Here is a 72089-nt window from a genome sequence, read left to right as displayed (position 1 = left end):
AAATAGATTATTTTGAATTATGTTTTTAAATAGTTGTTTTTTAATTGTAAATATATTAATTTTGTTTTTGTTTTTAAATAGCTATTTTTTATTTTAATTATAAATATATTATTATGATTTTTTTTGAAATAGTTGTTCTTCATTAATTATAAATATTTTTTTTTTTAAATAGTAGCTTTTTTAATCAAAAATAGATTATTCTAAATTATGTTTTCAAATATTTATTGTTTTTTCAATTAAAATATATTATTTGAATTATTTTTTTAAATAGTTATTGTATTTTTTAATTATAAATATATTATTTAGAATCTTGATTTTAAATAGTTAATATATTTTAATAAAAAATAGATTATTTTCATTTATGTTTGGAAAAAGTTATTGTTTTATTTTTAATTATAAATATATTTATAATTACTATATATTATTTTTTATGTAATTAATTAATTATAGTGTTTTTTAAGTTGCTTTTTAATAAAGAAGTTATTTTCACTACATAAAATTAATGAAAATAAATTTTGAAAAAATATATATATAATAACTTTTTTATTTATGAATGATTGTATAGCAATTGATTGAAGTATTGTTTGAATTTTGACATAAATTTGTATGTATGCTCAAATTTGCAGATTATGGTTAGAACGAGAGATTTGGGTTGTGCTTTAGGCAGAATTATAGGAGGAGCCCTTGGGAGAGAACATAGTCATGATTTAGATAAAGCTCCCCAACGGCAAAGGCCCACAACATCCGCACGTAGGCAATGGGAAGTTGCCGCTATTACTAAGGATGTTCATCACATGGATGACGCAGTTGAAGAGGTCTTCCAATAGCCTCAAGAAGCAGTTGTTGATGTGTAGGCTTTTCCAAGCAGGTTGCGTGACACATCAATTCTGACTACCTATGCTGATCATGTTGCATTCATTGTTTGGAATGGAGAGGTATTTATAGTTTTAAATGAATTATATTTCAATAAGCATTTGCTATTATTGTTAAAATTGTTAAAATTATTTAAAAAAATTTAGGAACATCCTGAATTGAAGTTATCCTCCCATGGAAGGAAGGTTCAGAAATTTGGGAGGCATGCTGTTGAGATTGAAGGGTTAGTTGCTACCACAGGTTTAAGTCCTCTAATCGCATGTTCATTGGACACTGTTGATCGAGGACTTATATCAGCTTTTGCGGAGAGATGGCATAAGGAAACTAGCAGTTTCCATCTTCTAGTAGGAGAGGACACCATTACCCTCGATGATATGGTCTCTTTTCTTCATCTGCCCATCACAGGTGCCTTCCATAGCTTTGAGACTCTTCATGTCAATGAAGCGGTGTTGATGTTAGTGGAATTACTTGAAGTCAGTGCAAATGAAGCCAGAGCTGAGACAGTACAGTGTCATAGGGCATATGTACGACATTTATCAAAGCAAATATGATGCCGCACATTGGGCTATAGAAGCTTGAGCTTATTTGCTGCATTTGCTAGGTTTCACTCTTTTTGCTAACAAGAGTGCAACACATATGCATGTGGTGTTCTTGGATGCCTTTTGAGACCTCACCTAGACTGGAAGCTATGCATGGGGAGCTGCTGCTCTAGTGTATATGTACGATAATTTTAATGATGCGTCTAAGAGCAAGGATAGACAACTTGCTGGATATATCACAATATTACAGGTAATTGTAAATGAATTTGATTTATTTTTTTGATTTTTTTTGTATTAATTTGATTTTTTTTGTTTTGAAAATATGTGCAGTGTTTGATTTATGAACATTTTCCATCTGTTGTTGAGGCTATTACTATTGAAGACTATCATAAAAGGAAATCATATGCCTACCACTGGACCTCTGCAAAGGTACTACCAGTGTCAACATATCAGAAGCGTCTAGATCGACTGATGTTTGATGATGTTTGCTAGATGCCTTACGGTGACTACCGTGCAATTAGAGAGTTCAAGCTCATTTTTTATTTTTCTGGACATATCCGACGGGGTCCCGTTGTTGTCATACACCGACCAGAGAGGGTTGTGCAGCAATTTGGGTATGTTCAAACGATTCCTCCACACTTTTCGGGTACAAGATTATGCTTAGAAGATATTGACGATAGATGGATGCACTTCTCAGAGTACCTTGCATCGGTGGTCCTGATTTGTCTTGTGCCTAGACAATGTGTAACTGACTACATGGACTAGTTTTACATGATTTCACATCCCTTCATGAGGTCGACCCAGCCCAAGGATCCATTCAGACATCCACCTGTCGTGAAAGATGACACATATATAGAACCAGATATGCCTCAATACCAGATGACGGCAGTAGCTATGGAGGAAGCACCTGCGCATGCACCTTTTCATGCGGAGCAGCCTAGACATGCAATGGTAACATATATATTCATTACTCTTAATTTCATTTTATTTAAACATGTAATATGGTTAAACCTTATTCGTTGTTGTCAATGTCATAGGAGGCTTTCCAAGCAACAACTGAAAGGCTAGAGCGGTTGCTCGACCTAAGGATAGCGACTGAAGGCACAAAAACATACGATGTCATACAAGACTGCCTAAGGATCACTAAAGGTGTGACTGTGGATCACAATGTATATGTGTAATCACGACGAAGGCAGCGCATGAAGGATGCATGAAGACATTTAGAATTTTTTAGCAAATGTGTACACACAATGTTTATTATTTTATTTTATTAGACAATATTTTTGTTTTACCAATTCTATTTGAAATGTTTTTTATATTACTATTGAACCACTTATATCAACACACATGAATTAAACCATAAAGCTTATTTTCCACACGTTAATTTTTTTTTAATAAGATCCGAATTAACCCTAAAGCGTAACACTAAACCTTAGTCGGCAAAACCCCTACTTTTTTATGTTCTACTAAACCCTGGTTTTCACGTCACAATTAACTCTAACAATGTGCGTAACACTAAACCATGCGTATTATGGTAACCCTAAACCGTTTAAACGTAAGGTATAATACATAATTATGTGAACTTCCAATGAAACAACTATATATTATTGTAGTACTTGACAATGACATAGGTACCTAAATGTTCACTCTTCACTTAAATCAACATAGTTTGTTTTCAACATCATCAAATTTGTGTACTAACACATTCCACTAATATATAGAGTTGGCCACTTCTTTGCCTAAGGATGACAATTCCTAGACCATAACAAACCTAGAGGTGATAAGGAAAAACGATCTCTTAAATAAACCTGTTACACATGCACAAATAATTTAAAGTTATTATAACACAATTAATTTCATAAATTCAAAAATAGGATTATGATGAATCTATCTAAACAAAATGATTGTCATACATGGGACCAATAAATATTATGTGATGCACAGAAGAATCTTGTTGTGGTTGACTTCTAAGAGGAAAAAACGTCATGTTTTGTTGCAGAAACAGAGATACAAGGATAATATTATACCTTGATACAATGACATATCTTATGTTGGTTATATTCATCCACTTATCCATAGTAACATGCATGAACCAGTTATACGGATTATATTTATTTAAACTAAATTTTAAATAAAAAAATAAAAAAAAAATTACATACCATGGATAATCCATCAACAAGTAGGAACCTTTTTAATTCCTCAAATCTATCTATGCCACCAAGGAGGTTGATATACTCATCAGACCATTTGGCAAGTTCTTTAAGCAAATGGTTGTGCACCAATGACTATTAATCTTCACTCATACCTAATAAGGCAACAATTGCAGGATATCCACAATTATCGTCAGTTTTGACATCGACAATGTTTTCAATGGAATCGTGCATGCACAGATGAAATTGATCCAACATCGGCATAGTCCTTCTTGGAATTGCCTGGTCAAATGATGATTCACTACGTTTAACTGAAGAATTACTATTTTGCACAAAATGTAAAGCATTAACATACTCCATGTAAGACAAATTATGCTTTGTTGATCTTTGATGTTTAGTCATCGGTTTCTTCTAAGCACCTTTGGTGTTGACCTTTTCTGGAGGAAGACACATAGAGTTTAGATCAGAGTTTTCTCTTTAGAGTAACTTTGCCACAAACAACAAACTCTTCAATTAGCTAGGATATGGTTTCCCTCTCTTCGGTTATCTCACTTGGGGCTCAAATAACCCTTGGTCTGAAAATCTTAGCATCCGCCAAAACATATGGATTGTCTCAAGTGTTATGGTACCAACAACATATTTGGATAGCTCGCATGCACATGGAAGACCGTGAATAGTTCTCATCACACATCCACAACGAGAAGGATTTTTGCTAGCATAATGTACACGCTCAAACTCAGCAGCAATCTGATTTAAAGATTACCTTGATACCATGCCAAGTAGCCTCTTGTATAAGGTAACTTTAAAAACATGCCCAACCACATGTGTACTTGTCTCAAAGGATGCCTTAATTTCAGTGTGTTGCAATGCGATCATGTTGTTCATGACTTCCTAAACACTACATAGGTCTCCAAAACTATTTTGTAATAGTCTTTTTAAAGCCCAATGAGTAGATTCAACCCTGCATATGAAATACACAAAAAATAATAAACAAATACAAGTATTTTTATGCATTAATTCCTAAACCCTAATAAAAAATGAAAACTTTCATACTTGTTTGTTGTTGTGTTTCCTAAGTGCATCACCTTATTCATTCAGGCTTAAACAAATTTTTCTTTGTGGGGAATTATCCATGTTTGGTTGACATAGTCAACAAACATTGGTCATGATGAACAAGCAATTTCAAACTTCTTAAGGCAATCATTGAACTGATGTTCGGAAGGACAATTAACCAAACTCCCGTAGCCACTCATCACATAATCCCATGCATTTTTTTTTTACTAATTAGGGATTTACATTTTGCCTAAACATTCTTGTCGATGTGAAACCTACACAATAAGTTGGTACACTCAAGGAATACAATTTTCACTGCATTCATCAATGCTAGGTCTCTATCAGTAAAATTAATTCAGGGAGGGCATCACATCTTAGAAAAATACCTTGAAACCGTTCTAGAGCCCAGACCTCATTTGTGGCGTCCCCAAAATAATGGCTGGTTTAATAGTAATGATTTAAATAACAAAAACCATGGTAAAATTATTTTTTTTTCTTCCTTTTTCTTTTTCATTTCTTTCTCTTTTCACAATAATTAAGTCCAGAAGGAAAATCATCACTATAGAGTCCTGAATGGCCAGTTCACAACTCTATTCGGAGTCATTTATTTTTGATCACTCATAACCTCTAAATATTTTGCTTTTTCAAAAGGAAAGGTATGCCAGCCATTACTTTAGGTCGTCACATGAAAATAATAAAATACAATACGGTCGATAAACTCTTTTGAAAATAAAGTTTGCTAATGCTTTCTTTTCAAATAACAAGATTAAACATAAGTACATTCATCATTTAAAGCTGTCCAAAATATGGGAGTTTTGCAAAATACATAGTGTCATCCAGAGTAAAGGTATCCACTGTAGTGGCTTCAGCCACATGTATACAATCATCAAATTCCTATACAATAGGTCTACCCATACAAAAACAAAAGAGTAAACCTAACAGTCAGTCCTAGATACACCCACCCTCAAAAGTATATAAAACTAGTCCAATGAGTTGTCTACTATGATGAAGAGCCTCCACTGATCGCCATCTCTCCAGGACCACTATCCTCCGTAGAGTCTGCCTTAGATACCGACATGACGCCCTCGGGAGAATCCACCTCAGGGAATGGGTCCTCATCACCCTCTAGAAAGTCAAGAGCATCCACAGCAGGCTCAGGAGGTAGCTCCTTAGAATCCTCCTCACGGTCTTCCTCGGATGACGTCACCTCGATCACTTGGACTGGCTCCACTAGACGGTATGGTGTAGGCGTGGGTAGTATCCACTCCACAATGCGCTGAAGCGTGTGTGCGGGTTTATCTGGATGCACCAATGAAGTAGCCGTGAATCGAATCGTGCCCCGAAATCGGCACCTCGCATTGCCTTCGAGGGTCTCCCAAGCTCCCTCTAGGCACTCCATCTCCACTCGGTCATGGATTAGTTGCGCCGCCATCACGATCTACAAGAAATAAAAGAAAGGGGTAGACTCTTTCACGTGATATCTAACTATGGAGCAACACAATGCGTCTCATAACCACTACATGTAAGTAAAAGGGGTATCTCAAGGCTTTTCATCTCTGGTAATCGATTACACAACCTTGGTAATCGATTACCAGAGGCTAAACTCGAATCACACAGCCTCAGGACATGAAACCTGCAAAAATGCACTGTGTAATCGATTACACATAACTGGTAATCGATTACCAGTGGCATGTTCCTCTGTATAATCGATTACACAGCCTGGTAATCGATTACCAGAGGCCTCCACAACATGCTGCCTTCATTTCTAAGCCTGGTAATCGATTACATCCCTTGGTAATCGATTACCAGAAGCCCTCTTAACTTCTTGATCTCATTTTTAAGCCCGGTAATCGATTACGCTCCCCTGGTAATCGATTACCAGAGGCCATCTTAGCTTCCTGGCTTCACTTTTAAGCCTTGTAATCGATTACCCACCCTTGGTAATCGATTACCAGAGGCCATATCACAGATATCACTCAAGATTCATAGCTGGCCAGCCACCACACAAGCCTCCCTGCTTTGTGGTCTTTGTTCTTTTATCGGTTGACTGCCAGGAGCTCGCCTGTTTAGGTACATCACAGGTTCTCACTGACTGACTATGGCCGGGTTGGGTCGGGATTGGTCAAGCTTGGTTTTGGGCAATAGCACCCCACCTGACGTCCCCAAGGTCTCCTGACCCCCGCGACATATCTCCAGGTACCACTCTGTGGTCAACGAATAAAAGTAGGAAGTCTCACCCTTCCACACTTCCTCATTTCAAGCTTGTAGGATTATGGGGTACCAACCACATATGGTACTAGGTGGAGGTCGGGCGATGGTGCAAAACAATTCTCCACATCCACAAATCACGTATAAACCACCATCCCTTGTTGCCCACCTCAACTGAGCTCACGTACTCCCACGTAGCCCTTATCCTCGTTCCTCTCAACGCCGGGTCCCCATCAATCCTCCCAAGATTCCACAACATCCAAGTAATTCAACATCCAAGCATCATGAACTAACACAGCCAAGAAAACAGGGCAGAGGCAGAAAACTCTGCCCAAAACACAAACCAACATCACAGCTTTTCACACTCAAATACCCCAGTAATATTCTCTTTGTTCCAATTCGTTAACTGTTGGATCGACTCGAAAATTTTACTGGAATTCTCTAGCACATAAATCTACATTATGACCGTTGGGATCTGCTAGAAAACGTCCAGAACCCAATCTGTACTACTCTTTCCACAACCAGCAAATACACAACATTTTCTACACAAAGCCAAAATTCTGCTGCACCTATTTGACAGCAAAATTCTGCATAAAGTGCAGATTTTCGAAATCACACTTTCCCTCATCCAATTTTGCCCAAATTGAATCCTACAAGTCCCAAATCATGTATCAATCATGTCTAAACCAAGGACAAGCTTCAGACCAAAGCAACTCAAAATCTAGACATCTAAAACCCCTCAATTTAGTGGATTTTCAAGGTTTGAGAAGTGAAAATGAGAATGGGGTAAATTTGGAGCAAACTCTCACCTCACACAAGTCTATAACATTAATCTAAACTTGCTCAAACTGATTTTACGCCTAAAATTCCACCGAATCAAAATTTGACTCCTCAACACCCAATTTTACCCTAGAAATGGCTCTTGTTTTCACTTTGGTCACTCATATTCCTCATTTGCACAGCCTAAGCTTTCTCTTAAGTCCTAAATGACATTTCAAACTAGGATTAACTCACTTTAACCCCCAATTACCACTGAATCCAGATTTAGCCTTCCAACTCTCAAAGCCTCACTCTTTTTCCACTCATAACACCACATTCTCACTTTCTAACCCTAGGTTAACTCTACCCTTCATCTCTAGCAGTTTTCCATAAGCAATTTCAGCACACAAACATCACAAGCATCATCATAAAAACCCTAAAACAGAATGGGTAAGCTTGACTCACACCAAACATGGCTAGTTCAACATGCTTTCAACAAATTCCTTCACAAATGACTACCACAATGCATAAACCTAGTAAAACTACCCATCATATCTCCCAAAACCCCATACCCATGAAGATTTAGGTGAGAAGAAGTCTACCCAAACCTGAAATTTCGAAGTCCCACACGTAGAGATGCGCTTCACGACTCCGAAAATGCCTTCCTTTCGCGATTTGGAGCAGAAATGGCTACCAAAGGTTGGAGCTTTGTTGGAGCTTCAATGGTGGAGGAAGAAGAAGAGAATGGCAACGTGAGAGAGAGAGTGGAAAGAGCTTTCTGAAATTTTGGGGCTGAGTGAGGAGAGAGAGTGTTGCTTTTTGGTTTAAAAAGGCTTTTCTCTTTTTTATTATTTTATTTTAAGCTATGTCACATGTCTCCATTTGAGTGGAGCAAAAGGGCCCACTTTTTCTCTTGATGTGACTCATGCTCAGCCACATGAAGAGAAAAATTTGACCTTTTGAAATGCCAAAATCTTGCCTCGGTTTGCATGTCGTTCCTCTGGTTCCAGTCCCTCGCGTTTCTCTGCGCCTGTCGAGGCCAGTTTTCGAAAGTAGGCAATATATATATCAAAACGCTCAGGATAAAACCCCGAGTGCGGTTCAAAGGTTGGTTTTGTTAAATTTTAAGTTACACGCAAAACGATGATTTTTAGACTAATTAATGGAGAATTAACCTATTACCATCCAGTTATGGATTTCTCTTCGTTAATTAGTCTAATCCGCGTATCTTTTCCCCAATATACTTACTTCTACCAGGAGTATATACATATATACATACACTGAATAATACTCATATATATATATATATATATATATATAACCATCCAAAATGCACCGTTTACAAAAATTCCGGGTAGAAATTTCCAGGATGTCACATCATTATTTAGACATTCTCCATCCAAATAGGTAAAACCAGTAGAGAATGTTATCCCTGTTGGTGTCACACCAACAAAGTCAAGTAACAGGAGCATGTACCTATTTGTTTTGTAGGTACTATCTATCAAAAATACCAAATTATAGGCATTGCATAACTTCATTGCATCAGGATAACACTAGAAGATATCATGTACAACATCTCCATCCTTTAATCCATGCCAATGAATGTGTTGATCATGTTCAAGACACTTCATTAGTTGTTGCATTTCAGTATCACTGCCTCTTAAGAAAGAACTGATGCAATCCTCACTAGGAAAGGACCAGTCACCAGAGCCATTAGCAAGAGGCTCCAAGAGGATTGGGCTAGAGCTGTTGAAGAAGTCCCTAGGGTTCTTATGAACCTCAGGGTACATTTCTTAGCCCATGAGCCAAGGTTGGATCCACTAGTCTTTGTAAATATTAGAATAGGTTTTTCTTATTTTGGGCCTTGTATTTTGGTCATTCTAGTAGCATAGGGTTTTAGCCTTGTATTTTAGAACATTTTGAGTAGTCTTTGTAGTAGGGGTTTTTTCTATTTTCATGTATTTTGGCATGGGGTGAGCTTAGCTATTAGAGGAGTGTGTGTAGCTAAGCTCTAGCTTCTCAAGAAAGCTTCTTAAGGAAGTTTCTCAAGGAAGCTTTTCAAGGAGATGAGCTTACAATTAGAGGGATGTGTGTAGCTAAGCTCTAGTTTTTCATGGAAGCTTTCATTTAGTTAGTGACCTAGGTTATAAATAGAAGTATATGTAACACTTGTCATAACTTTGATGAATGAGAGTCTTGTGAGACACACTTCAAAGTTCAACTTCTCTCCCTCTTTTTCTCCTTCAATTTTGTGCCCCTCTTTCTCTCATTATTTTCCTCCATTGAAGCTTCCTCTCTAAGATTCTTATCCAAGACACTCTCTGGGTGGTGAAGCTCCTCCTTCCATGGCTTATTCCCTGGTGGATGACGCCTCCTCTCACCTTTTCTCCCTTATCTTTCGTTGCACCTCCATGATTGAAAATCACCATTGAAGGACCTCATTGAAGCTCAAAGATCTAGCCTCCATAGAAGCTTCTCAAGCAAGCTTCCATCAAGAACGGTCTCTACTTCTTGCATTGTATATTTGTTTGATTGTTGTATAATTATTGGCATTGTGCTTCTTCAGCGCTAGCAGAATATTTCTCGATTTCACCATTAACTTTGTCATATCAGCAATAATTGTCTTTTCATCCTTAGTCAATCGACTAGCATATGGATGTTCAACTAATGACTTTTTCATTTCATGATTGTGACTCACATACATTAACTTCATCATTCATCCTAGGCCTCCAACCACTGGTTTCCCACAAAGCTTAAAGGGGCACCCACATTTCCTACTGTCAGTATCTCTTCTTACAAAATCTTTCTTCCTAGACCTATACTAACCACTTCTTTCACAATTAATTAACATAAATCAAGTTCCTCCTCTCATACCAGTGTTTGTATATGACCTCATAATCACCGCCACAAATTCAATTTCATAAGCAACAGATCGAGCCCAATGCAAAACATCATATCGGGTAGAAAAATCCTACAATGCAATCCACACAAGTTTAGTCTTCAAGGGACATTCATTTTATTACTTTAATAACAATAAATCACATTAATACCTGAGAAGTATTGAACGTATCAGAACAATCATCTTGTTCTTCATTCACACCAGCTTCGTCTTTATTTTATTCATTCATATCAACTTCTTCAGACATTATACTGTCATACACCCAGGGATCTTCGTCCATCCTAACAAGACATTAAAAAATTTTAACATCACAAACAAGCAATCCCTAACCACACCATACATGTACTATCACACAAAACCCTACGTAATTTTTTATTGCATATAATATTAAAAATCAATAACATCAACTTTTTCTAATTACAATTGATAACCATATAATACATAAAAAATTATAATCAAACCATATGTAGTAAAATAAATTATATTATTCAACTTAATTCTAATTCATGAAATTATAACCGCAAAAAATAATCAATTTTATAACACAACAACTCAAATAAATTATACATAAATTACACGTGTAAATTATTTTACAATTGATACCATTTCCAAAATATAAAAATAAATAATTATAAATTAATTATCAATCTATACTTATTTAAAAATATTTAAAATAATAATATGAATTACATTTCAAACAAACAAATGAATCTTTTATACACGTTAATTTTTATAACAATCATATTAATATATTTATAATTTAAAAAATTCAAAAATTTAATATTTCTTTTAATTAAAAAACATTAAAATCCGTATAACTTGTACGGATTGGTTAATCTGTATGAGTTATACAGATTACATAATCCGTATAACTCATATGGATTAACCAATCACTAAGTTATATTCAGTTGTAAGTTACGGATTCTTTAATCCGTATTCTACAGAAAAAAAACAAAGAATAAAGAACGTCGATGTACCTCTAAAGTACCTCCGTTAACAATCGAACCAACCATTGTCACAACCACCACTGACGTACCTCCGTAAAACTTTCACCTCGACCGAAACAGCATAATGCACCTCTCACGACAATGAAATAACCAAAAGAAACCGAGAAAACAAACGAATGAGTGTGCTATCGTCAAAAAGTTAACTTAAGAGGAAGCAGAAAACACTTCAGGGTATTTTCAAAAAAAAAATTATGCTAGGTGCACAAGCAATATTCCTAGTGCACCTAGCAACACCCGCCATCAATTCGTCATAAAGGATGGGTGGCCTACTTAAGATATATTGGGTTGATGGTTTGATTTAGGAAGTGTGAGAGTAGTATTATTTACCAATCCAATTTTTCTAGGTTTTAGTTGGGATTAATTTTTGTTTATATATTTTTATTCTATATTTTATCAAACTCCCATTTTGTAGCTGCATCAAAACTACTCTAACAAGTAAAAAAAAAAAAAGAGGCCAAAACATACTTTTCATCTTATTATTATTTTTTAAATTTGTGATTTAGTTCCTCTATTTTATTTTTAAGATATTTTGTTTTTTATTTTTTAAAAATATGTAATTTTAATCCTATTTTTTAATTAACACATTTCGTTTTGTGTTTTTCTAAAAATGCATGATTTCAACCCTCGATCAATTTCAAACTTGACGGTGTACTTTTTAAAAAATTTATTTACTAGGTGGATGGTTACCCAAAGATCCATTGTTGTACTCCAGTACCAGTGGATAGACCGGAGTCAATCCTGCGTCCACCTCCTGAGAATTTACCACTCAAGGAAGTCTTTGGTTCCTTTAGAAAGATTTCAATCTTCTTGAGTTATTATCAGTTCTCTTTGGCTATTCAATATTTTTAGGCGTTTCCTAGGGGGGAACCCTTATATCATATGGTTCATGAATGAAGCATCTACTTACACCATTGGATATCATTCAAAATAAATGAACGGTAAGATTATGAATCGTTAAACAGTAATTCCATTTTATTATAATTATTTAATAAAATATCCTTTTGTTCAGTTCTCCTTTTTAACCCTCAGGACATAAAAGGTATTTTTGCAGTAGGAAAAGATCATGTGTCGTTCTAAAACTAGGGGTGGGTAAGCGGGCCGGCCCATCCCGCGTAAGGCCCGCCCGCATTGGTAGCGGACCGGGCCAGTCCGCCCCCGCCCCGCGGGTCAAACGGGTCGGTCCGTGAGACTAGTTTTAAAAGAATTTCAATTTTAATAAAAATACAATATAATCAAATTAAGTTCAATACAGATGTAAATAAAATCTCAATAATTAGTCAATTACATCAATAAAATAAATAATGTCTTAACAAAAGAAAATCTAAGCAATAAATCTAAGATATGAAATTTAAACATCTCCAACAACAAATGATTTCATATTTGAAATAGCTTGAGGCTTCTTCATTTCCACATTTAAGAGTACAACAACAATAAATCAGCCCCAACAAAAATAGGATAAAAATAAATTCTAGAGAGAAAAGAGATGTACTTTGCTTGGTGGCTCGGTGGTGGGCTGAGGCTGTGCCGCTAGGGTGTGTCGCGTGACTACGTGAGTGTGAGTCGCGTTTTGTTTTCCCTTGTAAGGAAAAGAGTTGTATGACTGCGTGCGTGGTGGAGAAAAACCGTAAGGAGAAAAAGTGTTCTTAGCCTTTTAGGATGATAATTGCTAAATATGATGTGAGCTATTTTTTATAATAAAAATATATTGAAATATCTTTAAAAATATTTATTTAACAATTATTTTTAGCTTAAATGATAAGAATTGATATTTTTATTATTTATGGCTTGCAGATACAAAAAGGATAGATTAAAAGAAAAAAAGATCGAGAAAATATCTAAAAGGAAGATTTTTAGCATGTTATTACTTATCTTTTTATCTTAATCTTTTATTTCTGTTATCTTTTATTTTTCTTATCTTATCCTTTTTTATCTTTATCATCTTTTAATTTAAATATTTTATTTTTATCTTTCAATCTTTATCTTATCTAATATATTTCTTTATCTATTATTTTAAAAGAAAAGTTTAAAGGGAAAAAGAGAAAATCAAACCTAATATAATTGGGTTAGGATTACCCAAATCAAACCTAATGCGGGCTGCGGGCAATCCGCGGACCCTGCAGGCCAAACCCGCATAGTCCGTGAATTAAACGGGACGAGTCCAAAAATATGACATAACCATGGACCATTTAAAAAAATTAGTCCGTAACCCGTGCAAACTGCGACCCCGTAGACCAGTCCATGGACTTGGACCTGTTTACCCACTCTTATCTAAAACCCAACACAACTGCCAACTCCATTGGCACTGCTCCCATTTTCAGTATCATGTGGAAGCGTCGAGAGATTGCCGCTTCGACTGCGGCGATCTAGATTTGCACCAACATCCACCTAATTAATCGACCTATTTCTCTATTTCTGACACCAGATACAAGCTCCAACTTGATCTCAACTAAATGTTGTCGATTTCGTTTGTGCGTAGCCTTAACCCACTCGATCATACAAGGGGACTTGAAGGATTTATTGGTTTAGGTTGCTTGGATTATGTAAATAGTCCTCTTTATGGCTTTTCAATGTTGTCTAGGAGAATTTTCTATTTTGCCGTTGTTTCACATGTAGATTTGAGGATTGATGTATTAAAAAGATTTGAACTTTACATTGACCCAAAAAAAATAATTGAACATTTGATTAACCAGTGTAGGAAAATTTTACAGCTTTTGGAGTTTTGGAATCTTAGACAGTACATGGTACACATTGTGCAATAAAAAGGTACCTATTTTTTTATTTTTAAACAAGGTATCCCTCTCCAAACATAAAGATTATAAAAATATGTTATATTTCTCTCAACAAAATATTCATCATATGCAGGATTTGGAAATCATCGAATCTCGTCAGCATGTTTAAAGAATCTAGACATCTACCAACTCTGTTAGACTTTATTGCTGAAAAAACCTTTGCTATGGAAAGGAAAATGTTCACACGTTAAGCTTCAAAATGATTATTGTAATCAATCAAGTTTAAGACGTGTGGAGTGGGGAACTTGATATTTTGTTTTTCTTTATAACTTTGCACACGCAGTTTGTTAGATTCTGCGGTATAGGTGCTGAGATTTTTTGTTTGATATGCCATGAATGACATTAGAGTACCCTTAAATTGCACTCCAGGTGTATGATAAAATGTCGATATCGTGATGTTCATAACATTTGTAATTTGTGCATTTCTCCAAATTTCATCTGTAATTTTCAAATTTAAAATCTCTGTTCCTAAATTTAATTTAATATAGTTTGATTGAATCAAGACATTTGGAGTGAGAGTTCTTTTGCCAAGTCATGTGAGAGTGAGTGCTGGTATTTGAACTTGAAAAATTATGAAAATAAGATATGAAAAACCATGAATTATAATTATCATTATTTCACCGGAAGAAAATGTTAGCGTAATCCACCACAAAATAAAGGTTGAAAGTGGTATGTGACAAAACCGACAATGCTTGAAATCACTGCAATCACACTATGTTCATTAGAGTAGAAGGGTTTATTAGACATTTCCTATTTCTTATTGGGATTCAATAGTCATTTCACAGTTTTTAATAAAAGGACATACTGGTCTTTTTCTATTAATGAAATCATATTTAATTAAAAAACTATGTTACTGTAGCTACTTTTTCATGGGATTCTTGAGTGAACCATTTATAGCATTTCCACTGATAGGCCCAGGCTGTCTGCTGGTTTAGAAGGCCAGCACCTCCAGAATTAAGAGGAAGAAGATGATGAAGAGGATGAAGAAAGGAAAAGATAAGTATCGAAAATTCTCATTGCCTGCTTGTTTATTACATAGCTTTATTTATAGTGCTTGTTAGGCTGTCCCCTGAGGATAGACAACACTAAGGCAAGCGAGGACCCTCAAGCTTTGTCCGTTTCTTCACACGTAGTCACTGAGGTATGCAGGTTTTGTGAACTTCCTTTTGGACTTTTCTTCTATTTGCACCTTCATTTTTGTCTTTGCGGCTGTTGTCTCTGTTGTTGTAGTTGAGTCTGCTTCTGTATCATCCACGGTAGAGCCGTCATATTTTTAACTGTCTTATTATATATCTACTAATTCTAACAATTAAAACAATTCGACAAAGAGGTACATACATTTACTCCTAACTTTTAAGGTTATATCTAACCTTTAAAAAAATAAAAATAATTGTCTTATTTTAAAAATATATGACTGATTATGATATTGGTATACATAAATAAAAGAAAAGTCAAATGTTACGTCTAATTAACTAAAGTAACTTTACAATTTTTTTACAATATTTTCTTCATATTTTATAAAAAATAGGGTATGCGTGTATCATGACAACCAATAAAACATTGTTATTTAGCCATATCATATTAGTCATTGAAAATTTATTTTAAATTAAAACAACTTCTAAAAATAATTATCCGATCTCATTTTTTTTCTGTCTCGTAACCTTCTCAGCTGTACTCTTCCATCTCAAAACTCCAACGCTCCATTTTTTCAGCCACCCTCCTCCATTTGAGCATTGTCGGCTTATACTCCACACCTATGTTATACTTTTGAATATATCATATCTTAATAAGAATTCTTAAAACAATTAGTAGTATAAGTTCAGTCACTTCTTGAGTTTTGTTTTACAGTGGTTTATCATTATTAAAACATTCAATTTTTCGAAGAAGGACTTTGTCTCAACACCAATTTGAAATTTTGAAGAAGAAAATGTCTAAAGTGTTCAGAAAAGTAAATTTATTATTTAATCCTACAAATTAAACATAATTAAAACAAATCATATTAAAATGCGAATATAAATATAAAATTATAAACTCTCAATTTTATTCATATTCGTTGTGTCTATCTTAATTATTTTTAATAAGATAAAAATTACTCAAATTTTCAAAAAATAATTATTACAAAAATTTTCAAAATAAACTGGTGCATTGTAGCGGTTGGTATTCAGTTTCAATTTATAATTCAGGTGTGTAAAAAATTCATGCACAAGTAAATGGATGCACCATTCCGTTTTACAGGGAATAAGTATATTTTGTCCAGATGCGTCATTCCTTGTCAAAATGGATAAAGTCAAAGGAAAACCGCAAAGTTTGGTATTCTCTCATGGGAGGGAGAAGAGAGAGCATAATCTGTGTGGTTGTTACGTCCGTGAAAAGCTCAAACTGGTTAAAAAGTAAGCCAAAAATGGCTGCAAATTCTAGTTAGAGGAACTTGTATTTCCTTAATCTTCTTTGTTGTTGAATACATTGTTTCAAACACCAAAAGATTCAAAGAAGCAAAGTACGCAAATAGAACACATCAAAGTCCTTTTGTCTCTCGGCTTTGAAGGAGGGACAGAGGAGATTCAATAAAAAAAAAAAAAAAAAAAAACGAAAGGCCTTTGCTTCATCATAGGACCCTTTTGAAAAATAGCAAACATAAGAAAAGAAAAAGAGATAATAAAAGAGGAAGAGAAAAAAAAAGGAAGGAAGTTTAGAGGTCCCTTTGCTAAGAGTTTTTGATTTCTTGGTTTATTTTGTGTGGTTTGTTTTCATTGGAAGAGAAAAAAAAGTTGAAGATAGTGTTTGGAAAGGAAAAGGAAGGAGAGTAATGTGGCTTCAAAAGAACCATTGGGACAAGAAGGATGGGGTGAAAGGAATAGTGGCAGTGGCAATAGATTCAGACAAGGGGAGCCAAAATGCACTAAAATGGGCCATTGATCACCTCCTCAACAAAGGTTCAAATGTAGTTCTCCTTCATGTCAAGCATAAGCCATCTTCTCTTTCTGCATCAGCTTCTCTTACAACCCCAAGTATGTATTCATTATTATACTCTCATTCATGCATGTTCTTTTCAGTGCCATTATATGAAACTAGCAATAATAATGTATAACACTTTCTAATTTTACAATTATTTTAACTACCCTTTGTACAATTAGGAATGAGATAAGGGGAAGTACTTATAAAAAATATTAAAAAAAGAATTGAATTGTACTTTTCGTGTAAGCCAAATTAACTTATGCACGTCTAAATATAAATAAATTGGATAAGAGAGTTTCTTAAAAGTTGAGAAGGATTTATTTTCTTATTTTCTTCTCGTATACATGTTTTTTAAAGAAGTTTAATTTATTCAAATTGAGTCATGAAGAGATGAAAAAGAAGTTTAGGATGAGATTAAGATAAATTATGTAATGAAGAAAAATAAAAATAAAAAACAAACAAATAATAAAAAATGGAGTTTTAAAAGTTAAAGTAAGAATGATAAAACTCGTGATATAATATAATAGCATATGAATGAATGCATCCTTAGATTATTCATGTATTTGTTATAATTCACAATTTAAGGTGGTATCAAAATTTATCTTAGTAGAGATTTGTTGGATCTATCAAGTCACATGTTATCCGATAGTTATCAACAACCTACAAATGTCCAATGTGTTAATTTCAGGCTTGAGATGTTCGGCCCTTAGTGTGAGAGAGTTATGTTAAAGATCCTCATCGGCTGGAGATATGACCAAATAAGTGTATATAAGTAGGGAACTAATTTTGTAAGATTGAGTTAATATGATAACCCATATTCTAAAATGCTAATGAATTGTTCATGTTTAGATTAAAAACAATGAAAAATGGAAAAAGGTTTCAAGGATGGGGAAAAAAGGAACATTAGCAGGCATGCATTTACTAGTTACCAGATATTTTAGTGACTTCGTTGATTGCAGGGGCAGGGGCAAATAGTATTGCGCATGCGGAGCCGAGTGCACTTGTTTGTCATGACCCTGATGAGCAAACCAAAGAAATTTTCCGCCCATATCGTGTATTCTGTGCACGGAAAGATGTAAGTTTTATTTTTAGTCCCTTCTCCTGCTCCATTTTTCCTCTACAAAATTTAACTGTTCTCTCAATTATGTTTTGGTTCATAAATATTTCTAAATTACATCACAAGACTTTTTTTAAGTGAACCGAATTTGGTGTTCAAAATGGAAAAAAGAAATAGTAGAGTAAGAATAATAATAATGATTTTCATTTTGGAGTTCAGAGCTCAGACATCATTTGAGCCTTTCATCAATTTATTTTTATTTTTATTTTTGTTGGTCCATAGATACACTGCAAGGATGTTGTACTAGAAGATATGGACGTATCTAAAGCTTTAATTGAATATTCTTCTCAATATGCAATTGAGCATTTGGTCATAGGCACTTCAAATAAAGGAGGTTTTCTTAGGTATGTCTTTCTGCCTCTAATTATCCAAGCCAAAATGGCCGTGTTGTGCCACAAAATTTTGCAAAATTTGCTTTCAAACTCTAATTTTAAGGTATCAATAATAAGATATATATGCAGTCATTAGAAGAATAAACATTGTAAAGTGCATCTTATAATTGAACTCATCAGCAATGAATCGTATAAAATAAAACAAAATTAGCCTGCATAATCAAGCCTGTGTCATATACTATATGCACAATAACTTAAGACTTTATCTTGTCTTTTTTTTTTTATTTCTGTTATCGGTGTAGTAAATATTAAATTTATTGATAATTAATCTTCTTTAAAAAAATCTGAGTAATTATTTTTACTTTTCAATTATATTTTTTTTATTCATAAATCTCAAACTCAATACTTTGACCAAAGAATCTAAGTTCAATTCAATTTTTTTTTTTCAATTGAACTCATTGTTATATACCTTCGTGTTTAAGTGTACATTACTAACAAATATGCTTGAATTTTTCTTTATATTGGGTATCTATTTGCGTGTCATATACTAAGGAATTTTTTTTTTTATCGGAAGATTCAAGATAGCAGATATTCCTGGATCAGTATCAAAAGGGGCACCAGATTTCTGCACAGTATATATTGTTGCTAAAGGGAAGATTCAATCCATGCGATCTGCTTCGCGAGCTGCCCCTGCCTTTTCCCCTCTGCAAAACCAGTTTAGTCATGCCAGTGCTAGGTCAGACCATTCAGACCCTCGTGTGCCTCTGGCTAATGGTGCCAAAGGTAACATTTAATCTTAACTTTTCAAAATTGGTATCATCTATAGAACAAAGTATAGGTTTTTATTTTTTATGGGGGCAAATATTAATTTTGTTAATAGGAAAAATTGAACCCACAATCTTTTTTTTGTCTTCTCTTCTTTGTTGATCATCTAATTCACCTTATATTTTCACAAAGTATATAGGTTTTATATTATAGGTAACATGATTTGACATATCGAGTATCATAGCTAGAAATGATGAGTGTAAATTGTAATAATGCTGCTTACTGAGAAATTTGGTTTCTTTAATTTAGGACCTCAAAGGAGGTCCTTTGAGGCACCACCCCATAGATCACAGGATGCACCCCGTAAATCAAATGATGGAACAACAGACTCCTTCAGGTAATGACATTCATTATATACACTGCATGGCTAATTTATTCCTTCACTTGAGAAAACAGAATCTAGCTTCTAAGCTTTCGCTCGCCAAATGACATCTTGAACTACTAAATTTCTCGATTTGATACCTAAAAGATACTAATTTTCTCAATTAATCCTTGCATCTAAACATAACTAATTTTTGGGTTATCATGACTTTAATACAAAGTATTAGTAGAGTTGATGACTAAGACTATTCACTAGTAACCTTTAACTTGGTCTTCTGTCTAAACATAATAAGTTAAGAATATAATTCTTTTATAAACAATGATTATCAACATATTTTTTTTCACAATTTTCAATAAATTCTTATTTACCAATTCAATAACTAATAATATATTTGGAACACTCGTTTACAGAATCACTTTTTTTCTAAAATAGTAATTTATCAAAAATAGATTTTTGTTGTAATGGAATTATCGATCGCATAATCATCTCCAAAAATTAAAAAAAAAAAAAAAGAATATCATTCTTCCTTCAAACACTGTAGATATTATTTTCCATCATATAGTTGTGATAATGAATAGATAAAAAATTGCGGTAAGTAGAATAAAAGTAATAATATCTGTGTGACTATTATTAAATTAATTAAAAAATACCTGATAGTGTACTAAACAGAAGGATCAATCGAATAAACTAATATTATTTGGGAACAAATAAATTAGAAGATTAGATAATTCATGTAATTGTTTACGAATAAATAAAAATCTAAGGGGTTAGATTGTTTTCTGTATTTCCCTTTTTCATTCATGCTATAGCAACTTTCATCTTGCATCTTGCATAATTTTCAAGTAATAAATTCTCCATCATCTAAAAGCAAAATGGTATCGGAAGCAGGTCACCATTCACTAGGAGAGGTATGACTGACAAGTCATATGGGGAAATTTCAGTGCCAGATAGTGACATAAGCTTTGTAAGCTCTAGAAGGTCAAGCACAGATCGATCATTCCTATCATTGTATAACAACAACAACAACAACAACTCAGAGACAGGAATGTCCAACCCCCGGCTATCATTTAGCTCTGACACTGATGGAAATAATTATAGCTTTGAGTCTATGCATTTTGGAAGGAGGTCTATGGATATCAGCTCTGATTTCTCATCCTTTTCCCAAGAGAGTGAGGGATTATCATTTTCTGCATCACAGGGCATGGTAAGCATAAGACATTAAGGGAATGTGCATTTTTATTTCCTAATATACTTGGGCATGTCTTAGCAGTTAGTACTTCTCTTACTCTCACTCTTATTAGAGGCCAAATAATTTTATAACTTATATAGATTTAGCTCCTCTAAACTTTGAGGTTGCACTTTAGAAGATAAAATAAAATTATGGATTTTGCTCTTCTAAAGCGAGCAACTCACTTTAAAGGGTAAAGTAATAATTCACAGTCATTGACGGGAACAAATCATGGATGTATTGAAATATCTTGATTTTTTATCAATGACTGAGAACTTACTTTAGAGGAGTCAAATCTTGAAAGGTAGATTTTCAAGATGTTATTCATGATGATAAAGATATCAATAAGGTGCTAGGGCTATCTTGCTAATTTTGATTGCTTTATGGAAGATGTTTCAGCCCATGTAAAGAATCAGTAGAAATAAGGGTAAATTAGGCAACCATGTAACGTTAAATTATATAGCTAAATTGAGCAAAATGTTTCATACAGTCAATATAATGGTTGATAAAGTATATATTGTCCCATAAACATTTTACTATAGTTTAACATAGCAAACTTTATGTAATTAACCAAAATGTTTTATACTTTCATAATACCACCAAATATAGTAACATATTGAGAAAAATGTCATAATAGTGGTTAAAACTGTTGTCAATATTGCTTAAAACTGTAACTAGATTAAGCAAAGTTGATAGAATTTAACAACTTTTACTTTAACTGAAAGGGTTAATGACAAATAGAGAAATTTAAGGGGATATGTTGAGCAAGTATTAAACTAAAGGGTTAGAATGTAGCCTAGAAACATCAAATAGTCAAATATTTTAGTTACTTGCATGTTCGTATTTTAATTCTTGATTGCTACTACCTTGTGAATAAATCATTTCTTGCAAGTTTAGGATGACGTGGAGGCTGAAATGAGAAGACTGAAGTTGGAGCTCAATCAAATAATGGAAAAGTACAGCAATGCCTGCAAAGAAGCATTCAAAGCTCAGCAAAAGGTATGAAATAATAGCTTCTGCTTCTGCATCTTAAAAGCACAAGATGATTTGACTCTGACATGTTATGCAATGCATCACAGGCTGTGGAACTCCAGCGCTGGAAATTAGAGGAAGAGAGGAGATTGGAGGAGGCAAGGCTCGCCGAAGAAGCTGCATTGGCAGTTGCAGAAAAGGAGAAGGCAAGATCAAAAGCAGCCATGGAGAATGCTGAGGTTCAGCAGAGGATTGCAGAGTTGGAATCACAGAAGAGAATCAATGCAGAAAAGAAAGCATTTATGGAATCAGAAGAAAAAAGAAAAGCAGTGGATGCTTTATCAAACAATTATGTGAGGTATAGAAAGTACACAATTGAGGAGATTGAAGCTGCAACAAATTTTTTTACCGAGTCACAGAAGATTGGAGAAGGGGGTTATGGTCCAGTTTATAAGTGCCATCTGGACCATACACCTGTGGCAGTGAAGGTTCTACGTCCTGACGCAGCACAAGGAAGGTCACAGTTTCAAAGAGAGGTAATTAAGAAGACAAACAAAACTCCCTGCCCATGTATGCAAGACTTCAAATTCAACACAATAAATGAAAAAATTTGGTTCAACTAATTTAGGAGTGTACAATTCAAGCAGAAATGGATAAGATACATGGCAAAGATATATACAAAGGTTTCAGACATCCATATATGTAACATCTCTTGGGCTGGTCTATTTTGGTGATGTGAGACCTGGTTAATAACACTTAGGTTTGTTTGCTTAGTTGACTTGCTTGCAGGGTTTTAAATTGTTAAGAAGTTTTGTTAAAGTGAAAAGGCTTCTAATGCTTCTAAAATGTAAAAGTGAGGGTGCAGAAACAATTGATTTAAATTATGGAAGTGTATCCTGAAATTAAGCTACTCACCTTTACGAGTGAAGGTTAAAGACTTCCTCATATTAAGAATCTTATCCTTAAAATTGCGATCGGTGACTGTGATTACAGTAGCAATATTGTGGTTTGAAAGGTCTCTAAAATCCTAATCATGCCACATTTGTCTACATTTTTCTGCACTTTTAGTATTCAACAGAAATATTACCACAATTTAAAACCATACTTTGGTCTGAACATTACAGGTTGAGGTATTGAGTTGCATTAGGCATCCAAACATGGTTCTCCTCCTAGGAGCCTGCCCTGAGTACGGCTGTCTTGTGTATGAGCACATGTCAAACGGAAGCTTAGATGACCGCCTCTTCTGCCGAGGAAACACTCTCCCAATTCCATGGCAGCTCAGGTTCAGAATTGCAGCTGAAATTGGCACAGGCTTGTTGTTCCTCCACCAGACCAAACCCGAGCCTCTTGTGCATAGAGACCTCAAACCAGCCAACATCTTGCTGGACAGAAACTATGTTGCCAAGATCAGTGATGTAGGTTTGGCCAGGCTGGTTCCACCCTCTGTGGCTGATGCTGTGACACAGTATAGGATGACATCCGCAGCCGGAACATTCTGTTACATAGACCCTGAGTACCAGCAGACAGGAATGCTCGGAGTGAAATCTGACATATACTCTCTTGGGATCATTTTCTTGCAAATTTTGACAGCAAGCCCTCCAATGGGTTTGGCTCATCATGTTGGGAGAGCCATTGAGAAGGGCACATTTGCTGATATGTTGGATCCAAAAGTGTCTGACTGGCCAGTGGAGGATGCCTTGAGCTTGGCAAAGATTGGTATCAGGTGTGCTGAACTGAGGAGGAGAGATAGACCTGATCTTGGCAAGGAAGTGCTGCCTGAACTAAACAGGCTAAGAGAACTTGCTGAGAACAATGATCATCATCATTCGATGTTTAGTAGCTATGGTAGCCCATACAATCAGAGCCAAGTTTCTCTTCAGCCGGTAAGGTTCTTTCAGTTCATGTAGGAATTATTAAAGGATATTTACAAGAGATTTTATGAAACTTTCGTTTTGGTAAACAACTTAACTAACTGCTTATTGAGCATGTGATTATCATATAAACACTTCTGTATAAGCTGTTTTTATAATTGAAGTGGAAAGAAATAAAGTTAAACTGTTTTCCTACAAGCTATAAGTTGTTTTATCCAATACTATCTCGAAGAGCTTATTGAAATAAACTGAAAGCAGCTTAAAAACATATCTTAAACACTATTTTCATAAGCTTTCTCAAACACTTACAAAGTGCATATGTCATATGATAAGCCTAAATAAGTTTTAGATATGCATGAGTAATATATGTATTTCCTACAAGTTCTTTATTGCTTATTTCCTATAAGCTCATGTGATAAGTTCACAACGGATTGATTAATCTGTTTACCTAAATGTTACCTTAATTTGCATTACCCTTTTGCAGGATGGAGCCAGTTCTCCACTTCCCTATTCTGGGTAGAGCACAAGAAACGCATCAAGTCATGTTTGACATTCAGTCAAAACAAGATCTTCTTCAGTAAAATAGATAGTATATATGTTCGGGGGAAATGATCCCGAGGATAAAGTGTAAATTACTTAGGTGAATTGATGTAATAGATTCCTTGATTCATTCAATTTGTCCATCTGATTTCGTTTTCTCGTTTTAATTTAGATTGTAAAAACAGAAGAGTCGAAGTGTAAGAACATTAACCCAAGTTATTACACGATGTCTCTCTAGGGACTATTTGGTCCGGAAATGATATCCATTCAAGTTGTTTTATTTTCTTTATTTATTTTATTTCTTTATGTATTTATGGTAAATTGGGTGGGAAATTAGGAAATTGGGTGCAGGGAAATCGAAAATCCACCTTGAAAAACACAATCTCCTAACAGTCAAGAAGGAGCTATTTAGGCTACAAATTCCTTCGGCTGCCCACAATGTTTAATCAGAACTAAAGTGAACTTTAAAATAAAGTTATTTTTTTGGTACATTGAATATGAAGTATTTTAAACCATGAAGTTAAAAGATTAAAAATTATTTTTCTTTCTCGTATGTATGAAAATATTTGGAATCCGTCTATATAAAATTATCAGTATGGTTTTTGTTCTCACAAAATTAAAATGTATAATTTTTTAGTTCGGACATAGGTTTGATTAAATCTGAACCTATAATGATGACTTTTTACATCTGTTATACATATAACCGATGTATATGTGATATTTTTTACATCAAGTATGTATATAATGGATGTAAAATGTGACATTTTTTAAATCGATTGTGCATATAATCAATGTAAAGAAGCCATGCATCTAGGTTCAAATGTTTGAAACTTGCTTTGGGTATAAAAAAACACATTTCAACACATTTCTCAAAGTCATGTCACATGTACTCTATGTCTGAGTTGGGATTCCACGTAGGAACAATTTTTTTTAAAATAATTAGCAAATATTATTTAGGATAAAAATTTAAATAATAGTTCAAACCACTGTTCGCATGCACCTGTTTCCTTCCAAAAGTGCAAAAGCCATGACACAAGACTTGGCGAGGAAAGTGAAGGTGAGTTTGTTGGGCATGACATTGCATTCTTGAATTTTTCGAAACACCCAGAAGGCTTTGAGGGGGGAATCACTGGCGGCATAGCCTTGGATGAGAATGTTCCATGAAATGGGTTATGATGCAGCAAAGTGGTGGAGGAGTGCGCGCCAAAGCTTCTTAGAGCAAGAGAAGGAGCATAAGTACGAGTTCATAAAGGATGTGGGTGTCGTGGTAGAGATCTAAGACATGGATTTGTGCCTGGAAATCATCGGCACCTATGTCTATGCCACGACGACAACATTGTTTGTCAAAAACTTTAACCGCTAATAGGAACCACCCTTAAGCACCCCATATCTGACAATACTAACCCTAGATTTGAAATTTTGAGCTTTTCTAGTTTTTCGTTCTCCTTCATTGATGAACTTGTTGTGATTCCTACAAGAAGGACAATTGGGGAGCTATACTATTGTGTGTATGTGGGAGATGGTGATGTTTTTGGATTTTTTTTGCTTTGATTGTTTTTGGTTCATTTGATGTTGTAAACAAATGGATTGATGACATCGTTGTTTTATGGCATTGAGTTTGATTAATCGGTTTTGGTTGTTATTTTTGTTGTAAACGATGGTGTCGTCGAATGTTATGACAATGCTGGCCACAAAGGTGATGCCATTGTCGGAACAAATTGTTAACCCTTATTCCCTTTTCTGGTGAACATTGACTAAGCGTGTGAGAAGAAGAGAGGAAATCACATTTGTGTTATGAAGCAAAACACAATGCCCTATCTATATTAGCAAACCAACATTGTAATCTCCTTCTCTCTGCCTCTTAATCTTAATTTAATTTTTTATCATAAACAATATTTTCTAATTATTAAAATAAAATATCTATTTCCTACGTGGAATCCCAACTTCCATAGAGTACACGTGACATCACATGTAGTTTGCTGACATGTTGAGTTAACGACCTCATCAACAGTTAACGGATTCCTTCTAATGACAGATCTTGCACAAAAATTTTCATATATTAGAGACCTATCACAAAACAAAATTTATTAGGGATCAAATGCAAAATTCAAGTATATATCAAGGACCAAAAATATATTTAAGCTTGCACATAATATATAATAGCTGTTTGATTTAAAATACAAGTGACATTAGGTTTAATTGTATGTGTTTTAAATAACTTAAATATAAAATATGTGTGATCAATGAGATATTTAGATTCGATTTGGTACCTCCTAAATGAGAACCCTGATATGACATCATTTTCTATTATTTTTCTATAAAGTTAATACGTTGAATTGATTCATATATATTTTCTTAGCAATAAGGAATGCAAAAATAATAAAAAAATCACCTAGATAAACAATTGATTAATTAGCTAACAGGGGAGTATAGATAGGTCTGAGACAATTTTCTGAGGGATCATAATGATTTTCCTTAGAGATGGAAAATTCATTTTCAAGGTTTTATTACTCCATCGTTATGCAAAGTAGAAAATCAATTATGATAATTGATTTTCTTTTAGGCGCAGAGAAATTTAATTTAGCAACCACTCTTAAACTGTATGAAAGTCAAGTATTAAAAACCAAAAAATTAAGGGTAAATAGTCACTTTTCTTTTTGAATGTGTAATTCACTAACAAATGTGTCCCTGAAAAATGAAAATACAAAATTTAGTCCTCAAGTGTAAAAAATGCAACAAATATATCCGGTCGTTGACTTTCATTTGTCACCATTAATGAAATAGCATATGTGACACAGAGGGATAAATTTGTCACTGAAATGATTGTCAAAATAAGGGCATATTTATCATATAATATTTTCTTGACTTTTCGTCTTCCTACCCTCTGCGAATAAGAATAAGTAAATAATCATTTTTGTCCCTGAATGTGTAATTCATTGACAAATGTGTCCCTAAAAGATGAAAATACAAAATTTAATTCCTGAAAGTGTAAAAAGTCCAACAAATATATCTAAACGTTAACTTCCGTCTATCACTGTTAATAAAATAGTCAAGATTTAAAGAAGTGAAATACGAGATATATTTATCTTTTATTTATAGTTAATTGTGACTAATTATTATAACTTTGAAAAATTTGTAATAATTGGTATATTGTTATAATTTTTATTTTGGTAAACTGGTACAATATTTATTTTGGATAATTTCTATTATGATAGACAAATTATGATTGATAATCAATATTATCGCTATTATTATGCTTTTTTTAAATTATGTTTATGAATATATTTTTTAAATAATTATTGTAATGTTATGTTTGTAACGATAAAAAATGACAAAAATTTATCCTAAAATTATATTTTATCCTTAATGAAACAAAATTTTGATATTTAGGTTTAAAATTATATTTTTTTTCTAATCATAGTAACTTATTGATATTTTGATCCAATAAAAGGTAATGATATTTAGGTCCAAATAAATTACACTTTGATAAAAAAATAGACATTTTTATCTAACAAAAAATCATTAACATTTACGTCCATAAATAATATCTATTTGACATATCTAATCTAATTGGCATAACTACATTGACACTCATTTCAGTGATAAATTTATCCTATGTGCCACGTAAGTTATTTTATTAACGACAATAGACAAAAGTTAGCTATCAAATATATTTATCTTACTTTTTATATTTTCGATAACTAAATTTTATATTTTCATCTTTCAGAAATACATTTGTCAATGAATTACATATTCAAACACGAAATTAACTATTTACCCAAAAATTAAAGTAAAAGGTACAAGACAAATTTAAGAAAAGGTAATGAATAGGCTTTTCTATGAATTTGTTGTACGCGTCCCTTGATCGGCTTTATAGTATAGTATACAACAAAAGAATATCAACCCATAGGCTGCTCAAAATCTCAGCGTTCAGGGCTTCTAATCAAGTTCAATTGCTATAACAAATTTCTATCAAAAGTAAATGTCATATTGGCCTAACGTTAGACAGGTAACCAAAAATAGAGACACTCAACAAAATTTCTAAAACAGTAATAAATATACATTTGGCTCCATAAAAGAATCTTCCAGGACTTGTCTGGGATTGGATTCGCAAACTCTGGTCGGAAAATTGTTCGAAATTGCCAGTAGCTTAATGTAATCAATCTCAATCACGAGAAAACTCTGAAAATATGCTAGAGACAGGCCGAAAACTTAAAACGCTTCAATAACTTCAACTTCAACTTTAGATTTGCCTTTTTTTGGACGACCAGATCGTCTCACATCATCACCAGATAAATATTCAAGGGCTTTTTCCAGGGTGACATCACTTGGCTTCACATTCTGAATGTCGATTTCAAAAAAAAAAAAATAACAATCAAAAAACAGTCAAGTGTCGGTTTGTAAACCCAGCCAAACCTAAGTTTACATTAAAGCGAAAAGTTTTAGCTTTGGAAAAACTTGCTTTGAAATGTTATTTTGACATAATAGCGGTGTTTGGTTACACATTGAAATGCGAAGAAAAAATGTGAAAGGAAACGTTCTTTGTGACAGGCCAAACGTCTGATTGTCTCTGTTCCAACGGAAAACCAATGGTAATGCCGTTAGCCCGTTATAGGTCATATAAACAGGTATGAATTAAATCGGTACACAATTTTGCAGAACAGACATCAATAGTTAAAAGTGGTCTATATCCAGTTAGTTAATCCAAAGAACTGATCTTATAAAACTCCTAAAATTTAAATCCTCAACCTCAAGGCTCCAACTCGGGGTGAGAAACAAAATAAAAAACCAACGTACATGTTAAAGACAAAAGGAAGAAAACCTATCACCCCAACTGACTAGGCCATAGAATCAATTTCTCAAACGAAGGGGAAAATTCACAAAAAAATATCCATCCACGGATGTTATTTCTACCATACATTATAGATGAGTGTTTGCTTCATTGGTAACATGAAGATTTAACCAGTTACAAATCCAAGAACATGCACTAACATCTAAAAAAGAGCAATGCTACATGCTTTGTTTCCTTTCTCTTAGAATTAGTGCTTTTATTAATGTAGTTACATCCTAAAAGGTAGTGACTGATTTAACCAAAATTTGTAAAATCGAGACCATCCACAATCGAATTTGCAAATGTGTCTATGCTGCTATGGTGGCAAAGATGGAAAGAAAAATAAAATCTAAAATTAGAAATGGTTAAACCTAAAATCATACCTTAGGAATAGAAGCAATTGTTCGCCGATGTCTAACACAAAACCCAGCTCTTGCAAGCCTTAATATGACAGGCTGTCCATCCTTAGGATGGTTACCCTAACCACAAAGAAATTAGTTCAACGACAATGCAGACAGGAATAGAAATCAGATCTGTTAGTGCACAAATCAAAGTATCATACGAAGGAAAAATATTTCGAAGATCGAATATTAAAAAAACAAAAGAAAGAACCATTTGATTTCAAGTTCACATTGTACATGTCTTTCTCATAAAATATCATTAACTAAGGACAATTTTTGTAACCCAACAGTATTTATTAAAACTAGCATCAAATATGCTTTATGAAGTATATATATATATGGGGAATGCTAATAACTACCGTAGTTGGTGTGTATTAGCATTCCACACCAAAAATTTTGGACTAAATCCATTTGGAAAATTCTTTTGTTTTCCAAAATTTAATTTAAGGATATTATCATATTTTATCATGTAATTTAAAAAATAAAATTAAAATATTTTTTTCTTTTTCCTATCTTTTTCCACGTTTCTCTCCTATAAATATGAATTTTTTTATTTTATTTTTGAAGTTAAATGATAAAGTACAATAATGTCCTTAAATTAAATTTTAAAAAACAAGAGTTTATGGTTTTTTAGTCCAAGCTTTTTGGATATTAGCATTCCCATATATATAGGGATCATATTACATTTAACTTTGACCAACTATTACACTGTTCAATAACTTTCAATTGAATAATGTTTTCTTAAAATTCAACGTTGAATTGAAAATTCGTTTCACAAGATAATATATAAAAAAATTCATATTGATCCAAAATTATTCGCTATCCTGTTCATAAGGATTAATACCGGCGTATTATAAACTTTTCAAAATATAGTAAAATACGAATCATTTAATTCCCTTTTTATTGTTGTTCAAATTTGACACACGCAATCTTGATAATATGTAGATATAATTCAACAATTGGATAGATCAAAATCACATTCTCTCTAAAGGGATAATATTTTGAATTTTGAGAGAGAGATTTAAAATGGAATTGCTAGTGTAGATGGATAATGTTTTGAAGAGTACTTATGAATGAAAAGGGCAAGGGGTGAGTAAAATTGTAGACAAGTATTGGAAGATTAATATTGTGCTTGTTAAAAGGTTAGGAGATATCGTTATAGCTCTAAAGTTTGATGTGGACTAACATAACATGATCATTGCTTACACACCAAAAAATAAAATTTTGGGAGGATTAGAAGCTTTAGTGCAAAGAATATGATTAGGGAAATGATAAAATTTGCATGCTTAAAATTGATAAAAATGTGCGGTAGCTAAGAAAGATAGCAAAATGGCACTAAGTGAGGCAAGAGCTAAATCATTTGATGCATTATACCAAATCCTAAGGCACCAGAGAAGGAAAGAGACATTTATAGCCTAGCTAAAAGTAGAGTTTAACTGGAATAATCATCAGCAGAAATTTCTTGGCAAGTAAATTATACACAACATCAACTAGAATACTCCAAATTCACCAAGAACTAAAAACACATGAAAAATGGTATAATGCAGCCCAAGGGAGCAAAAAACAAAAAAAAACAAAGAATGTGGTGTTGCAGCTAAAGATTGACTCATAAGAAAATGAGGTGTTTACTAGAGAATGACATGGCACAGAATGTGGAGATTAATAATGCTGAGAATTGCTTAAAGAGATCGCATAATACTAATAGAGGTAATGGGCTACTATCTCTCCGCAAAAATTTAATGGAACTTTATAGGTTGCAAGCAGAGATTGCCAGAAGTTCACGAGAGTTCACCAGAAAAGTCACAGGAAGATAATTGAAAAAATTGCTACAAATTTCTCCAGTAGAGAGGTTTGCTAGAAGAGGTCACTAGAAAGTTTGCTGGAGATGACATTCTATGGTTTGACTAGCAATTACAACTCACCGGAAGAGGTTGCAGGAAAAGAGCAATAGAGCAAGGTTGATTGGCTATTTGCACCAGAGGATGAGGCTAAAGAAAAGTAATAAGGACAAAAAACAAAAGCTAAAGAAAAGTAATAAGGACAAGTCAAAGGGTGGTACCACCCTGATACCATGTTGAATTTAGTGAGAGAGATTAGTATGAATGAAGTTGCTTTCTTATGCAATATATCCATATATATGGACTAATTCATATGCTACTTCATAGGCTAAGAGATAATAATTCCTACAAAACACTAAATGCATTTAATATGCGGATACATGAAATAAGTACCTATGGCTCAAATTGAAAAGTGAGAAACATACCAATGTCAATGGGTATTGTAGCACCTCAAGTGCATCTTTAAGAGTGATAGAATCCACATCCTTGATCTGAAACAACACAAATTGTTACTTCTCTCCTTTCATTGGAAGATATAATAATTGCTCATATTTGTACAACCAGCTCTTAACTCTTCACCCACAAAAAAGAAAAGACATCAACCAGAGGTAGCACAAATGCATGCACAGCATACTCACTCAGCAGCCACATTCATAGAGGAACAAGAAGAATTTTGATGCACAATGGAAACAAATAACCACATTATATAACAGACTTTGAATATAGAGTGTATTCTACCGATTTGATTTTAACAATCATATTAAGAAAATAATTTCACACAAAAAATTGATCCCTCCACTCAAAAAAAAAATGCTACCCTAAACAGGGGAGGGGGGACTAGACAATTTAAAAATGATTTCATTGCAAAGTAAAAGTAAGTGCATTAAAAACTCGGGGAAATTGGTTTGTGCATTAAAAGTGCATTATTATGTTCTTCTACAAAGCATACGTTATACTGGTTGAAAAATAAAATTGCAGAAACATCAAAGAGTGACAATTGAGAGGAACAGCGAATTTTTTTTTGTAGAAAGATTATTTAGACAATTATGGATGTTTCAGATCAAGCAACCAAATTAATAGGAGCATTGTTGCTTATTCTATTAGAAAATTAGTGTATCAGATAATATTTTTGGGATTTCAATTTTTCCTTGATTAGCTAGGTTTATCTCCTCTCATTAATTTGCTTTTAGGATCCAAATTGTTCCTTGATTATCTATGTTTATCGACTCACATTAATCAGCTTCGGATAATCATGGGTGAATATCCTTAGTTGAGTTTTGTGAACATTCTCTTAAAACCATGCAGCTTTCTATTCGCCATGATAATTCCCATGCTTCTATTTCACTTACACTATCTTAATAATCTTCCACATTGTTTGACAATCAAATCATAACCTCGTCATCCTTTCAGTTTGAACCCTTATGCTTTATTCTCCTCCCTCCTAACATTCACAGTTTTATAACCCAAAAAGTATTTCAAGTCATTTTCACTAATTTTCACTAAAATGGCTATATTTTAGCACCAAAAGTAGTTTGGCACATAGATCACCTTTCTACCCTTAAAAAATCTTAGGAATTTTGTCCTTGTCAATAATCATTCTTGGTGGGTTATTTGTCCAACTCAATCCTACAGCACATATAATATCGAATTTATCATTTGTGATTTTAATAATTATAAAAAAAAGTAAATAATAAGAAAATAAAAAAAGGGCCAACAGGCTGCCCCAGCCTATCACAGGTCACCCCAGTTTTGGCCAATAAAAATTTGGGCCAGGCCAAGTCAAAATCAGGCCAGGCATGAATTTCATTGCCAAACCCAACACATGCATCAGCTAATGAGAGCAACTTATAATGCAACATATAATGTAAGCATCCAACACATTGACCTCTTAAATTTTCAAGAAACAGGGAGATACAAACTTCTTTTTGTCAGACTAAGATACAAACTATTGTTGAAATACCAGGCAACCATAGCCCCAAAAATAGTAAAATAAAATTACTCAGTGTTGAAAATGGGAAATGTTACATACATGAGAGACAGAAGCTCTTCTAGGTATGTATCCCTTCCTATCTTCTCCGAGCTGAACATAGACTCCGTAAGGACCACTTTTCAAAAGAACCTGAGGGAAACATAATGCCATTTATACACAATAATTAACAGCCCCAAAAGAAAATTAAATAAGTCCTTTACAGCATACAACCAATCCAGGATCTAAAGCAAACCTTTTCATTTGAACCACTGGTAACACCAAGGAGTTTTGGTTCCTCTATTCTAGTGTTTGGCTGAGATGCATCCTCTTCCTCCTCGGTACCATATAATGTTTTAGCAATGTACCTGTTTTCGGCAATCACAAGAAAAACTCATAATAGATTCATATGCAAATTTTAGCAACAAATACTACAAAAGGCAAAGTCAATGTTGTAATGGGGTGCAAAAAAATTAGCAGTCCTAAAATTTAGATGAGATCCCATAAGCTCAGCATATCCACTATTTTTAGAGACTATAGACTAAATGTACTTACCATTAATTGTTATAAACATAGAATAGAAATCGGAAAGAAAAGAAACATTTTATTGAATTGAATGGAAAGAACAGAAAATAGGATGTGCAACTAACATAGTATATAGCATGTGCAATGTAGTACATAATATGTACAACATTGCATAAATCACATATCAGTTGGGTCAGAACAAGAACCTACAAAACAAATATGCCATAAAATACTCACTTGCACCTCGGATGTTGATCACAGCCTATAAAGTACCCAGCACCAAATCTACTTACTTTAAAAATAAGTGTGCCTTCCATACAGCTGAAACAAGTTCAATCAAAACATATCAAGGGAAGATCTGACCAACAAACACGGAAGCATATAATGAATGTAATCAATGCCATTTTCTACAAATAAATAAATCAGCATAGCATAATGCCATAATCACAGTACAAAAGTAGCCCAGTATAATGATAACATTCCAAAACAAGTTCATATGGTTTGGGTATTAGAGCCTTCTCTGTGAATTGTTGACACAGCTCTAGTGTTGAATCAGCTGGGTAGTTAGTTTTTAGTTACTGTGACCAGCCTAACTACAAATGAATTACAGTGACTGTAAAACTGAAACAGTTTTAGTTGCAATTTTTTAACAAAATAACAGTTCCATTATCTTTTGAGCATTTTCCCTCTCTTTCTCTCAGTTTCTTTAACTTTCTCACACTACAATATTTTCTGTTAGGAACCCAAAATAGAAACTAGAAGATAGAAAAGAATGGTTTTATTTCTTGGTTGAAGATGAAAAAACAAGGAAAACAATCATTCTTCGAAGGGTCTCCCCTCCAAGAGGGCTCCCGCTTTCTTCCACATAGTTAATGCTTAGTTCTACTTGAGATTAATATATTTGGCTGGGAGGAAAGAAAATAGAGACAATGGCTTCTAGAAACTTTTTTTTTATCAGCAAAAATACTAATATATTGGATATAAACATCAGTACAAGGGGTACTGTACAAAATACACATCAGCTCCAAGATATGCAGAAGTGTGGTAGCCTAGGTTAGTTACCAAGAATTAATCTACCAAACAACTGACAGTAATCTTGGTATGTATTTACCCTATACCTATGACATATTTCCTTCCTAATTACAAAAGGCTTCCTCCATCAGTTTGTTGGCATTGAACTTCTCATTTGAGAAGACAATCCTATTTCTATGGTGCCAAATGCACCTTGTTAAGGATATCCACCAACTCAGCCATCACTTTTTGCTGATACCCGACACCCTGCAAGAGGAGTGTTGTAGGAAATGTTCCCTCGGGTTTTGTGGGAGAGGTCCCACTATCTCCATCCAAGACATCGATTCCCACCAAAGCAGCAAGACCTTATCACAAGAAAAGAATAAGTGTGCTGCATCCTCTTCAAAATTCCTGCAGAATGGGCACATGCTGTCATTGATTTCCAAGTTTCTCCGCCGTAAATTGGTCTCGGTAGGCAGCCTATCCCAGATTAGTCTCCAAGAAAAGAACACAGCTTTAGATGGAATCCGGAGTTCCCATAACTCATTGAATACGTGTCCTGATTCTCATCTATTGATTCCCTAACTAGCCATTTGTACGCACTTCCCATTGAGTAGCTCCCGCTTTTGTCCCCCCTCCAGACCCACTTATCATGTCTGTATGGACAGATTGTGAGCCCTTCTATATCTTGCATAAACTTGGCAACCATATCTATTTCAGCATCAAAGAATAAGCGCCTCCATTGCAGTCTCCATTCCCATCTTGTGTCTGAGCTCATCCCCATCTGCTGTATATACTGATTATGCTGGTCAGATATAAGGTATAGTCTGGGGTATTTCGCCTTCAGTGGCACGCCAACTACATTCCATTCATCCTCCCAAAATCTCACTTTAGCTCCACTCTCAACCTTTCACTTTATCTCACCTTGAAACTACAAAATCTCACTTTATGACTTCTAGAAACATAAATTCAAAATTTTCCTTATTTCCATTTTCCCTTTAATTTACATTTCAAACTTCTCTCCTCCCTTGTTTTCCTTCTATCATACCTGTTAAATAGCAGGAATCAGAGGCATATTAGGCTGAAACCATATGTCTAAATGATATTATGGTACTGGTTTATATAGAATGATCATGTATTAATTACACATAATTAGAGGATATTCAATTTCCTCTAAATCATATAAGTTTCCTCGAAATCAGATATCAAATCATCATACATTAAATGTATAATATTTATTCCTAATTCTCAACACTCCCCCTCAAGCTGGTCCTCAAGCTGGTACATATAGATCATATGCACCCAGCTTGTTACAAATCCTGGGTCCCCTCAAAGACTTTGTGAAGGCAGCTGATTACTAGAGTTGATGCATCGGAAAGCTCATGCGTGAGGGTGCATGAAGCTTCCGACGGTGACACATAGGCCAAATGAGAGTAGGTTGATGGACAACAATCTGACGATTTAGGTGGTGATTGGAACAGTAGCCAGAAAACAACGGGCTGCCTACAGTGGCCGCTGGAAAAGGAAAATAGGTCGGTGAGAGGAGGGGAAAACTAGAGAGGTAGGCAGTTTGTCTTTGGAAACAAGAGGACTTTCAAGTTGAGCTGAAGTTAGGAGAAATCACCATTCCAATTGATACACTCTTGTTTGATTTAAATGGGATCGACGTTGTATTAGGAATATCGTGGCTAGCGTCTCTTGGTTGCATGTGGGTCAATTGGGGCAAACAGAGCATGCAATTTCAATTAGAGAACAAGTGGGTGGAATTACAAGGTGAGGGCAAAGGAGTTGCAGAACAGGTTGCTTTTCAAAGTCTGTTTGGTAAACCTTACCACATGATTGAGGGGTTGTTGCTTTGCACAGAGTTACAAATCAGTCATTCCAAGCCCTTAGGGTCTGAACGTGACGTGTTGTCTGACCAACACCCCCCCCCCCCCCAAAATCAAAAGCCTTTTGGATGGGTATTTATAAATTTTTAGGGAACCAAAGGGATTATCGCCTCAACGTGGTAAAGAGCATGCCATTACCTTGATGGAGGGCCAAGGGCTAGTGAATGTGAGGCCATACCGGTACCCACACCATCACAAGAATGAAATAGAGAAGCAAGTCAAGCAATTGATGGACACTACATGATTCGTCCCAGTCAAAGTCCATTTTCAAGCCCGATAATTTTGGTGAAAAGGAAAGACGAGACAAGGTGACGGTACCGGATAAATTTCTCATTCCTGTAATTGATGAGTTGTTAGATGAATTGCATGGGGCACATTATTTCTCTAAACTGGACATGAAATCAAGGTACCATCCAGTTCGAGTTAGGCAAGAGGATAAACATAAAACTGCATTCAGAACCCATGAAGGACATTATGAATATTGAGTAATGCCTTTCGGGTTGATGAACGCCCTCTACATTTCAATAATTGATGAATGAAGTTTTCAGAGACATGTTGAGAAAGCCGGTATTAGTTTTTTTTTTTTTTTACAACATATTGATATATAGCCCGGATTGGAAGTCCCACATTATGCACTTAACTGCTGTTTTGGATGTTTTGAAGAAAGAACGGCTGGTGGCAAACCGGAAGAAGTGTTACTTCAGTCAAACAACCATAGAATACTTGGGTCATGTCATTTCCAAAGATTGTGTGGCCATGGATTCCAATAAAGTTAAAAGTGTGATTGAGTGGCCGGTTCCAAAAAATGTAAAGAGGGTGTGCAGCTTCTTACGACTGACCGGCTACTACCGCAAATTCATCAAGGACTATGGGAAATTAGCTCCTCGCCCTCTGACTGATTTGACTAAGAATGATGGGTTTAAATGGGGAGACTCAGAACAGCTTTTGAATCATTGAAAGAGAAAAGGACTACAGACCCAGTCTTGGCATTACCTGACTTTAGCCAAGAATTCATCATAGAGAGCGATGCTTTAGGCCATGGTTTAGGGGCTATTTTAATTCAGCAATGACGACTAGTGGCTTATTTCAGCAAGGCACTCAAGGACAAAAAGTTAACCAAGTCAGCCTATGAAAAAGAACTAATGGTAGTGGCATTGGCAATCCAACATTGGCGGCACTATTTGTTGGGACACAAATTCATTGTTTACTGATCAGAAGAGTTTATGTAATTTCTTCAACAGTGGATAGCCACTATGGATCAACAAAATTGGGCTACCAAGCTACTGGGTTATCGTTTTGACATCATCTATAAAACAAGCCTAGAAAATAAAGGGGCTAATGTGTTGTCTCGAATGTATGAAGAAGGGGAATTGAAAGCTATGGCACACCACCCCATATGGCCAGAGGGAAAGGCAGTTATTGAAGAATGAGTGGATACAAGGTGAGGTCTCATTAATCACAAAGTATCCCAGGCTGTTTGTAATCTCTCAACAGCAGAACAACTCAATCCAGCAAATGGGAGGCTTCAAGGATAATGAATGGGAGTGGAACTTGTCATGGAGGAGACCACTGTTTGATAATGAGATAGCAATGACTTCAAACTTCTTAAGGGACATTGAGTGGAGCACAATTCAGAGGAATAGGAGGGATGATTGGGTGTGGAAGGCAGATCAAAGCGGTCATTACACAGTACAGTCAGCATACAAACTAATGACAAGGGAAGCAGATGAGGGGGAAAGGGACCGAGCATTTGTGGAGCTATGGAATCTAAAGGTGCCAACCAAAGTTGCAGTTTTTGCGTGGAGGCTCCTTAGAGATAGGCTGCCTACTAAAGCAAATCTAATTAGGAGACGAGTAGAGATTGTGGATAGGAGCTGTCCGTTTTGTGGAAATATGGAAGAGGAAGCAGGACATGTGTTTTTTCACTGCAGCAAAATCCTCCCAATTTGGTGGGAATCATTATCTTGGATGAATACTTCAGCAGCTTTACCGTTTGAACCAACACAACACTTTCTCCAATATGGTTCCATACTACCTGGTGGTTCAAGGATTAATAGATGGAAATGTTGGTGGCTGGCTGTAACTTGGACAATTTGGGAGAAGCAAAACAAGATTATCTTCAACAATGATTCCTTTGACAGCAACAGAATGATTGATGAGGCTTCTTTTCTTCTATGGACATGGTTATCAAATTTGGAGAAAGGTTTTGCAGTACACTTCAATCAATGGTCTACTAATATGAGACAAGGTTTTTTGTATTAAAATTGTAATTCATGGCAGGGTGCAGCCTATTGGTTCCTTTTACAGACTCTATTTTAGTCTGACTTGGAACCAGATTATGGCCATCCAACTACATGTATTTCAAGTACCTCTGGTACTTTTTTTTATATATATGAATATACTTATCTTTGCTGATAAAAAAAAAATAAAAATTGAAGAAGTCCACCACGATGACGTCCTTTGCAGCATCATTGAGGCCTTGCAACAAAACAGACACCAAACCCGGTTACTCTTATATGGAGAGGGTGCTTCTCTATAAAGGGAGGCTGGTCATTTCAGCTAAATCCATGTGGATTCCAACATTGCTCAAGGAATATCACTCCATTCCTCCGGGTGTCCATTCTGGGTTCTATCGCACAAATAGGAGACTCGCAGCAAATTTATTCTGGGTGGGCATGAAGAAAGATGTCCAAGAGTTTGTCAAGGAGTGTGATGTTTGTCAACGTCAAAAGTATTTAGCAGTGGTTCCTGGTGGCTTACTACAACCTCTGAACATTCCCAACTAGATTTGGGAAGAAATTTCTATGGATTTCATTATTGGGCTCCTTAAATCCAAAGGATACACTGCAATTCTTGTGGTTGTGGATCGTTTGTCCAAATACAGTCACTTCATCCCACTAAAGCATCCTTACACAGCGAAGATGCTGGCTGAGATTTTCACTATGGAGGTGATCCGTTTACATGGGATTCTAGCATCCATCTTGAGCGACAAAGATCCCATCTTGTTAGCGGTTTCTGGAAGGAACTATTCAAGCTGCAAGGTACTCAATTGAAGATGAGCACTGCCTATCATCCTCAAACGGATGGGCAAACGAAGTTAATTAATTGCTATCTTGAGACTTTCCTTCGCAGTTTTATCGCTAATCAACCCAAATTGTGGGTGTTGTGGTTGCCATGGGCCGAGTACTAGTACAACACCGCATTCCATGTCTCTACGAGGACCACCCCTTTTGAGGCAGTGTATGGCCGCCAACCTCCAGTGCTCACTCATTTCCTCATTGGCGAGACCAAAGTGGAGGCAATGCAATGGGAGTTGATTGATTGCGATTAAGCCTTACGTCAGCTGCAGCATCATCTCCTCCAAGCCCAAAATAGAATGAAATCTCAGGCTGACAGCAAAAGAACAGACCACTCTTTTGAGGTAGGAGATTGGGTTTTTCTGAAACTGAGACCTCATGCGCAGCAAACTGTCATGACGCGCATCTGTTCCTAACTTGCCCCTCGTTACTATGGACAATTCCAAATTGTTGAACGCATAGGCATGGTGGCATATAAGGTTCAATTACCTGAGTCGGCTCGAATTCATCCGTTTTTCATGTGTCGTTATTGAAGAGAGTTGTGGGCAAGTACCCAATTGAAGAGGAACTTCTCACTGACTTGGTTAGGGACACCACCCCGGTCTTTGAGCGAGCTGATGTCTTGGCTACTAGACACATCACTCAGGCTGGTGATGTAGTCAAACAGCTTTTGCTAATACATCACATTCCATCTGTATTATCTTCTATTGCTTTTGTTAATTTTCTGTTCTTGCTTGAGGTTTCTAACAACCCTTGTCTTATCTGCTCCTTTTCCGACGACATTTTACGCTTTTCCAACAAAATTTTTGGTTGCTGCTGTCGTCACTATTAGTGATATTTTCGACCAGAAAGACCACCATCAGACACATTGTAGGCAAATCTATCTAGATCCGGGCAGCACATCTCAAGACATTGCTCCTCGCGCCTTTTTTGCTGCGCCAAACAGCTTTTGCGTCAAACACGATTCCAGCGCGTGAGGTCTTCTTTCAGACTGCAATTCAAGGCTTAGGGTCACCTCTCTGGTGCGACTCCACCCTAGGAGTTTGGCCCTATTCCGAGCATCCTTGTGGGCCCCACCTCCAGGCTTGGTGTTGTTTGCTTCTTTTAAGTTGTAGATTCTGTTTGTTTTTTTTTTTTGGAAGGCAACAAATATAGTATATTTTATTAATCATAGAAACAGCAGCACCAGAGGTACTGCTGGTGACTTATACATAAGTGCAAGGCACCTGATATCATCTACCAGCATAATTAAAAACCAAGCTATGACCCCACCACATATCTAGATCTGACTAACCCAAATTAACCAAAATAGTCCCCAAGATTGGAAGACCAGTGGTTGAACGAAGTACAGAACTTTTTATCTCTGGTCTTTACCCATGACCATGTTAGGTGACTTATGTAGATTCTGTTTATGTGTGCTCCCTGTTTTCTTCTATGGCTTCTACACTTCCTGCCTAAGAGGACTTTAGTACATGATTTGCCGTTTAATTTCCAGCGAAGAACTTTTCAGTCACCTATCCTACCGCCATCTCTTTTCAGCATGTTTTTCGGCCACTGCCTTCATCTCACCACTCATTTTCCAGCGAAGAACATTCTAGTCACCTATTATGTAGTTGTCCTTTTCCGGCATTTTCTCAATGACTTCTCTTACGTTGCTGGCTATTTATCATGATTTCGTCCCTTCAGTTTGAATAATTTTGGGTCTCCATGGTTTGTTTGAAGATTCCAAATCTTGGTTTTAAGAAGACCAGAACTTGCTTTGGATTTACTTAAGCTGATGGGTATTCCAACTCTCTCTTCCCAGCAATATCCCCCAATTTCACCAATATCCCCGAGTTGTCTTCAAAATATTGGTTTGAAGCTTCCAAATGGTTTTAAGAAAGTCAGAACTTGCTTTATATAGGCTGACGAATATTCCAGCTCTCTTTTTCTAGCAATATTCCCCGACTTTACCAACATCCCTGAGTTGTTATTTAAACTATTGTCTTTTTTAATGGAGCACATTTTTTATGTTTTTTGTTGAGAATAAGTTTTCTTGTAACAAGTTGATTGCTTAGTAAGCTTCAGCTAGAGGGAGAGTGTTGAGAATCAATATAGGATCAATTTTAGATTATGTGTTTATTATCATATCAGAATTTTAGGAACAATATCTCCTATAATTAATTGTAATTAATCTACATAAAGGAGCATCCGCTATGTACTGTAACACGGTTTTCGTCTATTATCCCTCTATTTTGTCTCCTATTATACAAAATACAAACCTAACCTAATAAATATAAAATTGCAATTTACAAGAGAAGATAGTCGTTCAAATATAATTTTTGGTCCCAAAAATGTCTTTTTAGTCAAATATAAGATATTCTTGGTACTTGAAGAAATTCAGCCAGTAAATAAACCAGCTGGTCATCAGAATTCACAAATGAGATGGTAGCTAACTACACCAGATTTAATCCCCTTACAAATGAAGTGGCAATTAATTTCTATATTTGTTCATGGAAGGCTAAAATGAATGCATTGCAGAGTTCATATTCCTAATCCCACAAAATTTCAACTCTTTTAAGACTTAATCATATGAATTCACATGCAGTGAGCGTCATTGCTCGGTATTCTACTTTAGCACTTGATATAGCAACATTTTCTAATAACCTTCATGGGACAAACCCAGCATTCTTGAAAAATGCACAACAAGAAATTCATAAAGAAATAACTACAAAAATGTGGCTAATTCAATCCATACATGATACATGGAATAACTTACCTTGGACACACCCGACTCTGATCTGGGAGAGAAGCAAATAAATAATCGCCAAATTTCTTTTCCAACATCTTCTCTACCTGCAACAATAAAACCATTTCATGAGTATATAACCAAAAAATAAAACTGAACGTGAACATAAACGTGCAATGAGAAATATTTGCAATTGTCAATAGAGAATAGCAAGAGTTAAAATTTTAGATATCCAAATTTCAAGCCTTGAGCGAAGAGAGAAGTCACACCTGATGAATATGAACATTGGAAGTACGCTCACAATATGATTTAAATCGTGTCCAATAGTCTCTAAGGAGGCCTTTCCATTCAGTTAATCCAGCAGAAACATTATCAAGCTGAATCAAGAATGAGACATAAAATAAAAATACAAAATAATAATAGGCAAATAACAACGAACTAGATCAAACCATAGACAAGAGAATCAAATTAAAAATTGTGAGGAACTTCCAATAAATGGTGTGTCAAATTACAATAGTGGTACAGCTTCTGAGCTTTAAAATTTAGGATGACAATGGATAGGTTTTTGTAGGGTTCTAAAGTATCTGTACGCATACGGGCATTTAAAAAAACAAAGGACCCGAAGAGTAACAATACCCATGCAAATAGAAATTTTAATGGTCATGTTTATGCCCAATAGATACCTATATACCTGTATCCAATTTAGGCAATTTCTGTGGACACCATTGGATTTAAATCCTATTGTCATTCTCGTTTAAAATACAAAAACAATAGAGAGCTCAAAAGGGGACAGGACAATCATAGCTCAAACTCAATGCACAGGTTTGATTAAATTATTTAATTTTTATGTTTTTATTTAATATTTATATAAAAAGATATACATTAATAAAATTCATTTTAAAAAAATTTAGTAGCATATTAAATATAATTAAGTTAATGACTAAGGTTACATGGGTAGGGAAAGGTCGGAAGAGGTTTGATCCTTCCTACGAAAAACTGCATTTGTTTTAACTGAGAAGATGTTTGTTTTAAACATTATGCCTATAAAAAAAAAATTTATAAAAAAAATTTATTTGTTCTTGCTCCAAGTAATAATAGTAATGTAATATCTATATAAAATGTATAAACTAGTATATATATATATATATATATATATGAATTTGTAATTATTTAAATTTGAGTATTTAATTTTATTATTGTGAATATTATGTTTAAATGTACTTAAATTTTGTGTGTTTATAATTAATAGTTTTAAATATTTTTATGGTAAAAATTAAACTTTTAATTTCAAATGATATACTAATCATTTTAAAATATTAATTTACTAATAACTATTTTAATAAAACATTGCACTTATATATATATATATAATAATAATAATAATAATAATAGTTTACTTCTTAATTAATATCCTTAGTTATTAATAAAATAAAATACTATAATTATTCTAAATTTAACATATTTATAAAATCAGTACTTTTAATTAATAATTTTCATAAAATTCATTTTAAAGTAACTAATTTTCAAAATTTTAATAAAATTAAAAATAAACATTGATATAATATTCAATATTATAATTTTATGTTTATATATTTATATATGACTAAATGACCTATTTGGTCTTTTATTTTATTTTATTTTGGTTCAATTTGATCTTTTATCTTTTAAAAAGTTCAATTAGATCTTTTATCTTATTTCTTTTGTTCAATCTAGTCCTTTATCTTTTTAAAAAATTTATTTGATCTGTTATCTTATTTTTTTTATTCTGTTTGATCCTTTATCTTATTTTTTTTTTTAAGTTTGGTCCTTTAATTCTATTTAAGATAGACTTAGATAATCATTTATAAATGAACTTATTTGGTTTAATTTTCTACCCTTCCCCTCCACTTCATTTTGAACAAAAAACTTCATTCATAACTAATTAATAGCATCAATCTTGAATGGATCCAACGTCTAAACTGAACAAAAAAAAAAAAATTTAAAAATGAGCAAAATAAACTTTTTAAAAAATAAAGAACTAAACTGAACAAAGATAAAGGACCAAAATAAACCAATAAAATAAGATAAAGACCAAATAGGTCATTTGTCCTTTATATATCTATAAAATATTTGAATTTTGATAAAATTAAATATATTTTCATTTGAAAATTAATTTTATTAAAATGAAAAAACTAATAATATATTATAATTTTTATAATATCTATAATAATAATAATAATTTGAATAAATTAACTCAATCAACTACTCTCATTACTTTTAAATCATTACTTTAATTATTTTTGTTTGCACAATATATTTCAAAAAACTTAAAATAAATTATATTGATATATACACATAATAATTTATTTATTAATTTATATCCATAATTATAACATATTATGAATTATTTTTAATTTAAATATTATTTGTAAAATTATTACTTTAGATTATTATTTACTCTAAAACATATTTTAGAGTAACAAATTTAAAAAATGTGCATAGATATCAGTATAATATTTAATTTTACTACTGAATATCAAAATAAATATTTAATTATTAAAACTACATAATAAATAACATCTTATTACTTCATATAAAAATATTAAATTAATTTTTAATTGTTAAAATTGTATACTTAATAGCATTAATGTGACCGATTTATTTTTTTATTAAATACAGTTATTACAAACAAACAAAAAAATGATCTAATGGCTATTATAAAATTGACTATTCAATCAATGGCTCACGTTTCTTCAAGTGAAGTTTATATATATATATATATATATATAAAGAGAGAGAGAGAGAGAGAGAGAGAGAGAGAGGATACCTCGGTTTCCATATCGGCAGTAAAACTGTAGTCCGTGACCTCTGAAAAATGGTTCGACAGAAAAGCTGAAACCTAAACATCACCCAAAAAATAGCATAAAATGCACGACATATATTGTGGCTCATCATATAACACTTCGGCAAAGCAAAACTGGCAAGAACAAGCATAGATTGAATTAAGTCATAAAATTTGAAACAGAAAAGGAGCATTTTTCCTATTCCCCTTTAAGGCAGGAGCAGAAGAGTTTTGTAGGACAAACTTTGGAATCTTTTCTGGGGGCATATTAATTAAATAATACAAAAATGCAACTATTATTTTCATCCAAACAAAACAATAAATTCAAAAATAGCCCAAAGCTTACCATGCGACCACGAAATTCTGGAGACAGAACTCGACTTTTTACTGTCACATAGTTTCTATCCTGGGGGAACAAAAAATTTAGGACTCAAATTCTATCAAACTTAGATAGAAAAGTAAACAGTTGCATATTGATAGGTTTTCAATGCAAGATGCAGTATACATATAGAAACTAAGTGACAACAGCAACTAGAGAATCTCACGTGCATCAAAACAATAAATCAAGTTTTTTAGGAAGGTCAATAATAAAAAAAATGGTAAATTTTTTCTTATACTTGTGAGTGTATACTGTGTAAGTTAACTCTACTAGTTAGAGTTAATCCTTAGTTAGTATGGACAGCTGTGTACAGCTGTCAGTTAGTTAGTTGAGTTAGATAGAGTCTGTAGCTCTGTGCTCTCTATATATCAGATTGTACACAGACTCATTGGCCAATTGTAATTCTTCTTTTGAATATCAGTTTATCAACAATACTAGGTTGGATTCTCAATTCTACTTTGGAACATCGTTAATTGTTTCAATTCAGAACTATCACTGTATCACAAGTTCATCAAAGACAGTGAAGTCACAAACCACGATATGTAAGTCTTGATTGATGACTTTTTCACTTTAGTTGTGGTCTTAGTACAAGGATCTGCTTGTTGGATGCTGAAGGTTCCTTTGGTGTTCAGGGTGCTTGTGTTCTATTATGCTGAATGAATGAGAAATTACTAACGTAGGTTTAAATAAAAACTACACTTGTTGCATTACACAATCACTTCATTTCATAACCTTAAGCTATCAATAATGGCTGAAAACCTGAAGCAACACTTCTTTCATTATACAAATTCCAGATGACCATGAATATAGACGTCAACAATTATTGTTAACCAAATAACATGAAGAAATGAGCAATTGTTAGAATTTTATGTGCACAAACTACCAATGATGGGAACTGTTAATTAATTTGAGCATGTTTGGCTCAACTTATTTTGAAGAGCTTCTAAAAAATAAGTGATTACTCACCTTGAAATAATCTAATCCAAACATGCAATTACATGGATTCATCAGATAATTGAGCCTCTACCTCTACCAATTTCTGATCTGGTGCAGAGTAATAATATAGCAAAGGGTGTGTTTGATTGTGTTTTTGTTTCTTAGTTTTTAAAAGCTATTTTATAAAACAATTTTTAAAACTAATTTTACTAAGCAAGAATGAGGGAAGAAGATGAAACACTACAAGAAAGAACATAAGTAATAGAAAACCACAAGTTAAAAACTTAAACAGCTTAGAGATGTTCTAATTTTTTAATTTAAAAACTGGAGATATTTTTTAAAACAATTTTCAAAAACTGCTCTTATCAAACAAGTTTAAAAAAATCGGGCCCTGAGTTCCTAAAAACAATTCCTCTAAATCAAAGACCTAAACAACCTATACAATTTTCTTACTAAGTCACAACTTACAATTTAAATTGTTAGACTTGATGTGATATGATAGATAAGATATGCTATGGAATGGTCATGGCATTACACTGTTCCAGTTATAAAATACCTGCAAAACTTTTATCGTGGATGCATATGTTGATGGCCTTCCAATCCCAAGCTCCTCAAGCTTCTTAACCTATAATATCATTGGGTAAATCTTCAAGAGAGAAAACAAGACAAAGCGCAAAAGAAATGAACGCTGTCTGCCCTCCTCCTTGCCAACACTAATAATGTTATAATGAACTCCAATTCATGGTGAACTATGTTGCTACAAATCTATTTATTTTAGACAATTCAATATTATAAATCATATGGACATGTTGCAAGTTTTACCATATGCATATGCTGCCAAATATAGGTCTCAACATGAAGTCATAAACCAGAGTCCTTTATAACAAATTAACAAAATTCCAATTATAACTTTTCTGTGCATAAGCCGATAGCATAGGCTATTAAGTTTGAGAAGTTTTGAGAAACAGTTATTAGCTATAGCCAACAATGAGATGGATAAGCTTAAAACAGAAACTTGTGTTTGAAACAAAAAAAAACAAAATGAAAATAAAGTGGCAAATTTGTAATTAAAAGTGAAAACAAGAAACAAAAACACAACATTTTCTCAAAGTAAACAGGCCCATACAGTCTATAGTACTCCTTTAATCTTAAAGACGGAAACAAGATGGCTTACCAATGATGCTTCAGAGTACCGTGGTGGCGGCTGTGTATGGTGCTGATTAGGTTCAGTTTGAACCACGTGTAATGAATCCCCTGTCTATAAAATAAAAGTTAATGAAGGGATGTGTTGCGAAGATTATGGCATCAATAAATGCTTGGGCATAAATTGAGAGTAATTATGAGATGTGTAAATATAAAAAGAAAAGGATGTCAGTTAGTTAGTTTTAGTCAGCTACTGTTATTTTATGGCTGTTAGGTAGCTGTCTATAAAGAAGGCAGGTCTGTTATATTTTAGACTCACTGAATGATAATGACAGAGTGCATTATGAATTGCAAGAAGAGGTTTATATGGACCAACTTCAGCTTCACTACCACCAATGACTCTCACCTTGTTTGTCAGCTACATCATTCTTCTATGGTTTGAAACGGTTCCCATGGGTTTGGTTTGGGTTCTTCAATTTTGCCCTACTACAATTTGGCATGAACAGATGCAAAGTTGATTGCCTTATCTTCAATCATTCCCCCACAGGCCATTGCATTTATCTTGTCTATGTATCGATTACATTGTCATAATTGTTGATGATGCAATTATTACATTGCATTTACCTTGTCTATATACCATCTAACCCATCAATTGTAGACAAAATATTTGGGTCGTCTCATAATTTTTGGGAATTAAGGTCTCCCAATCCCATTCAAGTCTTGCCATTACTCAACATAAATATGCATTGTCACTTTGTTCGAGAGGTGTTTCTTGAGAAATTGCAACCAACCTTGTTAATTCCAGCAATCAGTTGACTAATATGTTAACTTAGTATCTCCACGGTTCTAGGGTTGAGTATATTTGTAACATGCTTGGCATATATGATATATATCCTCCAGCTTGACGGAGGAGTTAAAATAGCATATTTTGTGCATGGTTATAATTGAATAGGCACATGTTAAAATTTGTAAAATAGTCTTTACTGCAATTAGCGATTTGATTTGTATTTATGACTAAGTCCCTTTTAATTCTAAAGTGTTATAATAAATAGTACTCAAATGTTATCATTCAAAGTTTACAGTCTGAAATTCTGAATGAGCACACCTATCCACATGGAGAGAGAGAGAGAGAGAGTGAGAAGGAGAGAGAGAGAGAGACAATGACTGGGTAAGGGTCAGGACAAGAAGTGAGAGGCGGGGAGCAAGAGTTAGGGAGGATCCCCGGCGAAGTTACACCGGTACCAAGCCTGGACAGCAATTCCATCATGCTCACGCTACCTGGAGGGAGAGATCAAATATCTCAACCTTCTATTTCACGAGATTCCCAGAAGATGCAACGGAGAAGTTCATTTTAAAAGGTGGGGGGATGTACAGGAGATCTTCATCTCCAAACAAAGAAACAAAAGGGGGAGGAGGTACGGCTTCGTGAGGTTTAGAGGGGTCTCCGATGTGCGCAAACTGGAAAGGAAGCTAGACAACCCTATAGTAGACGGCTTGAAGCTGTACGTCAACGTCCCAAAATACGAAAGAGGAAAGGGGAGACAAGCACAAAGAAGAACAGAGTCCAAAGTCCAGAGGGATGGTGGCAGCCAAGGAACGATAGCACCTCATCAAACGCAAATACAACACAAGGTACCTTCGATGTCGTGCGCGAAGATTCTGCTCACAAATACAATGACCTCAGGGCAAAGGCGAAAATCAGAGAATGCAAGCTCCAAACAAGCCGGGTCACAGTCATCAGTACACATCGACATCCCGACGGGGACAACTGGGAGCTAGGAGCAGATGTCGTGCCTAAATAGCTAGGGGACAACATGATCTTACTCCTGGGTCTCACTGATACCAGGGCGGAAAAATTGGCTAACTAAGAAATTCCTTATGGGGCGACGCCGTTTCACTCGTTGGAGAAATGGAACCCTAACATCAGAACGGGCCATAGACTAGTCTGGGCTCTTTGTTGGGACATTCCGTTAGCAGCATGGGATGTGGCTCACATCCGAAAGATCGTTGCCGCGATAGGAGACCTAGTGGAGGTGGACCACGATGTGGAGGAGCTTCGAAGGTTGGACAGGGCAAGGGTGCTCATCAGGACCCCATGGAGGCCCACACTCCAACACACGGTTAACCTCCATATCGGCGGCGAGTTATACCAGGTCCACATTGTGGAAGAAAAAACGACCGACAGCAGAAAATGCGTTTGCCAAGCTCGAAGTAGCCTCAGTTCATCGGAGGAGATCTCCTCCACCGACGGCGACACTGACAGCCCGATCCCGAACTTCGTAGGAGCTCTGGGAACTGACTACACGCCAAGAGGGATTGACGGCAACTCCACCGCCGTGGGAATGCCCAAAGGGAACGCGCCATTTTCCAACGTACCATTACCCAATGGTACAAACACTGACGATGAACCAGGGGATAAAAACCATGGTACGAGGAAACTCCGCATAGACAACCAAACAAGTGTGTCAGCTTTGGGAGCTCTAATTGGGATGGCACCAGTGGCGCACCCCGTGTCGGAGACAATGGAGTGTTGCGAGAATGAGGAAACAACTAGAGAAGAAAGAGAGCCTTGTGATGGGAACAGGTTGTGGCAAGAGGGTCTCACCACATAGGCAACGTTGACCTCGTGCAGAGCCAACAGCTACAAGATAATGTTGGACTCAATGGGTTACAGCTGGCAACATGCAGTGAAGCACGTGACCTACGTGTTGTTGTTAGAGAGCACACACATACCAAAAAGTGCAACGTAGCACCTGAACCTTGTGCTTCCGGTAGTGGGCCTCTGAAAGCGAGCCTCACTAGTCACACCACTGCAGTATTAATACCCCAACTATGTCTAAGTCCAACATATAACAAAAATGAAGCCCCTGGACCATGGAAGGTGTACTCGAGAGGTAGGTGGTGCAGAAAGCCAAAGGCCCCCATCAAGGCAGACATGAATGAAAAGATGGTTAATGATTGCTGGTCACAAACACAACAAAGGGGGTGGGGAGGCTTCGCTCTAAAAGAAAAGATCAAACATCTTAAAGAGAGGTTGAAGTTATGGAACAAGGAGCAGTTTGGTGACACATTCAAGAGGGTTCAAAACATAGAGGCTGAACTAAATAAGCTGAAAAATGATACAGTTGATAGACAATTAACCCCCCGAGAAAATATGAAACGGAAAATGCTATCACATGAATCATTAATGAGACAGAAAGCGAGGTCAACATGGATCAAAGAAGGAGATTGTAATTCTCGTTATTTCCACTTGTTGCTCAATTCTAATCGAAGATACAATGCAGTGAATGGAGTGTTCATTGATGGATCCTGGGTTGATGAACCATTAAAAGTGAAAGAGGAAGTCCACAGGTTTTTTCAGCAGAGATTTCAAGATCCCATGCAGAGCAGACCAAAATTGAATGGCATCAGTTTTAACAGTATTGGAAAGCAAGAAAATCATTCGCAGGTGGGACGCTTTAATGAGGAAGAAATAAAGAGGGCGGTATGGGAGTGCGGTAGTGAGAAAAGTCCTGGTCCGGATGGACTCAACTTCAAGTTCATCAAGCAATTCTGACAGATCTTGAAACCTGACATTCTCCAGTTCCTTGATGAATTCCATGCAAATGGGATTTTCCCAAAGGGTTGCAATGCCTCATTTATTGCCCTAGTACCTAAGGTGCCCGAGCCACAAAGTCTCAATGATTTTAGACCTATTCCACTAATAGGTTGTGTATACAAGATCGTGGCCAAGCTGTTAGCTAACAAATTGAAGAGGATCATGCCAGACATCATAGATGAAAGACAGTCTGTTTTCATAGCTGGAAGACAGTTGCTGCATAGTGTAATCATTACTAATGAAGCGGTGAAGGAAGCAAAAAGAGGTCAAAAGTCATGTATGGTGTTCAAAGTAGATTTTGAAAGGGCCTACGACTCTGTCTCGTGGGATTTTCTAATATACATGCTGCGTAGAATGGGGTTCTGCAATAAATGGATCCATTGGATCCAAGGCTGCCTCAAATCTGCCTCGGTTTCGGTACTGGTAAATGGAAGCCCTACTTCCGAATTTATTCCACAAAGTGGACTTAGACAAGGTGACCCACTAGCACCTCTGTTGTTTAACATTGTAGTGGAAGCCTTAACCGGACTCATGAGAGAAGCAGTAAACAAGAAGCAATTCACTGAATTTTTAGTGGGGAAAAACAGCATTCCAATCAGCATTCTACAATACACTGATGACACTATATTTTTTGGTGAGGCCACCTTGCAAAATGTCAAGTTAATCAAAACGATCCTGAGGTGTTTTGAACTTGCATCTGGCCTCAAAATAAATTTTGCGAAAAGCTGTTTTGGGGCAGTGGGAAAATTTGATCAGTGGAGAAAAGAGGCTGCTGAATATCTGAATTGCAGAATTTTGTCCATGCCTTTCACATATTTGGGCATCCCTATTGGGGCAAACCCAAGGCGTAGCGAGTTGTGGGATCCGGTCATTAGAAAGTGTAAGAGAAAATTAGCTAGATGGAAACAAAGACACCTATCTTTCGAGGGGAGAGTGACCCTTATACAGTCCACCCTATCATCTATCCCCATTTATTTTCTCTCTTTTTTCAGGTTGCCCAGCAAAATAACGAATAAGTTGATCAGACTTCAGCGTAGATTCTTATAGGGAGGAAGATTGGAGCAAAGGAAGATAGCATGGGTCAAATGGGAAACAATTTGCCTTCCAAGTATGGTGGGTAGAGATCTTCAACAAAGCACTACTTGGAAAGTGGAGGTGGGATATGCTTCAGCAAAACAAAGAATTATGGTCCAGACTATTGGATTCCAAGTATGGTGGGTGGAGATCACTGGTTGAAGGAAAAAGAGGCAACAACGAATCATTGTGGTGGCAGGACCTAATAGCGGTGACCCATGATCAACAGCTGAATAACGTCCTTCAAAATGGAACAACATGGAGGGTGGGATGTGGTGATAAAATCAGATTTTGGGAGGATTGCTGGTCAGGAGATGGTGAAGCATTAATGTTGAAATACCCCAGGCTGTATCAGATCTCTCGCCAGCAACAAAAACTCATCGAGCAAGTGGGGAGTTACACAGAAACAGCCTGGAAATGGAACCTTACATGGAGAAGGCCTTTATTTGATAATGAAGTTGTCTCGGCTGTCAGATTCATGGGGGAGATATCACAGATTGTAATCCAGCAACATACAGCAGACTGTTGGATGTGGAAACCTGAACCCAATGGTCATTACTCTATAAGGAGTGCGTACAATTTGCTGCAGGGAGATTCAGCGGAGGAAAATCTAGATGGAGCACTCGAGGACCTATGGAAGCTAAAGATCCCAGCTAAAGCATCAATCTTTGCCTGGAGGCTAATTAGAGATCGATTGCCGACTAAGTCCAACTTGAGAAGGAGACAAGTAGAGATAAATGACAGCATGTGCCCTTTTGCAGAAATAAGGAGGAGGATGCATCCCACCTATTTTTTTACTGCAGCAAAACACAACCTTTATGGTGGGAATCCCTATCTTGGATTGGAACCTTGGGGGCTTATCCTATAATTCCAAGGCATCATTTTATGCAGCACGAAAATGGGTTGAATGGAGGGAAAACATACAACAAATGGAAGTGCTGGTGGGTAGCTCTAACTTGGTCCATTTGGCAGCAAAGGAATAAGGTCATATTCTCGAATGAATCATTCAATGAAAGCAAGCTGATGGAATATGCAGTGTTCCTGCTCTGGACATGGCTCAGAGCAATGGAGAAAGATTTTATAATGCACTTTAACCGATGGAAGATGCAGTGTTCCTGCTCTGGACATGGCTCAGAGCAATGGAGAAAGATTTTATAATGCACTTTAACCATTGGTCCAGTAATCTAACAGTAGGTTCTTGTAACTAGGAGAGGACACCAGCTGATGGTTATTGTATCAATATATATGGTGACTAGCTTGGATCCTATCAGACTGAAATTAGCCTGACCATTGGAACCAGCAGTCTACCTAATATCATCTTGTAATTTTAGTACCACTGGTACTTGTGTGTGTGTGTATATATATATATATATATCTACTTTTGCTGATCAAAAAAAAAAATAGTACTCATGTGTACCTTCTAGTCACATAACATTCAGATATCTTTCTTCTCTATAAGCATAAGCTTTAAGGATAGTTATTTATATCCAACAAGAGAAAACAATAATAAAGAAAAGAAGATATTATTACAAGAGTACTTGTGGGTCTATATATATATATATATATATCAAAGTCCCCCACCCTTTTGAGAAAACAAATGGCAAAGCACACCATAAGGAAGCCAAGAACAGCATCCTATCTAAATAAACAGAAAGGGCAGCCTGCCATATGGAGAAAACATGAAATTGTTTTAAATAGTATAAATTATATAAATTAAGTTTCCAGAAATATTACCTTCAAGGAATTTAGTACTCCAAATGTTTGATCATGGCTGGATTCATCACTGCCTTTATCTTGAACAGCTTCACTAACAATGTCCTAGAAGGGAGGAAAAACCATACGTAAGTCAGGAAACACATCAGTTTTAGTTTCTTATATATAAGGGTACATGTGGACATTCTCTACCACAGCTGAAATTAGTAGAGTTACAAAACCATTTTTGGGCCTTCATCTTGACCTAAATAGTATGTAACCTCTCATAATTATATATATTTGAATCAAATGTGAGCTTCATCAAATCAAGCAGTCTCTTTTATCAAGTAATGCATACAAAATAGAACCACCTGCATATTCACACTTAATTATATGTTTATTCTGGGATTTGGAAATTCTGGAGTAAACTTGCATGCATATACCAAACAAGATAGAAAGTCTTTCCAAAACACTTTAAGCTCAAATTTATGAGATCTTGTTCAACATCAAAACATGATATTAGCTATTAACTAGAAAACATACTTTGAATCATATAACTTCAGAAATTTACTTTTACACAAAAAGCAATAAATTTGAAATACAATCGCAATATATGTTTTCCCAGTAGCAAGTAACTGGTACTTGCACTCAAAAACAATCCTAATAGTACAATCAAACAATTTATTTAATAGAAAATAACAATAGTAATCATAAATATAAAGTCATTATTATTTCAGGTATTGTCAACTGGTATATTAGTTACAGATTGTAAGCGCCAGCGTCACTTATCTGCTGCAACTAACCATACCGTAAAAACTGCTCGATATCCAGGAAACTCAACCCTTGAGATGGAAGACTGTAATATAATAGACTCATCAAGATTTCCAATATCAAGTTGTATCTGGAATCAAAAGTTAGGAAAAAGTCTGGTTAAACATAACAATGTCAGATGGAAGCAGATGAATTTTATATGAACACAAATGTAATTTCAACAATCAGAAATTGTTCATGATCATTCTTCTAGTACACAGACACAGTCTACCATTAGTAGACCTGGAATAAATGAAGTTACCATACACAACTTTAACATTTTAACAAACCAAAGTTCCATACAACAGACCAAACAGATCCTATCTAGCTATCTGCTATAAAGATGGGAACTAAGAGATGGAAAAAAGTGGATATTTTGCTAAAACAACCACTGACCAAAGCACACAAAAGACAAGGGTACATGAGAAACCTGAATCACAGAGGTAAATTCTGGAAAGACAAGTGGAGGGAGGATGATTTAAGTCTCCAAGATAAGTACCCAACCCTATATCAAGTGAGCACTCAACAGAATCATCCTATTAACTCAATGGGCCTCTTAAGTGATGGTAGATGGGAATGGAAGATACAATGGAGGAGACACTTCTTTGACCATGAAATTGATATGGTGGCAGCATTCATGGCTGACATTGAGGCTGTTCAGATTCAACCTTCAAGTCAGGACTATCTCACATGGGGGGGTGATCCTGTTGGTCACTATTCCACAAAGTTAGCCTACAATCTCCTCAAAGATGAGGGTAATTCTATTGCGGAAGACAGCACTTCCAAGATCATTTGGAGACGGAAAATCCCCCCAAGAGCAAGTGCTTTCTCTTGGAGAATATTCAAGAACAGACTACCTACTAGGGATAATCTAAGGAGGAGACATGTGTTGCTGCCCTCTTATAACTGCCCTCTTTGTGATCAGGAAGAGGAAACAGCTGGTCATATCATGTATTCTTGTAGGAAAACTAGACACCTTTGGTGGGAGAGTTTGAGATGGGTTAATAGAGTGGGTCCTTTCTCTATTGAACCCAAAAGTCATTTTCTGCAATTCTCTCTATGGAGTGGGAAAAGCAATGTAGACAAGCGATGGGAAGTTTTCTGGATAGCTCTATCCATGACTATTTGGAAGCATAGAAATGCCTTGGTGTTTCACAACCAGGATTTCAGCTCTGAAAAAGTTATGGATGAAGCTGTGTTTCACACTTGGTCTTGGATCAACAGCATGGAGAAAGATTTCCATACTCATTTTAATCAATGGTCTTCTAGCTTAAAGGAGGAAATGTCTTAGGGGCTTTTCTTTTGTTGTATGGGTATCCACTTTTGTGGTTTTATCTTTGTAGGTGGGGCTGGCAGAGTACTGCCTGTGTATATTCTGTTATTCTTCAGTACACCTAGTACTGATTATATTCTAATACTATCAGATTTTTGCTGTGCAAAAAAAAAACAGAGGAAACATAAGCTGCTAATGATTTGCTTACGTAATAATATGTCTAATATAACTCTTCCCATAAAAAAATATGGGGGAACATCACCTTGTTACATGAATAAGGCTTTAGGTCAAAAGTGTCTTGCAACCCAACAAACCACAGTCAACCATACTGTCAAACCAGGCCAGGAAGCTAGAATGGCAATCCAGCAACCTAGATCATTTGCAGTAACTATGAATGTATTCATAAACTACAGAAGAGAATACTCCATAACAAAAATGTGGGGGAAGGATGGCCTCAAAATTGCGCAAGTTGTCAGACCCATAGCAAAATATGCATTGTTTTGCAGCTACTTTGTTTTTGGAATAAACTATATGGATTTAGGAAACTTTGGACCTGTCCAAGGAATTTGTGATTAATTTATATGTTTTGGCTGGCACAAAGAGACTAAAATCTTGAGACACTTTTATGTCTTTTGTGATACATCAGTGTTTATGGTTGGAGAGGAATGCTAAAACTAAGCGAACTTATTCAATTCTAGTTGTCATTTGAGATTGGGTTATTTTTTAGCCACACATAGGTGTCCGGCTCATGGTGTATTTATTATTTAAAGACATTTATTTTTCAGACATGCAGAGAGGTTGGCATGCTTCGTAACATTTCCAATCTCCTAGATTCTAGTTTTGCTCTGGTTGTTTTGTTTTCTTGAGAGGATGTATTACACGCTTTGCCCTTTTAATATAATTTCCTTTGCCTACCGATAAAACAAAAATGTGTTACATTTCCAATCTCCTAGATTCTAATTGCGCTCCTTGGTTTGTTTTCTTGATAGGATGTATTTTACTCTGTCCTTTTCTTATAACTTCCTTCACCTACCAATCAAACAAAAAAGTGGCACAATTTTGAATTCTAATTTCTAAATGAATCTACAGCCAATACTGTCTAGGTACAAACTAGAAAAACAGCAAGTTTTGAATATAATTTAAGGTTGAAGCAGTTTATGTTGAAGGATATTCAGTAGCCTAACCTGCTCAAAGACAGCAGGTTCCATTTGACATGAAACTGTTCGTGACCAAATAAGTGTGTAGAGCTTCAAGGATTCTTCATCAAGTATCGCAGAAAGCATTGCTGACAAATCATCAACAAGTAATATTATTAGAAATCACCCTTAGCACACCATTCAAGTAAAATATTCACAAAGGAAGCCTGTGTCATAATACATGGCAACTTGCGTATGTCAGTTGGTCTAATGGCTTCATGGGCCTCTTGTGCATTTTTCACCTTTTTATAATACTTTGGTGCACTTTGTGAGACAAAATCTTGTCCATACCTACATACAGTAAATTTCTTGTTCATGCACATGAAAAACAATAAAAAATTGCTTAAACCACATAAATTAAGCATTCAAATGTAAAACAATAATGCAACATTACACAAGGTAAGCCTGTTTGGCTAATTGTCTTCCGATGTGTGTTTATTACTGCTATATAACAAAGTTGAGGAGCTTTTACTCTGATGTTATTTTCTATAGCTTGGCTGTACTTTTGAAGCTTTAAAAGCATACCTATTCTATTCTTACACAACCTTCTTGCCTTCCTTTCAGATTAGAATTCATCTATCAAAATATTCTGAAGACCACACAGTATGTCATACACTAACATCACTGTACCCCTAAGGTTTAAATCCCAACTTGCATGTTAGTTTGCAAAATGTACCTTACATGAAACTTTTAGAAAGTGGGTTATGGGCCGAACTCAACCTTACAAAACCAGCTTGGAAGGTGAGGGTTGCCCCAACTTATATACTTTAATATTATTTTTGCGGATCAAAAAAAAGAAAATTTGGCCTTACCACTAATGTGGGACCACTAAACCACCACCCTTAATCAAGGTTACAATTAAGGCAACCCCAAAGAGGCCGCAACTAAGGCAAGCGAGGGGGTTCCGCAATTAAGGTGGCTTTCCAACACTCCCATTCACGCCCAGGACATCCAGCCTGGACCGTGCCTCATGAATAAAACAGAAAGAGAGAAAATGAAAAAGGAGTTGAAACAGAAGAGAGAGGACTAAGAAAGGCAAAGCGAGCAGAAGAGAGAGGCTTAGTTAATATGTCAGCCCACTGATCGAGAGCAGAGATGTGATAGATCAGAAGTCGCTTGGACAACACCTCATGCACAAAGAACACATCGATTTCCATATGTTTGGTTCTGCTGTGGAAAACCGGGTTGTGAGCAATGGCAACTGCACTCTTATTGTCACAGAGTAACATAGGAGGATTGAAAGGAACCTGAAAGTTCAGCAGAAGTCTGAGCAATACTTCTATATTCTGCCTCTGTAATGGAACGAGCAGTAACCTGCTGCTTGCGAGACGACCAGGAAATGAGATTAGGCCCAAGACAAATCATTGAGCCTGAAGTAGACCTGTGATGATCAACATCTGAAGCACAATCAGCATCACAAAGGGCAATAAGAAAAAAGTGGTCTAGAGGAAACAGCAGGTTGTATGAGAAGGCAATGAAAGATAGTGCCTTCAATATCTCTTAGAATTCGCTTAACAGCAATCCAATGAGACTTCAAGGGCTGGGACATGAACTGACAGACCTTGTTGACAGAAAAACTTATTTCTGGCCGAGTCAGAGTAGCATACTGAAGCGCACCCACAACAGACCTATAAAGGGTAGGGTCTGAAAAGAGATCACTGCCCATCTTAGAAAGTTTGCAAGAGGAGACCATAGGTGAAGAGATTGGTTGAGCCTCTGCCATTTTAGTTTTTTGTAGCAGATCACAAACATACAAATTCCCAAGTTGTTTGAGTGCAAATTGAAAGTGCAAATTGAAAGTGCAACTGAGAAGTCATCTTTTGAATGAGACAAAATTCCCAGTGATTATAATGTCATCCACATAGACTAAGAGATAAACAGTGAATTACTTGCTGTGAACCCAAACTGCAGTAGAGTGGACTTCAGGTGATCAAACCACTACCCAGGCACCTGTTTAAGGCCATAAAGAACCTCGTTCAACTTGCACACCAACTGTTTATTAGAGTGTTCAAAACCCGGAGGCTGAACCATATAAACTGTCTCATCCAAAACACCATTCAAGAATGCATTATTAACATCCAATTGGAAGAGATCCCAGCCATTAGTGAGAGCAAGGGTAAGAATAAGTCGAATAGTAATAGGCTTCACCACAAGAGAAAAGGTTTCATGAAAATCAAAACCATGCACTTGGTGAAAAACTTTAGCAACCAATTGAGCCTTGTATTTATTGATAGAACCATCAGCATTCTCTTTCACTCGAAATACCCATTTGCAACCTACTGCTTTCCTGTCCGAGGGCAAGGGAACAATATCCCACGTATGATTCTTCATAAGAGCCTGATATTCTTGTTCCATGGCAGCAAGCCAATTTGGGGCAGCAAGAGCATGCTTTACTGATTTTGGTTCTGAATGAACCAAGAAAAGAGAAGGATGAAGTCAAGGATTGTGAAACCTAGACTTAGACCTGGTTTGCATGGGATGGTTATTTACTGTTCTAGGGGGAGAATCCTCATTACCTAAACCAGAACTAGAAGAGAAAGATCCTGTTGGTGCACTAGAAGAAGCTGGAACATCAGAACTAGGCTGATCAGCATTAGTATCAAAATTAGAAGAGGGAGCAACACTGTGGGAAGTGGATGCTGCAGACTGAGCCTGTTGAGAGGTAGAGTGAGACAAGGAGGTATCAAACCTGGACACATCAGAACCTGAAATAGGTTGTGAAACAGAAGCAGCAGAAGATGCTGAAGATGTGTCTGAACCAAAATTAGGAACAGCCACAGGAACAGGAGATGAGAGATCAGGATGGGTGGGAAGTATTTCAACTTGATGTAAATAATGCTTTTTTAAATGGGGTTCTTGAAGAATCTGTATTTATGACACAGCCTCCAGGTTTTAAAGTTGCTGATAGATTCCTGGTCTGCAAGCTAAATAAAGCTCTTTTTGGCTTGAATCAAGCTCCAAGGCAGTGGTTTGATAGGCTGAAATCTACTCCACTTCAGTTTGGATTTGAAGGGAGCAAATGTGACACTTCTCTTTTCATCTACAGGCAGCAGGTTCATACTATTTATCTTATGGTCTATGTGGATGATATAATCATCACAGGTAGTTCTACCTCTCTAATTCAGCAGCTCACAACCAAACTTCACACTGCATTCTCTCTCAAACAACTTGGTCATTTGGATTATTTCTTGGGTCTAGAGATCAAATATCTCCCTAAAAACTATATTGATGACTCAGAGTAAATACATTCGAGACTTACTTCACAAAACTCACATGGCTGAAGCTCATTCTATTTTTTATCCAATGGGTGCAGCGGTAAAGTTGTGCCTTGGTGACTTGTTGGTCATGGGTTCGAATCCGGAAACAGCCTCTTTGCATATGCAAGGGTAAGGCTGCGTACAATATCCCTCCCCCACACCTTCGCATAGCGAAGAGCCTCCGGGCAATGGGGTACGAAGTTTTTGGTATCTAATTGCGAACTATCTCGTCATGGTGCTGATATTTTTCATGACCCAACTTTATACAGATCAGCGGGCTGATGTGCTGACCAAGCCTCTTTCTTCAGCAAGATTTGAGATACTTAGAGACAAACTCAATGTGAAGAGTATTTCTTCTGAAAACTCTTCCCCTTGAGTTTGAGGGGGGATATTAAAATATTAGAGCATGTATTGTATAACTGTATAAACAGTTTTGTAATTTTGTACTTGTAAGGGCTGTTAGCCTTTGCTAACAGCACTTCTCTAGCATTAGATATCTAATAACCGATTAGTTAGTTCAGTTAGTCTGTTAGTTAATTCAGTTAGCCTTTGCTGTTAGTTAGTTAGATTCTGTTACTGCTAGTGTAAAGGTTCAGAGGTCTATATATACATCTCATTGTAACAAACTCAGATTAACTTTTCAGTCTAGTAATAATACCAGTTTTTTCTCTCAATTTTCTCATCTTCTCAAACACTTTCTCACCTTCTCAAACACTATCACTCAGTTTTATCAAATAGCTCTAGATACCATCTTGAGTAAAACACAGAGCGAAAATGAAAAAGGAGTTGAAACAGAATTTTATTAAACCACTGACAAACTAATACATGGTCTCCTTATATAGTGGAGAGGTACAGCTGTCAAGTACAGATGTCAAAACTAACTCTAATGTGAATTCTCACATATTACATACATCCATATGACTTACTCTAATAGTACCAAATGCAGGTGGCTCACCAATGGATCTAGAATAAACTCTGAAACCATCTTAGAATGTAGGTTTGGATCTAACTTAATCCCAAAAACCACTTCATTGGGTGAGGGTTGCACCCCACTTATATAATGTATCTCGACACTATCTCTAGCCGATGTGGGACTTCCCAATACACCACCTCACGCCCAACACTTATGGGCTTGGTGCGTGAAAAATATGGTGGGTGGTCCATTAATGGATCTAGGATAGTCTCTGATACCATCTTAGAAATTATAGGTTTTAGGCCTAACTCAACCCAACAAAACCGGTTTTTAAGGTGAGGGTTGTCTCCCACTTAATAAACTACTTTGGCCTCATCACTAGTTGATATGAGATCTCCAACAGAAACAAATGTTTGAAGAATCTGTTTAGTAAAATAGCTAGTAATGTGGTTGCTCAGGTCACATGGTGATAAAATGATAATACATAATCAGTAGTAATGATGAAACTCTGATAGCAAACATGCGTAGAAACTATAAAGGTGTATGGAGAAATGCAAATCACCTTTCAATGATCAGCGAGCGTATACTAGCTACAGCTTCATCAGAAATCTATGGAAGAAACTACAGTGAGTTGTTAAAATAAAAACAATCATCTGTAAACAAAATTACTGGGTTCACAAAAAGAATGTTTAAGCATGCCATCCACACATGCAAACCCACAAATAAAAATCAAAATTGTGACCTAGTATAGGAAGAATCATGGAAAATTAGTGATCATGTTTAAACAGATAAGATTAATGAAATGATTGTTACAGAAGAGAAATGTGGGTGGGTGGGTGAGGGATACAACAAAAGAGAATTTGGAGCTGGTATGATCAGCTTTTGTGGACAAATTAATGATATATGGATATACAATGCATCTAGAGTAGTTCACAACATTCCATCACATCCATGCAACCAAAGTGATACCTACATGGAGTCCATCAGTTCTGATATATGTTATCAGACCCACTGCTACACTGTCAGACAGTTCAACTCCCTCGTAGAGCTTCTGTGCAAGCTGCACTCAGAAGGCAAATTGAGATTAATGATAAAAGTAATTCTAGAAGACTTTAAATTTAAACATAATTAAATATTAATTACACAGGAAAGGCAAATCTTATTCATAACAGCTGTGAATAAGTAAGGAAATAGATTAGGAATAAATAAAAATTCTAGTGCCTTCATTGTGTGACTTGCAGTGAAATGCAACTTGTTTGCAGCATCTTGCTGAAGTGTCGATGTTATATAAGGTGTTGGAGGATTTCTTCGACTTTTGTTTTTTTTCAAGCTAACAACATGAAAATCAGCTGAGTTTATATTGCTTCGAATATCTCTTGCCTCGGTATCAGAAGTAATTGAAAACTTATTCAACTTTTTTGAATCAAAATGGGTCAAGTGAGCAGGAAAAGTAAGGTTCTTGTTTGATCTCAGCTCTTTCTTTTTCATTTGAACCTCCACAGTCCAATACTCCTTCGGTTTAAATTCATCAATTTCCATTTCTCTATCACATATAAGAGAAAGTGCAGCAGATTGAACTCTTCCAGCTGATTGGCAACCTGGTAACTTCCTCCATAGTAATGGTGAAATGTTAAACCCAATCAAGTAATCAAGAGCCCGCCGAGCAAGGTAAGCTTGAACCAAATTTACGTCAATCTCTCGTGGTGTTTGTAGGGCACCTTTTATGGATTTTTCAGTTATTTCGTGAAAGACTACTCTTGCTAAGGAAATATTATCGTGTAGAGCACCCTGTTGTTGTAACATCTCAATGATGTGCCAAGCAATAGCTTCTCCCTCACGATCTGGATCCGATGCAAGAATAAGGTTTTCTGCTCTGTCAAATAACATAAAATGAATTAAGCAGGATACATGCTGTCAACCACCTATGATGCACGTATACTTCAAAATTGGCAGCATATACATACTGTACCTGTGCTACTGGAAACCCAATATTCGTATTTCTTATTATTATATGTCTGCCTCAGTATCAACACTTGATTGTGTTATGTTCAAATCTTTTAATACTAATAAAGGGATTATTATCATAACTTGAAGTCTTGAATTTAGTATTCTTATTTAAATTAGATTATGATTCTTGGAGATTGAAGTATATCACTGAGATTTAAATCATATTAATAGTCAATCCATGTCTCATAGGAAATAGTGTTATTTTAATTTGTGTCTTGAGAATTGTATTTGTCATTATTATCTTGTAATCCTCCTGCCTATAAATTGAAGCATTGCTAATGCTAATCGCTGGAGCCAATTTAGAAAATTCTCTTCATTTCTTATTCCACATAATGAATATGTTTTTTTCAATAAATTTTTCAAGAGGATATAGACCGGTAATAAGAAAATGATGATGGCAAGCCAATATAAATATCAGCAATATTAAAAACAAAGAAATAAAGAAAATAAATCGATAAAATCTAAGCAATATATCAAAATAATTATATTTTACTTAATATATTGTGTTGTGCCTGTATTCTCATTTTTAAAAAAAAGGTTAAAATATGTTTTTCACCCTTATAAAACTTGAAATGTGTTTTTTCGGCCCGAATCCGAGCCTATGTGGCATTTTTTAAAACTTAAATTATAAAATGCAATTTCCAGAGGTTAAAAACCGCCAAAAATTGTAGTGAAAAGAAATAAAATCACAGTTTTCGGATTTTTTTTTTGCAAAATACCCCTTTCTCCCAAACCCATAACAGCCCCACCCGTCGTGCCGCCACCTGCACCACCTACTCCACCACGCGCCACTACCCGCACCAGCCAAACACCACCATCAAATCTGGTGGCGTTGGGGTCGGCGGCGCAAAGGGTGCTCATGTGGGTAGTGGCATGATCAAGGAGGTGGTGCAGGTGACAGCGCAGCGCGGAGGAGATGGGTAGGGTGGTGGTAGGTCGTGAATGGTGCAGGAGGTGATGTTTGGGTGTGGGTTGGTGACATAACTCTGTGAGTCCAATTTTTGGTGGACACACATCAAACACTTAGGCTCGGATTCATCCAAGCCTAACTCCAAGTCAAAAAACAATACATTTCAGTTTTATGAAGACAAAAAACATACCGAACATTTTGCAGGGACAGATTTTGAACTTTTTAATATTGATAGGGGCGAAAAACATATTTTAGCCAAAAAAAAAAAATTACCGTACCCATTACCCAATACTCTTACCCACTACCATGCGACACAGTCAACCACTTATATCCATACAAACATGAAATTAAAACAACCCCACACAAGTAATCATGACACATTTGCATTACTCTAATAACATCATATTGAATGGACACCAAGATTAGCTCCCAACAGATTATATACCAAAAGACATACACCAACAAAATACCATTATACTAGTAAAACCATCCAATGCTGCCAGAAACAATAGCAAGTGGATGCGACGGATGGGAAAATGTACCTGCTCAGTGCAACCTTGATGCTCTTCAAATGAGTCCAGGCAGGCGGCGGAACCTCCCACACCATACTAAAATCATCATCAGGTCTCACTGATCCAGACCTTGCAGCCAAGTCTCTCACATGACCATAGCTTGGCAAGACTTCATACATATCACCAAGGTATCTCTTAATAACCTTCGCCTTTGTAACAGACTCCACAACCACCACAGACTTTCTAGTGGGAGGATACAATGGCTTGTACGTAAAATTCCATGGGGGTTTCACCTCTTCAATCACACTAGAATTCCCATTTTTCTTCTTCAACTCGTCCTTTGCAGAAGCAGAATTCTCCGGCATTTCTTCAATAGCACTCTCGGTCAAACTCTTCTGAATAACCACGGTATTAGTGTCATTCTAGGAAGCACAGACACAACACGGGACACAAATTTGATATAACAAAAACACAAAAATACAGCAAATTTTTAAATCCATACGACACAAACACAACTGTAATACACAACATACAAAATTATCTACAATTAACATAAAATAAAAACCTTAACTCACAAGAGAGAATTAATGTTTTAAAAATAAGCACTAGTCACAGACATAATAAAGCACTAAAACCTATCATATTATTATTGTATTTTCATTTATATATTGGCATAAAATTTTTAAAAATAAAAGTACAAAATTTATACTAAAAGTATTCAAAGTATTCATGCAGTTAATGTCCAAGACAATAAGAACCTATAGTTAAACACTTGCAGAGAAGAAAATGAGTTGGTAATTAATGTTTTCTCTTTATGCTAAAACCATCTTATACAACTTATACCCTTGAACTATTATAAAATTTCGAACGTTTAACTTCTCCAAGAGCTGAATCTAACGCATAAGCTAATTTTAACTCATGGAAAAAAGCTTAATTCATTTTACCTTCTTTTTTATTTTCTTCTATTAGAAGTGTTCATCGAGAAATTTATCCAAACTATCAATTACTAACCTTCGAATCCTTCTTCTTCTTCCCTTTGTAAGATTTTTTAGAAGCTTCAGCAGCACCATCCTCTTGGGTGCTGCTGGCAGCCACCTTCTTGCTCCGCAAAGTCGTCGTGGTCTTCTTCTTCGCCGTTTTCTTCTTCACACTCTTCTCATCTTCTTTGCCACTAGCGGCGACGGGTGACGATCCCTTCTTATTCTTCTTCTTCTCACCCAAACTTCCCTCAGAAGCGGTCACATTGTCAAACTCTTTCGGCGCGGCGTCATTTATCACACCTTCGTCCTTCTCCTTTCCGCGAACGACAGCAGCCCTCGCCCGTTTCTTCTGCTTACCGTTCTCCGCCGCGCGCGTCGCAAACCCCCTCGAGAAAACGCTGCCCCCAAACGACGTCGTGGAGTTCAAAGCAAACGGGAAACGGAAATTGCTAAACGACGTCGCGTGGCATTTCGCGGTAACCCTTCGAGGGAAGAGAAGACGCGTTCGGCATTGGACGGTGGCGCCGATGAGGGATGACGTGGCGTGCGGCGCGAGAGCAATTGGTGGAGCCTGGAGCGCCCTGAACTGCAACTGCAATGCGACGTCGTTTAACAAGCAAAACACAATTGCGTTATTGAAAGGATAATCAAAATAAAGAAATTAGAAAATTAAAGGGAAAATTAAAGAGAGAGACCATGAAGTGGCCAAGAGAGAGAGGGTATGAGGAAGGAACGGAGGAGGTGGTGGTGGAGAAGAAGGTTCTGTGAAGTTGAATCATTGTTGTTGTGATGTGTTGCTGTTCATTTCATTGTTAATGCGATGAGTGAAGTGAACGAGAGGGTTTTGGGAGTGAAAAAAGGGTTTAAGAGCACATGTTATCTATTCGTTTTTTGGTATGTTATGTTATCTATTCGTTTTTTGGTATGTTATGTTATCTATTCGTTTTTTGGAACGGCCAAAGGGGACTAAGATGGGCTTGGGCTATTTTTGGGACTGGGGAGATTTGGAATTCGGCCGGAGTGTTGCTAGGTGCACCGGCTTTAGGGAGTTGCTATGTGCACCCAGCATTATTGCTGGGGCACCCAGCAAACAGTGAAGTGGCGAAATTGCCCTTCAATAATTCTTCTTCCGGAAGAGGTTTTTCTGGAAAATTTTCGGAAAAAGGTTTTCCGGAAAGTTTCCAGAAAAAAACTTCTTCCGAAAGAAGAATTTGTGACTTCCGGAAGTACCCACAAACTACTTCCGAAAGAACGTCATTCGGAAGTTTCCAGAAGAACCTTCTTCCGGAAGTTACCTTTGTTAAAAAAAAAATTATTTTGTAATAATTTACTTTTAATGGATAAACTAAATTATAAAATAATTAATATTATTATACATAAATAATTAAATAATCAGTGAACGTATGTAATGACGAAATGAAGAAAAAAGAAATTTCATTTTATAATAATAAGTAAAAATAAAATAATATTTAATACGTATGTAATGACGATTTTACCCTTGTGTAATTTTCTTTAAATTAACGCGTACACGCTTCTTTTTACTGCGCTTTCTTCTCTGCTTGTTTCTTCTCTGCTTTCTTTCTTCCATTTTGGTTGCTTGTTGTTGTTTCGGTAGTCCCTTTTGCAGTTTCCATTGGTGGTCCCGTGAAGTATTTGGAGATTCGGTGGTCCCGTGTTCCGTATTTGAGAAGTGCTATTTGAAAACACTTTCGGAAGACCTTCTTCCGGAATGGGTCTGAGTAACTTCCGGAAGACCTTCTTCTGTGATGCTGTGATGCCCTTCATGTGCGCCTTCGACGTCAACCACCGGGAAGCACGTGGGGACGTCTCCTGGTATGTATTGTCAGTCACGCACTGGTGCACACTAGGGAAGTGCTCATAGATCCAGCACTACACAATAATTGAGGTTAACATAACATAAAAATATGTTTAAATCATAATCGAACCTAACATATTAATAAACACAAAATTTACCTGAAGTAGCGTCAAGTACCCCGCAAGCTGTCGGGTGGTGGTCCTACAAGCCTCATCTAACTGGTCATACATATGAACCAGCGCCGCAACCCCCCAAGCGTAACCACCACTATGAGCGAGGTCCCGGAAAACGTCAAGGTGGACCACATGCACGTATGTTGCACTCTTATTAGCAAAAAGAGTGCAACCGACAAGGTGCAGCAGATAAGCGTGAGCTGCGAAAATCCACCACCGGGCCTGACATCTGGTCTCATAAATGTCACGAACCCATCCTAATCGTACATATGCTCCACGTGTGAGTGCTGTCTCGGCTCTGGCCTCCTCGGCAGACACTTCCAGCAACTCCGTAAGCAAGAATCTGGCCTCCTCCGTAGAAAGAGCGTGGAAACTGTGCAAGGCGCCAGTGATGGGCAAATGTAGGATGGATGACACATCATCCAATGTGATCATCAGCTCTCCTACAGGAAGGTGGAAGGTGCTAGTCTCACTGTGCCACCTCTCCACAAATGCGGATATAAGTCCAGGATCGCCAGTAATAACTGAACAATCTATCAGTGGACTTAATCCTGTGGCAGCCACCATGCCTTCAATCTCAGGAACTGACCTCCCAATCAGTGTCACCTTCCTCCCATGTGACACTAACTTCAAATCAGGACGTTCCTGATTTGAAGTACAAATTATACAATTATTAAAAAAAATTAATCACAAACAAATAAATAAACAATGACAAATAATTAACAAATTAAAATACCTGTCCACTCCACACAGCATGTGCAACATGCTCGACAAATGATGTCAGCACTGACGGGTCACGTGGACCACCAGGGAATCCCTCTGCAGCATCATCACCATCTGACCCCTCACCACTATCAGCACCCTGTGCGTCCTCACGCATCTCAGGTGCCTCCGTAGGCTGCTCAGGGACATCATCAGTCATGTCAGCGACGTCCTCAGCCTTATCACGTCCCTCTGTAGTCATCTGATGAACGCGTAGCCTACGGGCTGAGGCAATAAGCCTACGCCTCTCGGGAACATTGTCAGCATCCTCGTCAGCAGCTCTATCTCTGCCTACAACTCTACCTATGGCACGACCTAAACCTCGTGTTCTGGCCATGATCTGTAAATCATGTCGAACACGTATTTTTTTTCGGTCAAAATATACACAATTTTGTTTATAAAAAAACAACTTCATTTATAAACAAATAAGACTAACTTAAATCAAATTATTTTCACACATACACAACCTAATTTAAAAAAAAAAATTAAACAACTTCATTTATATAAAAAAAACAACTAATGTAAAAAAATTTATTAATAAACATGCACAACTTAATTTTTTTAAAAAAATTAAACAACTTCATTTATAAAAAAACACAACTAATATAAAAATAATTCATTACTAAACATCCACAACTTAATTTTAAAAAAAAATTAAACAACTTCATTTATAAAAAAAAACACAACTAATGTAAAAAAAATTAATTAGTAAACATCCAACTCTTAATTTAAAAAAAAAATAAGAAACTTCATTTCTAAAAAAAACACAACTAAATTACTTAGTAAACATCCACAAGTTAATTTTTTTTTTAAAAAATAAACAACTTCATTTTAAAAAAAAAACACAACTAATATAAAAATAATTCATTACTAAACATCCACAACTTAATTTTTTTAAAAAAATTAAACAACTAATGTACAAAAAATTATTTAGTAAACATCCACAATTTTTTTAGAAAATAAAATACTTCATTTATAATAAAAAACTAATTAATTATACAAAATTAGTATTTTTATAAAACTTCCAAAACACACAACTTTAATTATAAAAATAGACAACTTCATTTTTTAAAGAAAAAACACTAATTTAAAAAAATAAACAATAAACAAAAACAAACACAACTACTTTTATAAAAAAAAAATAATTTACAAATTAATATTTAGTAAAAAAAAGCAAAAAAAAAAACCAAAATAAATACAATGATTCATTTAAAAAAAAAAACAAAACAATTTCTGTTTAAATTTTTTTTTTAAAAAAAAAGCAAAAAAAAAAAACAAAAAAACCACTTTCCGGAAGAAGTGGATCTTCCGGAACAATTTCGGAAGAACCACTTCTTCCGGAAAGTTCTTCCGGAATTTTGAAAGTTCTTCCGGAAGAGCGCGTCTTCCGGAATTCTTCCGGAAGAACACTTCTTCCGGAAAGTTTCCGGAAGAGGTTTTCCGGGAGTCTTCCGGAAGAAGTGTTCTTCCGGAAGACGTTTGGTTACTTCCGGAAGAACACTTCTTCCGGAAACTTTCCGGAAAATGTTCTTCCGGAACTTCCGGAAGAACCCCTAACGGGTCTTCCGGAAGACACCGCCGTCATCCTTTTCCGCCATTTTTTCCGGCATACTCTAATCTTCTCCCCTCTCGTCTTCTACCCTAAGGTTACTACCCTAAGGTTACTATCCTAAGGTTCCACTGCTGAATCAATACTAGATAGTAAAAGCAATGGAGAGTTAGGGAGACTAACCTCGAAGGCTGTTCGCGGAGAAGACGGAGAAGAAGAAGAAGCTTGGCTCGTGGTGTCCGGAAGAAGACGAAAGCTTGGCTCGCGGTGTCACGGAGGATCAACAGGAATGGAAGAAGAAAAGAAGTAGCAGTGGTCTTCCGAGAAGAGGAGCGCGTTTTTAAATTTTTAACTTAAAGGGCAAAATGGCCATTCACTAAAATTGCTGGGTGCACCAACAATATTGCTGGGTGCACCTAGCAACTCCCCCGACTTTATTGCTTGTGCACCCAGTATTTTTTTTAATTTCAAAATTATCCTGCATCGAAGGTACGTGAGTTCTTGGTTGATCCGTATGTTTAAATTAAACTTACGGATTACATGATATGTATAAAATATACGGATCATGTAATCCGTAAGTATAATTTAAACATACGGATCAAGTTGATTCGTATGGTTCGTACGGATGAACTTGATCCATATGAGTCATACGGATCGTGTTGATCGTATAAGTCATATGACTCGAGTTAATCCATATGACTCATATGGATCAACTTGAGTGAAGGACATTTTTGCCCATTCACTTAAAATGCTAGGTGCACCAGCAATAATGCTGGGTGCACCTAGCATCACTCATTCGGTTGTTGTTAACTGTGCATCCAACATCATTACTAGTGTACCTAACAATTTAAGAGTGAAGTGACAAAAATGTATTTGAAACCCATATAACACATACATTTGTATGAGTTGTAGGGATTGGTTAGAATGTTGTTTTTAAATAGTTAATATATTTTAATAAAAAATAGATTATTTTCATTTTTATTTTGAAATAGTTATTGTTTTATTTTTAACTATAAATATATTTATGATTATTATATATTAGTTTTTTTAAAAAAAAATAGGCAAGGAGACAAAAATTTTGTTATTTTATGTAATTAACTATAGTGTTTTTTAAGTTGCTTTTTAATAAATAAGTTATTTTTATTACATAAAATTAATTTAAAATAGATTTTGAAAATATATATATATATATATATATATATATATATATATATACAATAATTTTTTATTTATGAATTATTGAATAGTAACTGATTGAAGTATTGTTTGAATTTTTACATAAATTTTTATGTATGTTCAAATTTGCAGATTATGGTTAAAAACAGAGGTTTGGGTTGTGCTCTAGGCAGAGTTATAGGAAGAGCCTTGGGAAGAAAAAATAATTGTGATTCAGATGAAGCTCTCCAGCGATGAAGGCCTACAGCATCCACACATAGGCAATGGGAAGTTGCCTTTGTTGCTGAGGATGTTCATCCTCCCATGGAAGGAAGGTTTAGAAATTGAGAGGCCTCTGATCGCATGTTCATTGAACACTGGTGATCAAGGACTTATATCGGCTTTTGTGGAGAGGTGGCATAAGGAAA

General features: G+C 35.7%; 3 protein-coding genes across 3 annotated transcripts; 1 reads left to right on the top strand and 2 right to left on the bottom strand.

Annotated features, from left to right (window-relative positions):
- Positions 1 to 15179: 15179 nt before the first annotated feature.
- On the top strand, positions 15180 to 24696 carry LOC100779981 (U-box domain-containing protein 35). Its single transcript, XM_041008975.1, has 11 exons — positions 15180 to 15418; positions 16513 to 17285; positions 18192 to 18307; positions 18572 to 18693; positions 19256 to 19464; positions 19756 to 19843; positions 20717 to 21032; positions 21954 to 22055; positions 22136 to 22564; positions 23153 to 23911; positions 24384 to 24696. Exons 2-11 carry the CDS (start codon positions 17084 to 17086, stop codon positions 24417 to 24419), a joined length of 2379 nt encoding a protein of 792 aa, XP_040864909.1. The 5' UTR covers positions 15180 to 15418; positions 16513 to 17083; the 3' UTR covers positions 24420 to 24696.
- A 3576-nt stretch (positions 24697 to 28272) lies between these two features.
- On the bottom strand, positions 28273 to 67103 carry LOC100778913 (DNA topoisomerase 1). The gene is made up of 22 exons (XM_006596101.3): positions 66902 to 67103; positions 66238 to 66798; positions 65257 to 65621; positions 63019 to 63670; positions 62771 to 62857; positions 62360 to 62406; positions 57809 to 57918; positions 57616 to 57716; positions 55157 to 55249; positions 54391 to 54474; positions 48016 to 48099; positions 47398 to 47466; positions 45873 to 45932; positions 45512 to 45583; positions 42975 to 43082; positions 42736 to 42812; positions 34238 to 34321; positions 33732 to 33843; positions 33539 to 33628; positions 31935 to 32000; positions 29654 to 29749; positions 28273 to 28780 (listed from the first exon to the last, which is right to left on the bottom strand). Exons 1-22 carry the CDS (start codon positions 66983 to 66985, stop codon positions 28652 to 28654), a joined length of 3231 nt encoding a protein of 1076 aa, XP_006596164.1. The 5' UTR covers positions 66986 to 67103; the 3' UTR covers positions 28273 to 28651.
- A 1303-nt stretch (positions 67104 to 68406) lies between these two features.
- On the bottom strand, positions 68407 to 70857 carry LOC102667293 (uncharacterized). The gene is made up of 2 exons (XM_026125392.2): positions 70690 to 70857; positions 68407 to 69297 (listed from the first exon to the last, which is right to left on the bottom strand). Exon 2 carries the CDS (start codon positions 69292 to 69294, stop codon positions 68923 to 68925), a length of 372 nt encoding a protein of 123 aa, XP_025981177.1. The 5' UTR covers positions 69295 to 69297; positions 70690 to 70857; the 3' UTR covers positions 68407 to 68922.
- Positions 70858 to 72089: the final 1232 nt, after the last annotated feature.

Source organism: Glycine max, chromosome 14 (genome assembly GCF_000004515.6).
Source record: "Glycine max cultivar Williams 82 chromosome 14, Glycine_max_v4.0, whole genome shotgun sequence".
NCBI lineage: Eukaryota > Viridiplantae > Streptophyta > Magnoliopsida > Fabales > Fabaceae > Glycine > Glycine max.
The sequence above is the reverse complement of the archived record's forward strand: the minus strand, read 5'-3'. Positions and strand labels throughout refer to the sequence as shown.

What these genes read in the sequence shown, in the direction of transcription:
- LOC100779981 (XM_041008975.1), top strand. Translation starts at nt 17,084, where the DNA reads ATGTGGCTTCAAAAGAACCATTGGGACAAGAAGGATGGGGTGAAAGGA. An exon ending in TATTCTGTGCACGGAAAGAT is followed by an intron (nt 18,308 to 18,571) that starts GTAAGTTTTATT and finishes GTTGGTCCATAG; the next exon opens with ATACACTGCAAGGATGTTGT. An exon ending in AATAAAGGAGGTTTTCTTAG is followed by an intron (nt 18,694 to 19,255) that starts GTATGTCTTTCT and finishes TTTTATCGGAAG; the next exon opens with ATTCAAGATAGCAGATATTC.
- LOC100778913 (XM_006596101.3), bottom strand. Translation starts at nt 66,985, where the DNA reads ATGATTCAACTTCACAGAACCTTCTTCTCCACCACCACCTCCTCCGTT. An exon ending in TGACATACGCAAGTTGCCAT is followed by an intron (nt 57,717 to 57,808) that starts GTATTATGACAC and finishes ATGATTTGTCAG; the next exon opens with CAATGCTTTCTGCGATACTT. An exon ending in CAATTGCTTCTATTCCTAAG is followed by an intron (nt 28,781 to 29,653) that starts GTATGATTTTAG and finishes ATCGACATTCAG; the next exon opens with AATGTGAAGCCAAGTGATGT.
- LOC102667293 (XM_026125392.2), bottom strand. Translation starts at nt 69,294, where the DNA reads ATGGCCAGAACACGAGGTTTAGGTCGTGCCATAGGTAGAGTTGTAGGC.